The 72,089-nt window shown below is 46.3% G+C and overlaps 1 protein-coding gene across 1 annotated transcript; it reads left to right on the plus strand.

Annotated features, from left to right (window-relative positions):
* The first annotated feature begins 17,728 nt into the window (after positions 1 to 17,728).
* Positions 17,729 to 56,043, plus strand: LOC142567814 (bombyxin B-1 homolog). The gene is made up of 3 exons (XM_075677959.1): positions 17,729 to 17,840; positions 31,581 to 31,756; positions 55,754 to 56,043. Exons 2-3 carry the CDS (start codon positions 31,582 to 31,584, stop codon positions 55,918 to 55,920), a joined length of 342 nt encoding a protein of 113 aa, XP_075534074.1. The 5' UTR covers positions 17,729 to 17,840; position 31,581; the 3' UTR covers positions 55,921 to 56,043.
* Positions 56,044 to 72,089: the final 16,046 nt, after the last annotated feature.

The raw sequence follows: 72,089 nt of genomic DNA on the forward strand, positions 1-72,089 counted from the left end.
AGCAGCACACACACATTGACATGTGAAAATGGGGATAGGGTTGAAGAGTGAATGGTGCTTCAAAAACTGAAACTGTCATTGCGTTTGGACATATATTATTTCCATATTGCGCATGCTGTATGCTTTCAGGCATGTGTAAAGATGGATCGGGGTAGAGGTACAACAGTCAGTCTCATCACGTGAAGGGAAATATTAGCTGCAGTTCTAACAATGCATCAGGCACACCTAAGAAATACATTAATGTACTCTATTAGACATTCCGTGAAACACAAGAAAATTATCAGTAAAACGCATCGTCACAACGTAAATATTATGTTAAGAAAATTTCTATAACGTGACTTCATGTGCAAAAACAAAAACAATGTACACAATTTCATACCTGACACCACTGCAAGAAAATATATGGCAGAAAAGGATTTGCCGCACAGAGGTTATGCGGCTTGTCACTTTCACATGACTTCCATGGGAATGAAAGACCTATGTGAGTGTACAAGGAGATATGGGACAAGACAAACATCTCTGCTGTCAAATAATTCTCTACTCGAAGCTTTTCCTCCACTCAGCCGAGTTGAGCACAGCACCTCGACTGACGAACGCTCTACACATCTAAAAATACTGCCAAGAAGTTTCAGTGAAGTGACTACTTCTGTAGAGGGGTGGCGCTGCCATCCGCTTTCTTGAGTCAAGATGCACTGTTGAGCGACGTGTAAGATACTTTTTCAGTTTCGCAACTCCTCTCGAGCCGGGTACCATCTGTTCCTGTGGACTGTGAGGGCGCTGCGGTTGAGGTTGCTTGCGTTGCGTCTCGTGCTGGTAGATAATTTTATTTTCTCGTTGTGTGTACCTCGTCCCTGGCCCTGTGCACGTGGCTGGCTGTAGAGATCTTTCACGTGAGGGACAAGTACGCTCACCAAAGCACGAGTACCTGCAACGTGCAGGTCAATAAGGCACATCACGTGCAAGCTTTGGTCTGCAGGCCCACTTGTTTTTTCTCCTCCTGAGATAAATCCTAATCCTGGTGCCATAATATAAATATTATTATAAGACTTCACTACACATGCGGCTGTGTTTCATGCCTGTTTCCTCCAGCAGGTACAGGAAGGCTCCTACAAACGGCACATAATTGACTCCGTTGTCAGACTGGCGTTGTCGCTTAAGAAGTGGCAGAAAACCATTTGCTCAACGAAGGAAGGTCTGAGCGTAAATAATGCAGGGTTTTTGATGTAGAGTTCCAGGGTGGTAACATATTCAAGTCACATGAACGTTGCATGTCATAAAAGCAAGTTCGTCGAAATTGAGTATGGTACATGTGTAAATAAATTTACAGTTCCTTGTCGTTGTTTTTTCCAAGTGTTTCAATCGGCTTTTCACGCTCGCACGCTTGGCACAAAGGGTGGCCGCAGCGTCGCGGTGGCTGGAACGGCAGCGGGCTGCCTGCTGCTCAAAGACGAGGTGAGAAGTTGGGAAACTAAAGAAGTGCCCATAAACGTTGCTGTTGAGTGGATGGTAAGAATAATAAGGTAATAATAAACATAGAGCCAACAAGGTCAGCGTTAGCGTGACACCAATATCAGAAGTCTTTGCTTGCCCCATGGACTGCACCTTCTTTTCGCCTGTAGTTCCCTCATTCTAAGTGTACTTATATACAGATTACGGTCAGGTGATGCTGACCATCAAAAATATTTGCCCAAATGCTGCGCAAGTGTCAGTAGCTACGTATCATATAGTATACAGTGAACAGCTGTTACTCTGCAGATTGCAGTGATAACAGATAACAATCATGCTTTGCATGTACGCTTGACAGCAAAAGCTTACGGACCACGCGAGCGCATGCCATACAACACCCGCAACACTTCCAATGCGTAAGCAGTCGTGTCACTCAATGGGAAAGGGACCAAAGCAGCACAAGAGAACTTTTTGAAGAGTGTACGTCATGGTGCCGCTGATTGTAGACGGCTTTTGATTTTCTAGTGATGAAAAAAGACGAATATGGGCGAGCTGCTTCGCGTGGTCAGCATGGGCAATGGTGTCGTGGGCATACTCGCTGCTCAAGACACTAGCAGAGGGAAGTCAAGAGCCCAAGGACAATGCAGTGTCTCAACCAAAGAAGTAAAACGGCGAATAACCAGCAGTTTCATAACGTCAATAATTGTAAACGAACGTTACATAGGGTTGTGCAATGTCCCAGTCACGGTGGTCGGGCAAAACGTACTTGGGTAGCACGTCAGTGATGGTCCGGTTGAATCGCTCAGTCACGCCATTGGTCTTATGATGGTGAGAGCTTTTGCGCCACCATTCTTGCTCTACCACGCTTGTGCTTGGTAGAGCTAGAATGCAAGTTGTGGGCGATGACTAGGGAGAGGAAAGTACGACCACGGTTCGCGATTAGGTGTCGTGCGAAACCATGTAATAAATGATGTCGCGCAGGAGGGAATCAGGCCACTTGCACAGCTGGTCTGAAGTGCTCAGGTAACGGCGTAGTGTGTCTCCTAATCAGTAGCCACAGCGACCCACCTGTTGACGGACCTGGACTCGGGGGAAAGGAAAGAGAAGGTGTAAACGAACTTGAAAGAAGGACTCAGTTGGGATGTCGAAGGATTGAAGATACCCGACTAGTGAACGAGATGCTAGTTTTTTCCCGATGCTCCCATGGTTCGCATACAGCAATGTATTGCCGCACACAGCGAGCAGTGCGGGGCCACTAAAAAGGACAAGCGTGCCCCTTATGCAGCAGCTGTCATCATACCATCACGGAATGCAACTTCGAAATCTCTGCAGATGAAAAAAGGGCTTGGTTGCACAGTGCCTGATTGCGGCAGCCGCAATCACGTGGCACGTATTTGCCGATGGTCGTGCAACATCGTGTGTACCAAGTGCCATCGTCGCCATTTGCCCATCCTCTGGAAGTAATTTAAGCCAGCTGTATCAACCACGACAACCGTGATAACAGTGGATCAAGATGCACCGTGCCTTGCACCGCACGGGGCGAGTCCGTCTCCGGTGACATCTGTCGCAAGCAGCCTGAGCTGACCCAATTCGGCCCTGCTTCAGACAGAACTGGTATGAATTGAGAGCTGATGACAAAGGCATCTAGTGCGTATTCTTCTTTAAAGCGGCGGCCAGAGCAGCTTTATTCAAGCGGATCTCTCGAAGGACCCCATGTGCCCGGTTATCGGAAAAGAGGAGCTCTAGCTCTTGTTACGTTAGGCCACGCCTAGCCCCGCCAGGTCACGCGCAGTCGTCGGGTAGCTTTGACTCTGCGAGGCCAACTCATTGCAGTAACCATTGAGGCTCTGGAGGTAAGTAGTCTTGCAGCTTCTGTTCTGTTCAAGGATAAATGCGACGTTGCGGACAACTTTCACCCCCACCCATGGCAGCCACATGAAATGAGCGTTTTACTTGGTTCCGATGTGTACTGGAAGGTTGGCACTGGAAAGATTGATCATTTGACCAGCGATCTAACAGCCGTGGAAACCAAGTTCAGATGGACCATGCAGGGAATCATGGAACTCAAAGGAGTGTCAACACCAACGAGTGCTCTGTTCCTGCACGACTTGTATTCCTGACTGTGATCTGTCTGTGTTGTGGTGTCTTGACACCATTGAAATTCACACATCTGCAGTGGAAAATGGCAAGGTTCACCCAGAACTTGAGATATTTGAAGAGAGCATCACCAGGACTGATGGGCGCTACCAGGTACCGCTAATGATACAATCTGCAAGGATATTCAAGCTTCAGGCAGCGATGATCGAGAATTAGCTCAGGGCCGTCTGCAAGCCCAACTCAAATTTCGACAACAGTCTGAACTCCTGAAGCAATATCACGTAGCAATCGGAGCGTATTTTCACGAAGGGCACATAGAGGGAGTAGAAGAGCTGCTGCCAAAGGAAAATGTGTATTATATGCCTGATCATGCAGTTGCGGCCGAGATGCTGTCACGACATAGCTTCGTGTTGTATTTGACGATTCCTCCCACGTGCTTGGTCATTCCTGGGTGAACGATGTCCTGTTCAACTGTTCAAGGGCATGAAGCTCGGTGTTGACATTGTGTAGCTGCCACTCGTCTTGCGATGTCACACAGTTTTCCTAATTGCAGATATCAAAAAGTCATACTTGCAGATCCTTATTCTTCCGGAAGACCACGACATGCTGCGATTCCTCTCGATTGACCGGTTTGCCTTAGATGGTGACCCATCTCCCCCTGTGGTGACGTGGAGGATGACGCGGGTCATGTTCAGAGCCTCATCTAGTCCTTTTTTGCTAGGAGCCACAATTCCCCATCACCTATCGGTTTATAGAGAGCTATATCCAGAGACTGCTGTAAAAGGTTGCTGTAAAAGGTTGTTTACTTCGATGACCTAATCGTGGGACTTCCGAATGTGGATTAAGGTGCAACAGTGTACAGTGAAACACGCAATATATTATCTGAAGCAAGCATGGAACTACGCAAGTGGGCCTCCAATTCAGATGCTTTGTGGAAACGCTTCCTGCGTGAAAAGATTGGTATGATGGATGATGATGATGGGTGATGTATGCCGCAAGAAGACGGCATTGCGCACATTTGTACACTTCGACTAGATTCGGGTCAGACGATCAAACAATCCGTGCAGAAGGTGTAAGTTCTCGAAGCAAGCTACCAAGAACCAGCTGCTGAGTAATCACCTGGGGACCCTTGGCAATAAGTTGGAGATTGTTGCAGACAGGCGGTGACGGAGAGAAGGAAAAAGAGAAATGGTATGAATGATAGAATAAAAAGATGGAGTTTTTGGGCTAGAGCTCGGCTCTTTATGGCGCGACAGCTATCGCACTGAACTGAACCGTTCGATCTGAACGAACATGTTCAAAGAATAAATAAATAAATGCAAAGTAATACACTGCAGTAGACACAAAGCAAATATGAGGTGTCTATAGAATGCAGTAAGGGCAAAACAGGGAAGCGAAAACCTAGTTGTAATATAAAAAAAGCACCGCAGCTTGGAATGAAAGGCACTGAACGCAACAACAGGTCTTCATTCAAAAGGAAGAATTAAACAGGAATAATATGTCGCTATTGCACTGAATTAAACCAAGCACATGTTGAAGGAATAAAAAATAAATGGAAAATAATACACTGCATGCAGTTGACACAAAGCAAGCTTAAGACGTCTACAGAAAGCAGTAAGGGTAAAACAGCTAAGCAATCACCTAGCGTATTTTCTGAAATATGGGTCTAGCATGAATATAGGTTGACACCTGTATATGGAACTGAAGATGAGATAAACATTATAACATTAATTTGGTCAGCCCCACATTTTCTAGAAAAACCAAAGCAAACATACCTTTATTTACTGTAAGCTCGGTTACTAAATCTCGTTGGTCGCCACTACAAACTGAATACTCACCAGAACTGCCAGTAAAGCAAGTTTAGATAATCTCCAGACCCACGTAACAGCATGCACGAAGAAAGAAATCCATTAGCTCGGTACGATTGCTTTTTTTTTCATGAATATAGGTCAAGATTTTTTGGTCATGAATATAAGTTCACAGCTCATTTTGCGCAACATTATTGCAAAAAAGAAACGCTGACCTGTGTTCGAACAAATACGGTGATTTGAACGGAAATTTCGCTAGGAGAGAACTACGCAGTGCTCAAAATTCACGCAGGCAGCTTTAGGTATGATACAAGGTCAAGAGGGTTCAAGCCAAAATAGGATGAAAACTGGCTTCCGTATATGCAAGTGTGGAAGTTATTAAGGATTGTCCCTGCCTTGCACATCTGTGAAACTTCCCATTTGAGAAGTTTCTGGTTGTTCTTGTAGTCAAGGAAAGCAAACTGGGAAGCAGTTTTACCGAATCCCCATTCAACTGCCTGTCGGACCTGGCTCGTTCCATAATTGAAAGCCTGGTAGGAAGATGTGGGGAAGGCACCACCATAGGGCTTCATTAGAAGTGATCTCGATGGATACGCAGGGTCGCCGTCCAGCACGAAAGCATCCCTACCGACAAGCCTCTCAAGCTTTCCGTACGCTTGACTTTCGTGAAGTATGCCTGTAAGAAAGAGTAGCTACGCTATAATAAGAAACAACTGAACTCCAATGCATAGTTGTAACTTCGTCTGTACGTCATTAATGACAATGTTAAACAAATTGCGAAGAAAGCAGTTACTAAAAGAGCACGGACACAAGAACCTCAGATCTTTTCTGTTACAATGCGTAGCCAAGAACCCAGTTATGCCGTCACAAAACTTCATTTGCTTCTGCGTGCGACAGTTAATTATTTAGAGTCTTGCTTATAGTGACAAGTCCAGGTATGCACCAGACAGTGTGATTCAGTTCTTGTGTTTTGTCCGTCGTCAGTGGAGCACAATCGACGTAGATAGTGCAGGAAACCTCAGCGGGCACTACAAACACTGTTAAGCGACACTGAGAGCATACAAATAGGACCAATAACTGAGGATGACTGGGAGTGCAACACTGAAGGACTAGGTCGTGGGACGAGCAAGAGCTTGTACAAGGAGCGTAGTGGCCAACACAAACCAGTGACGTAGCACTGTTGTTATGCCCTGGGGTATTTACAAACCCACTTTCTTGATGACAATGTCGCGAGTGCTGCGTCTGGTGGTTTTCTGTGTGCACATACTTTAAAACTGATTTGAAATATGCTTTAAGCTACATTCGCAGTGGATATTTTGTAGGTGATGTGTGTGTGCCCACAGAAATAGATCGTACAAGTTATCTTGATTTCGAAATTTGGTGTCAGTACTGCTTTAAGGCATTTTCTTTAGCGATGCCCTAGAACCTAGGCAAGGTAAACCTATACATGTACCAGTCGAGAACCAGGGCTTGCGTTATCTCTTTTGTTCCTCTTTGTGTCTGTCTTTGTACGCTTGCATTTTAGTAACAAAAATTCCTACCTAATTGCGCTACTTACAATCTTTGGTGTCATAGCATGGCTTGCTGGTATTATAACTGCTGCAGTACATAACATGTGTATGGCTCGGCTAAGTAATGTTTCCTAAAAAGGCCTGCTGTGTGCAAAATAGACAAGGAATGGTATGACCTACATGAAAACAACATAAGCGAAACCACATGTGGTAGCCTCGATGGTTTTACTACTAAGTACTGCAATATCCTAGAAAGGTATCAATAAGAATATGCTAGTCAACTATAGGAGGCATACACCATTAATATGAGGGCATACATGCGTGTTAGCACTCCGTCCATTTTGCGTTAAAGGTGCTAATTGTGTGTTTCTTTTTCGGTCTAATAATCGCTGCTTGGGAAGTCAAAGTATCATTTATAACATGTGCTGTACCAAAACATGACTGTTGCACCTATAGAAGAAAAAGACTGCTGGTCGTGTTGAAAGGAGCGAGGAAGAGAACGGTGCCAACAGCAACAAGTCGGCACGTCACTCTTGAGCTCACCATTGTGACTAAAATAAATGTCCCCTGCACTTGTAACCATATGCGAAAGTCTTTCTAATTAGTTAGTAACCATGTCAGTCCCTTTGCATTCCATGTTGGATGCTGATTTCACTAATTTAGCCTCTGAAAAAACAGTCCTCTATTCTGGTCTCTTGGCGACCGATGTCACCGAAATGTATCTGCGCTGATAATTTCAGGTACATCTAAGCATCAAGGACCGTGAAGGACAGGAAAAACAAAGTGTGCTTGAAATGGCTAAGTAAGAGCAGCATCTTGCAATGATTTCAATGTGCATTGACTAGAGCACATTCCAAGTTGCTGACATTTGCTGAGTCAGAACAAGAGTGCACGGACTCATGGTAGCATACAAGGAGGCAACTTACCTGCATCATGCCGCCTGCCAAGGTATGGCTTGTCCAGTTGGCATATAATTCTGTCAGGGCACATAAAAGACTGATATTTTAAACATTGCGTCCTTTCGCGCCCCGAAAAGTACGCTTGTTCGTTCCTCATTGGGCGACATGTGGGCCGAGCAGTTCCATCCACAAATGCCCAGCAATCATGGAGCGGTGCCCCCTTACTTCTGACGGCCTGCAGCAAGGGAAAAGAAATATGTAAGAAACTTACCCTACTGAAGGTATGCAAATATCATTCTTGAAATATGGCTACTCCTATTGCTGTACAAACTACAAAGTGTCATCAACAAACAAATACAATGTATCCCACACACAGTGATTTACAAAGACATGCAACGCACCTAACGATGCTATTCTCAGTTGGCTCGTAGTTGGTATAATGACATTATATCTTCATGCCCTTGTATGCAATTGAACACAAAAACTTCTTGCTTGCCCATCTTGGGACATCTCTTTAGCACTTCACATGTGCATGTAAACATTCATTTGATCACCGTAAATCTGCTCCCAGAGTCCCTAATCGTTAAGCTTGCTTCCATAACAACACAGAAAGCACATTTACAGTATCTAATTTGCTGCTGTTTAGTTAGTTGCTGCTGCTATTTTATGCGATATTCACCTGCAGCTATTAGTACTGGCATGAAGCATCAGAGTGCGTGTACCAGGAAATTGATTCTCAGGGTTTTAGCGACAGATAAGCCTGTACACAGCTTCCTATGCAGACACACTTGCTCAGTATCAGCGCTTAGTGAAAGAACGACATACCGGCACATTAAGAATCAGTCACTTAGATATTCCTATTAAGAGAAGAAATTCTACGTATCCTCTACATCAAAGACCTTGTTCTTGCCAAACTTAGCACGACATACTCTGATGTGCTCAAAAATATGCATGCTGCGCTAACTTGCACAATAATGTAAACTGCCCAAGAAATATCACACGTAATCCAGCAATGATAACGTTCCAGCGCGCCTTTCAACACTCACATGCATTTCTGCAATAATTAAACAATTGCATATGAATCCTTGCACTTGTTGCTCCATATGCAATTTTACAAATGTGGTTTAACCAAATGTCAACAAACGCTCTCCTTCTGTTGGTGAAAACAACAAAAATAATGCAGTCACACTTCACTTTTAGCGCTTGATTAAATAAGATTCAGCACTACTTTATGCTCTGATGGGTAGAGGCACAAAAATCGACACTGCTTGAATATGAACTTGTGCTGCGTGGTACTTACATTAGAAATTCCCTGAGAGAAGCAGGAGAAAGCCAGTGGTGATTGTTGCAGTTACTCAACAGGTAGGCAAAGGTGCGGTCACACTAGACATTGCAGATGAATGCCTCCCCAAAATCGGCTCCAAATCGCACCATTGGTTGGTGTATACAAGCCGGCGCAATCTGATGCACAAGGCTTCACAGCCAGATACTGTACCATTCTGAGCGCTGGCGATTTCCTCTGGCACTCTCAACGAAGAGAGCAGCTCTGTAATATCGCTCTTCTCAAATCGAAACTATGTATGAGCGTGGCACTGCAAGCCACGCTCATACACACCGACCGCCCGTTATGCACCTCCATTCAGCTAACTTTGCGGAACGGGCAACTACCAACTAAAACTGTCATAAAGGTTTGATGCTTAACGTACGCTGTAATATAGCGTATAGCGTGCGCGAAACTAAAACTGTGATTCGCTAGCAGAGCAAGTAGTTGGCCGCCTTCGAGATAACGCTCATACATAAGCGCACTTGTTTCCATGTACCGAGGGGAAGCGACAGTCTTACGGTGTGCTTCTTCTTATTGTATTTTCTTTAGTTGTTCGTGATGGCATACGTCATTGCGCGATTTTCTAAATCTAAGGTTAATGCGCCACGTGCTGGCGAAAAAAAGGAAACTGAACGAAATTCCTGGGTGTGTTACCCATTCCTGGGTGTTACAAAATTCCTGGGTGTGTTACAAAATTGTTTCTGCATTTGTTCACGGCGTGCCTAAATGCATGGGTATTCTGCATGGTTATGTGAAAACCCTGTTGCAATGTTGTCGGGGCTTTGATATTTTAATTGTTTCGAGGTCAGTTTTGATTGCATTGCAAAGCAGTACTCTGCGCTGAACGCTCATAGGCACATAAACTGCTTGGTTATTTCTCCTTTCATTTCGTGTTGAGTTTTTTGTAGTACGTACACAGAGTTTTTACCAAGTTGCCAAGCTAGACAGGCCTGAGAATGTCCTTTTTGTCACTATTGGGGTCAAGAGGCTGGGTGGGCAGCCAGTAAAGCTTGCAACTGTGTATTTATGGTTTCAGACTTTCTATGTGACAGATGTTATGTAATAAGAGAATGCTCGGACGTGAATAGAGTTCAGAGTTTATTTCTTTCTGAAAAAGCAGCAAATTAAACAACCAGGACAATGCCATTTTAAAACATGGTAGATATTTTATAGCTTGTGGAATTTCAGCTTAGAAAAGTTCTGTCTCTCTCGTAATTAAGAGTAGATGTAATCGTGAAATGGCTACCGGCAAAGCAGATTGGTTGGAGATGATACAAGCCACGATCTTGAAATGGGTGTAGTGCCGGTTCGCAACGGCACACACCACATCGCGCCACGCCATGCATTGCACTGGTTCATATGGAAGCCGTAGTTTCCTGTCAGAGACAGAACCTCATTGCAAGTCTTGTCTCGGTCAAACAACCATACGTGGTGTGCCGGACGCTACCGGCTCGAACGCTGCCGGACGCGCCGCGGAACTCACGGGCCGCTGGCGCATAAAAGAGCACAGGCAGCTCTGTCCCAGTGCCAAACGATGACAGTCAGGTGCATAGTGCCGTGTGTCTACCTTTTCAACATTGCTATTGCAAATGACAAATACAACGTAAGCGTATTACAAGCTGCAGCTAGCGTGATATTGTGAACAAACGTTTGGAAGAACTTGGAAGCAATATTTAGTTTTAACTTGCTTGGAAGTAACTAGCGTATGTAATACGGTCCTGATTGGTTGCTCGGTTGTTCTTGTTTGCGTGATCGGCTAACGGCTCTGGATTTGGCTCAAGCTCACTTAAGGTTCCCGACAGCGGGAGCTAAAGTTATTTCATGCCCAAAGAAGATATTTACGTATAGGAATTTGTACCTGCAAGGACATTTGCGTCTGCGTTCAATACCCCTCATGCATATTTCTTGAGTAATGCAATGATGTGTGCGCATTTTCAGGGGACTACATACATGTGTGCCGTTACGCTTGCACAGACACCATGAGTGCTTTTCCATATTCACAGGCTGCATGTCTATACTGCTCATACGGATTCCGCAGGGTCCAGTCTGTGAGAATACTGCCATACGCTTTTCATACACTACTTACAAAGATTTTCATTACCTACGGCACAACCTCTAGGCGCCTCCACAAGCCCGTATGTTGTGCTTATCTGCTTGTGCTTATAGAGTGGGCACGATGGCAAATTCAGCAACATGCTTCATGCTCGGCGCTTTTGCAATTTCCAGGTGCTCCTGGCCTCTGCTACATTGTGGTTTTCGCCATCGGTGGGTACTTCGGCAAACTCTGTTATCCCGTCCACACTGGTCAGCGATTTCGGAAACCGCACACCGCCTGGCGGTGGCTTCATCTTTGGCTGGTGACCCTTGGTGCGCAGTACCTTCCGCGCGTCAAGGTCATAGACGTATAAAGAGCCCGCAGCCCGACAGTCATATCAGTGGGCGCGAGGGCAACTTCGGTAACGTGCTTCATGCTCGGCGCTTTTGCGCTTTCCAAGTATGTAAGAGATACTGCTTGCAAACTACGAAAACTGAGAATCGTTTTCTCCTGTTGGCCCCGTGCCCACGGCTTTTCAATGCCAATATCTGCGAGTGTTCTTCAATGATTTTTCTGCTCCTGTGCTTTGGGGATACTGAAAGCAACCCGGGCCCAAACACTCGTAATCAAGTTTTACTCGATGTTGAATTGTTAACAGATAACCCTTCAGAACAAATGAGCATTCTTTTCTGTCCTTTACAGGATCTGCAGACGCGATCAATCCACTCGTCTAAGTGTCCCACAGAGCTTGCTGCGGACGTAAAGGCTATTAAATCTAATCAGACAGACATAGTGATGAAAATTAACACTATCGAGGAAAGGCTTGACACAGTCAAACTAAGAATGACGAGACTTGAAAATGTAGAAAATGAAATGGCCGCTTTCCAGGATTCAGTGCAAAAAAATGGCGAACCAGAATGACCGTTTGCCAGCAAGATTGATTGACCATTCAAGAAGAAACAACCTCTCATTCCACGACGTTCCTGATTCGAATGAATCTCGGGCGCAAACCGAAACACACATCAAAGATATTTTCACCTCCATTACTGGCAGTTTACCTCCTGACGCCATCAAACGCGCTCATAGGCTGGGATCTTACGAATGAAATAAGTGTCGACCAATTATAGTGAAGTTCTCTGACTATAAGCATAACGTACTTTCTATGCGCGCGCAAATAAAAAAAAAAGACACTTGTCAGCGAATATTTCTCGCCCACCCCATGCCACGCCCGAAAAAGGCTTATTGAATTCGCTAAAAGCCAGTTTGAAGGTACACGTTTTACATTACGATGCAACAAGATATTCATAAATAAAAATCAATTCATTTATGACACGGCTTCTTACACGGTTGTTGCTTGTGTTGTTGCAGTGTGTCCTACGCACACACTACAACGTAGGAACGCGTGAGGTGCAGTGAATGCCATTCATCACCTTTAATAGCTCTTTTCTGCAACGTAAGAAGTGTACCAAATAAACGCCTCGTTTCTACCATTAACACTTGTACTTTTGACATTGTGGCTCTAACGGAAACCTGGTTATATTCTAACGTTCGCGACACTGAAATATTTGCATTTATTGACAGTTTTACAATTAATCGATGTGACGGCGTCAATAGGCCTGGATGTGGGGTTTTGTTAGCGGTCCCTAAAAGTTTTTATTCTCAGCGCACTGAACAAGCAACCTTGAAATGCTTTGGGCTTTAGTTGAAATTACACAGGAAAAAGTTTTTTATAGAACTTTGTTACCGCTCTCCTTCGTACACTAGCACTTTTGTAAATAAATTACACGATGCCTTTAACAGTCTTCTATCATAGTACCCCACTTTGCCACTGTTATTAATAGGATACCTTAACATCCCTAACATAGCTTGGCATTCTGGAACACCGTTGGCTTCCCCTTACAACAAACTAGCACAAGAATTTTTAGACTTGTGTTCCACATTTTCACTCACTCACTCAGCTTGTCCGGTAACCTACTAGAATAACGCCATCCGTGTCGAACATTCTTGATCTGCTGCTAACATGGGAACGTGGTTTTATTTGTAACGTTACATGCTTGCCTGGCTTAAGTGATCATTCACTCATTACCTAAAAAAACAAAATATATAAGTTTATTAGAGACTACAAGGACGCTACGTTCGAGGCAATTAACCGTGAGCTCTGCAGATATATAGACATATCTTTAACCACTTCAGTGACCGTAGTGTTCAATCTAACAGGAGCATGATTATAGCAAAAATGGCTGAAATAACCAACAAATACATCCCTCTTCACCATGTAATTTTAATTTACAATGCACCATGCTGTAATCTTAACCTCAAGCAACTAGCAAACAATATAAAGGCGGCTTTATAGATTAGCCCGGTTACGTCCTGGGGACATGCGCTTGGAATCGTAGAAACAGGCTTCCGAAGAATACATGACCTCTGTTAAAAAGTTCAAGCAGAATTGTCAACAAAATACTTTACCATGCGTATTGATAATCGATCCGCGAAAGTTCTGGCGCTCTGTGAATCCCAAGGCTGATACATAGTAACCCTTATCGACAGCTCTGGTGGTGAATGTGATTGTATGTGCGTGCTCCTTTTTTTCTTGATCTCTGCTTTGTTATCACTTTACCTCCCCCTCCCCTCTATCCCCAGCGTAGGGTAGCAAACCGGATTTCCCCTCTGGCTAACCTCCATGCCTTTCCCCTTTCCTCTGTCTCTCTTTCTCTGGTGGTGCCACTTCGCAGTTTTTTTTTTCGAGCAACTTTTCTGATGGCGTGGATGTCTCACTGCCAGAATTTTCGTGCTCCAAATACACCATTAAGTTTCCTACAGTAGTATTTCTAGCGGTGTGAAAAATGTAATGAATAAATTAAAGCTTTCCTCTTCACCCGGCTGCGATGAAATTTCTACAAAACTTTCGAAAGCCACATATTTAAGAGGGATAAGTGGGCTAGTTGGTGGTCGTTATTGGAATGCATCATGTAACCGTACAAAAACAAGGGACAAAGAAGGAACACACAGGACAGGTGCGAAGCCACAATTGTGTATTCATCAATTATATCAACCAAGCTATTTCAGCAATCATTGGGCATGGGATCTCTCCCATTTGAATGGAAGATCGGAAAGGTGATTCAACTTGTCAAGTCTGAAAACCAGTAATCACCATTAAATTACCGGCCCTTTTCCCTCACAAGCATTCCCTGAAAAATATTTGAGCATATTTTCATTTCAAACGTTGCTAGCTTTCTCGAATAAAATTAAAGTTTTTTTTTCAGCATGAGAACATGGCTCTCGCTAATCATATTCGTGTGGAACCCGACTAATATCGTTTACTCACAAACTTCATGCCATCCTTGATCGTTCCTCTCTAATTGACTGCATTTTTCAAGACTTTTTAAAGAATATGACAAGGTATGCCATAAACCGCTTCTCTACAAACTGCTCCAGCTTAACATAGACTCTAAAGTACTCTACTGGCTAGAAATCTTTCTTACTAACCGTTCCCAGTTTGTGTCTGCAAACAAGGCTAATTCAGAGCGTACTGCTGTTTGATCTGGGGTCCCACAAGCAAGGGTACTAGGCCCTTTTCTCTTTTTTATTTACAATAATGACTTACCTTCCTACGTTCCCTCGTACAATAACCTATTTGCCGATTATTGTATTGTCTATGGAGAAATATCCTGCACTGATGAGAATAAGACCGTTCAATGTGACTTTGACGCTATTAACAAATGGTGCAACATATGGCTGATGGATCTTAACATGAGGAAATGCAAACACATGCGCATATCTATCAAAAAAGGAAGGTGGAAGCGGTAATGAAGAGGAACGGAGAACAGGGTGAACGCAGAACAGTGCTAACCCTGTTCTGTGGTCCTATTCATTAGCCCACCCAACTTCCTTATTTGCTCATTCTGAGCTGCGCTACAAGCCTAAAGAAGCCATGACATACTAACTCGCCCAAACTGCCACGCTTTTGATACTCTTGGGCAGACCACATTCCTTATATTATGAACAACACTAATCGAAGTTTGGCATACCTCTGTCGTAACTTAGCAAAAGTACCTTCATCTTTAAAATTAGTCATGTACAAAACACTCATTCGCTCGAAACTAGAATCCAAGCAAATGAAAACCTAATTCGTTCACTACAAATGGTTAAAAATAACTCTGAATGATCCATTCTTTCAAACTACAACAGAACAGCAAGCATATCTTCCATGCGATCAAGTCTTGACCTATCACCCCTTCCTTCCCGTCGTAAGTCATGTCGTTTCAGCATTTTTCACGCCATATTTCATCAGCCTCATCTCCGCAATGAGTGTGCATCAACTACTCAATATGTTTCCTCCCGCTTATATACGCGCTAAAAGTTCGAATTCTTTTTTGCAAAACTGATGCTTTTTTTTAATTCATTCTTACCACGGACATCACGTTCCTTCGCATGTGACCTCCACCACAAATCAACACCTGGTCAAGAACGCCTTAGCTAACATTGTATAATGGAAATTTTAAGGATTTGCCCGTGTGTATACACACACACACACACACACACACACACACACACACACACACACATATATATATATATATATATATATATATATATATATATATATATATATATATATATATCAGCGAGAAGAGAGGGGGTTAACCGAGGGGCCGGATTTGTATTAGTCATATTATGAGAAGCCAACAAACACTCAAACACTTACACCAAGGACAACATAGAGGAAGTTACTTGTGCTTAATAAATGAAATAAAGAAACTATAAATTAATGTAAATTAAAGTGGACGAAAAAACAACTTGCTGCAGGTGGGAACCGAACCCACAACCTTCGCATTTCGTGTGCGATGCTCTACCAATTGAGCTACCGCGGTGTGGTTTTCTCATCCACTTTCTTCGGTATTTTTCCCACACTCCCAGGGTTCTACTAGAACACATAAATACCCAAGAAAGTGGATGGAAAAACAACGCCGCGATAGCTCAATTAGTAGAGCATCGCACGCGAAATGCGAAGGTTGTGGGTTCGGCTCCAACCTGCGGCAAGTTGTTTCTTCATCCACTTTAATTTCCATTAATTTATCGTTTCTTTATTTCATTTATTAAGCACAAGTAATTTCCCCCATGTTGTCCTTGGTGTCAACATTTGTTGGCTTCTCAAGATATATATATATATATATATATATATATATATATATATATATATATATATATATATATATATATATATATATATATATATTGTTTCCCATGTAACCCATTCCCCTCTCTAATGCCTTTGGCCCAGCTGCGGGTACGTTTAATAACAAATAAATACCATTTTATACCCTCCGTAGTAGATTTTTGCATGTATGCAGCGCAACTTTCACATGCTTCCTTAAGACTCCACGTCAAGTCAATATGTTCTCCAGATCTTTCTTAAGGCAAATATTTGAAACCCATATATTTGACATCTGATTTTATGCGGGACGTTTAGCTATAGTTTTGGATTGCGTTGAAGTTCGACAGATGGCCGAAGGGAGAATGTTCATATTTCCTTGGTCCATGATCCTCAAATTTAAACCTAATACCGGCATTATCGCTCCTACCAGTAATTTTGCCATGGGAAAATGGGTAAACGGCATTGTGGGGCTGCACCCAACTATATTTGAAAGAGGAAATCCCACGTGACAGCTGGTCGAAACAGGCCATGAAATGGTGGGGCTGCAACAGAGAAATTACTGCGAATCAAGTGGCTTTCTGGGTTGTAAGCCAAAGACAGAGATGATCAACATAGGATGATCGCTTGACCATTGCTGATAATTTATACATATAGTAACGTCCTGAAATTTTAGTTACTTGCGCAAGATTTAGGCCAATATGAGCGATGTTGGTTATTCCACTTCACTATATATTTCAAAATAGCTTTCTAAAAGCCTGTTCGCGTGCCGGCATGGCATTATATTCGACGGTGATGAGTTTTAGTTTGCCAATGCATAATGTACACTACATAAACAGGGTATATGTGCAATTCCTGTGACACGCACTTAGAGCAGAAAGTGAGGACAAGCACACATACCCTTCGGAAGAACTTTGCACAGACATATTGCATTGGCAGGAATAATGCAGGAATAGGGCTCACACATGTTTGCAATATTAGTCACAAATACGTATTTGTGCCGTGTGACGACAGCTTTAGGATGTTCCGTTGCTTTATACCTACTCCGAAGGGCAAGTGTCTTTCTCGCTGGTTTTCCTATAGTTATATCTGTGAGACTGCCGTTTTCTTGGGCTTGACCGTTTTCTTTTCTTTTTTTTTATGGTGTGACAGATTTCAGAAAGTGTGCAGGCGTATGAAAATGCCTTCATGGTGGACACCTTCATAGCACACTTGTTTATTCAGGTAACGCAATCGAGTATAACGGAAGACGTTTTTCTATGGAAGTTCGAACAGACACCGCGAAGCAAGGCGGACAATACGAAACAGCGACTCGTTCTGTCAGTTCGTCTTGCCTACACTGTTTTCTGGCCACCTAGGGATCCCTAGGGAGCCTGGGGAAGGCTTCCCTAGGCCGATTGACGTGAGTGTCGGCTCCCGTGGCAACTAATCCGGCGTCGCTCAGTCGCGCCGGCGGCACGCCAGCCGGCAGGCGCGTATAAAAGCACGCCGCCTATCGCACGTGCTTCGAGCCCGGGTCCTCGCCCAGCACAGGAATCACCACCGTCGGCGCCGCTTCGGAACGAAAGGTGAGCAGCGGCACAGTGTGTGGATAGTCGGGGAGTTCATGGCGCCGCTTCCTTGCGAAAGGGACTTACGGGCAAACTCCTGAAATGTGCCTGATTTTCACGCATGTGAATTCTCTCGTTACTCTTAAAACAGCCTGGCTACAATTGCTGTATTAGAAGTTTCGTGCCACAACTTTATAGCCGAAGTTTCAGCTGCGATTTGACAAGTGTGGGAGAAAGATTGCCGACTTGCGCTGGGTAAGTCTTTGCAACTGTCTTACTGTTATTCAAATAATTGAAAGTGCCTAACTGAACTAAAGCGTAACCAGAAAACTGTACTCTAACCGAAATTTTGACAGGAACAGAACAATGAACGGTACTCTTCTACCCTGCATGAGCGCTAACCTGAACCGAGGCGTTGAAACTTAACGGGTGGGAACAACAAGGTTCCGCATTTCGGTGAAGGTGGGTCAAAAACGCATTAGGCTAAACAATATAGCTCTCTTTCAAATGTTGTAGTGACCCACTGGCAGCATGTTATGTCTGGCATGAGTTGTATACGGCAGTTGGTACAGACTCTGTGTATACGACACAAAATATCAGCTGTAAATACGAGATGTTTGCAGTTAAGAGTGGCGCTATTGGAGATTCGCTTCATAACAGAAAGGTTGTTCGACGATTTCTGAGGGACCGCTGGTAGGCATTGCAGCTTAATGACTTAGATTCCTACCTTCGAAACTCATATACGAGCTGTGTAAAAAGTAATAGAAAAGGTATGAAGTAACACGCAAAGGCATAAAGCTTGCAGACCAGGAGGCATGCATTGCAAATGAAATGTGTGCTCGCCAAGGGAACACGGCACGCAAACCAGAGGAGCCATTTGTAAAAGTTCTTGCGAGATTGCATTGTGGCCACGAACGAATGTCGCTGGCTGAAAGGCAAGCACTAGTGTCAAGAAGCATGTGGTGAACCAGCATGCGGGCAGGCGCACTACTGCCCACTTCAGAGTTAAGAGCTTAGAGTGAATAGTTGAAAGGTCCTTTCAAACTAAATAGAAAATTGTGCGGTAAGCTTATTTCTACACATATTCATTAAATTCTAGATAGTCACATGACTCGTTTCCTTCTCTCGAAGTGGGGAATCTTGCGTGCTCACTCCTGCTACCGACGCCGCACAGCAGTCCACACTTAATCACGTTATCGTTTGCTTCTCAGACGTTCACGGCGCCCGGTTTTGCATTGATGTTCAAATTCTGATGGGTATACATGGTTCAGGTATGCCTAAGCGCATCGTTTAGGTCAAAGCTTTATGCAGCAGAAGAAACTGTTTCTGGCACACATTTCAGGTTGCGAACAAGATTTTCCACCTGTCTATAGTGGGCATGCGGCAACTCGAGCAGCAATGAATAACCGTGACCTCCAGTATGTCGTGTGCACGAGCAGCACTGCGTCACGGAGGAAAAGAAGTCGCACTTTTGGTGCAACGATGAAATTGGAAAACGCGCGGTGAAATGCTGCATCGATGCGCCTCACTCCCCGATATAAGCATGACAAGTCTCCGCTTACTGGAACTGCGACATTTGTTTTTGATAGTTTACATTTTAATGTGCCTCGGTCTTGCATATGGTGATGGAGCCGGAAACCAGCCCCCTGCGGTTCGTAGTAGTTCTTTTTTTTTTTTCTGCTCAGGAAGCTTCGCATCATTTTTCTACTACTGCGCAGCAACAGCTTCAGCAATTGCAGACTACGTTCGGAACGAAAGAAAAGGAGAGTAACGTGGGCACATAAAATTTATTTCTCCTTTTTCGTACATTTTGACTGTCTTCTGTCATTTGGATGCTTAGCTTTGAGAAAATACACTATTCACGACGCAAGAAAACTGCGCACAGCGGCTACGTGAACACGGCTACGATTTCACCACCGCCTGTCGCTCTGCCTAGACTTAACGAGGTAGCGTCGCTCCATTAACCACCACTGATCTCATGCTTTTCGCTTTTTACAGCGGAGAAGTTAAGGGCTACTTTCCCCGCTATCATGTCCGCATGTAGAAAAGGATCCCGAAGATAGTACAATGCTGGGCCGACGCGCGGCGGAGGTGACGCCGGCGTTAAGCACTCCCACACGTGGGCCGGTCCCGAAGATAGTGAAACACCGAGCCGACCCACGGCGGAGGGGCATTTCATCCTTAAGGGGTCCACATACATCCTTCTGGTCTGGTCATCCTTCTCACAGAGTGCAATTCCACTGAGCTCAGTTGCTTGCAATGTTACAGCCTTGGCGGCAAAAAATTGCAAATAAAATTAAGTCCGGGACGACTCTGCCTTTGCTAACACGTCTTGTCGACTGCTGGGGTAGTTAGTTATGTTGCTGAAATGATGAAGGAATCACGCTGGAAGGGGGCAGGAGAGGGGAGGGGGCTTCCTGTGCTCTTATTAATTATACGTAGTAAAGGAAGGTCGCTTTATTGGAGGTTTCTTTTGTGTAGAGTTTATGCACTGCCGTGTTTTGTCAACGATCGACTCTAGTAGTGTGGCCAAGGTAAATACCTCATTGTAAAGTACTTGGCATCACAAGTTCTTGTTATATGGTCCAAGCCACATCCCCATATGTTATTACTGGAAGAATGCGCTGGTTGTACGCATTTCTTTTCAAGGTTACTGGTATGTGCCATCCGCAACCTAGAGCGCCTGTAATATGTGTTCAACCCGTTTATATTCATTTGAAAATTTCCTTTTCATGTTCACACTAACGTCTTTACACTGTGCTTCAAGTGGCTACCAATCACAAAGTCTTGTCGTCGTCAGAGGTTCTTGAAGATCACCTTAGTCTTCTCCATAATTATTCCCCAACCCAGCATTTGCGTTTCCCTATTGAAACTTTCGGTTATTTGATGTAAGTCATCTTTCGCGGATAAACAGGACCCTCAGTTTGAAAACCAAAATTTGCTGTTATTCCCCGTTGCTCTGTACACGTAATCATTTCCTATTTTGCACATTCAGTAATTGGAAGAATACAATGACTAACACTGGAGAAATTGTCTCCTTGTCTACAAACCTTCTGAATTGAGAATTCTCGTTTTCGTTGTGAATAATAATGGTGCAAGTGGTATTTCTATATATATATATATATATATATATATATATATATATATATATATATATATATTTATTTATATCCTATTAATACATTAGGTCTTTGACTGTCGGGACACTAAAGCAACAGGAGGAAACTTCAAACTTACTCCCTTGCCCCATAATAAGTATGGACTCAGCGTCGCTAAAACCTAACGATGCCAATACACGACACATGCCAGCATTGGAGGACAACGTTATTGCGACAATACAGCGATGACGGACAGTGATCATATATTGGGTTTCGTGGCGCAAGAGACAATGATGGCCAAGCAGCGCCTACCGAAGAGACAACAACAAATAAACTACTGAATAGCACGTATCAGTACTACAACGTGCGTACATCACATGGAGATGGCAAAAAATCCCCCCGACTCCCCCTCCCCCCCACAAAATACATTGAAAATGTTGATTGATCTTGTAAACATTAGTTAGGGGCACGCTCCCTCAGTGAAATCAGTTACTAGAGGCGGATTGTTCAGTAAGTTAGGGAGTTTCCATTTAATCCGCCTTTTTCATGGCATGATGGCGCATGCACACTGCTCTAGCTGATTACTCACGAAACGTTTCGGAACGGTTGAGCGCACGGCCGCGCGGCCCGATCTCTGGGAAAAGTTCTCCGAAAAAAAAAAATCACTCCGACGCGCGCTGCTGCAAACACTCGGGCTGTGTACCGCGTTGAAACTCTGCTGTTAGCTGAACGTCAGTGCGGCGCCGAAAACATGCGTAGCGTGAAAGCGCAACTCGACTTTAAAACAGAAAGCATCCAGGGCTTCGACCGGACTGCACCGTGAGCCACGTAGTTGCCGTCTTTCATTGATGGCTGGCAAATTTAACGAAAATCTCCTCTGTTATTCTTGGGAGACCCCTAAAAGCATCCCGTTGCTGACGAAGTCTTCTTGCAGCGTCAGCCCTCACTCGTTGGTGGTAACTACGCGCGCCTGACTTCACGCACTCGTTTAAGGCGCGGTTACACTGGGTCAATACGAGACCGACAAGACGCTCACGCCAACGATTGGCTGACTGTTCGGCACGGTGTGTCACTGTGAGGCATTTCATCATGCCAGGCCGAAAACCACCGAGTGCGAGTTGTCGCACCGCGATGTACTTTCTTCTCGACGGCACGGACAAAATCAGAGTGCCGACCATCGCTCGACCACGCACCGCGATAGCGACCGTCGAACCGAAAACGCGATAGCCGTACTGCTCTCGCTTGTATATATAAATAATTGCACTCAAAATGAGTCGAACCACGCCTACGTAGTTGAAATGCACAAGCTTCAACCCTCTCAAGCCGTGCACATGAAGCACGGCTTGAGAGCACGGCTCCAATGTTGATTCTGTCGTGTTTGTGGGCCAGCTACCAGCGGACCTGAACTGAAAAGAAAGCAGTTAGGGCGAAGGGAACTACTTTCGTCGTTCAGTTCTGGCCTTAGCGATTTGAAACCAACTAGACTTCACTTCGCACGGCGCGCCACACTACATGGCAAGCGGCGGCAGTGCTTTGCCACCGCTGACGTCACCTTTCTCGTGGGCTGCCGGCAGCATTCGCTACGCACATTGGTGGCTGCGATTTATTAATGCTTTAATTGCGGAGATGCACTGTTTACCTCTCCGTCAAACGAGAAACACGAGACGCTGCATTCGGTGAAGCAGCATAAACAACTGCCTCGCTCAGCTACCAACAGCGTCAGCGATGGCATCCACGTTTTCGCGAGAGAACAACATGGCCTATAAACGCGTGCTTATACGAGCACAGCTGTCTCTAACAATGGTTTATGGAACGCAAAAGAAGCGAGAATCACTAATACCTAAAATAAAAGCGGGAGTCACATGTGAATTAACAGACCGCAATATATGTATCCGGATCACAATTGGCGTTGTTTAAGTGACCCGGCCGCTCATATTGACTCGCCTCAGGGTGTAACAACACGGCTCATATGCACTGATAGTGCATGTACGTTTTCCTGCCTTTTGACATTGTTTCATATTAGCGATGTAGCTTTTCCGCACTATTTGACGATTACAACGATCTGTGGCTGTAGATGTCGATGTAAACAAGTGCGCCGCTTTGGTGAATTCGGCGCGGAAGGCTGCGATAGAAGACATCTTGAACATCGGAAATGTCTAAAGAAAGTGCAAAAGGAATACAAAAAGCGATGTGCAGGTGCTGAAATTATCGACAAGAAACTCCCAAGGTCGCCGCGTCGGCAGACGGACCTCGGGGCGTGCCTTCAGCGACCGCACTGTTGGCAGAACAGCGCGCACTCAGGCCTTTTCACCCAGCAGTTGGTAGGCGCAACATGGCTTCCAGAAGTGACATGCTGCCCCCCATAAGCCATTAATAGTTATTCGGAATCCACGAAACGCACAACCGACGGGCAGTCAACATGGGTGCAGGTACACAAATCAACCACCGAAAGCTCCGGCACCAAAACATTTCCAGCGGCGTGCGGTAGAGGACAGCGCAGGAAAATGAAAAAGGCGGAATAACTGGATGCCATATCTAGCTCTTGTTCTAATTATAATGAAATTTCTTTGTGTGAAACCATGTTTGATTGTGCTGTTAGTGGTGTACGAAGAAATGCACTTTGATGCTTGACACAGCGCTAAAGGGTGGGGGAATAAAGAGAGGACAGGCAGAGCGCTCTCTGTCCTTTCCTTATCTTTTTCCAACGAATTTTTTTTGCTGTTTGAAGCCCCGAATTTTAAGACGAATGAACAAGCTCGCGTCAAAATATTGCTGCGAAAGGAAATCATGTATCCATCGATGTTTGACTCAATGAGCGCGGTTACAGACAATCTTCTTTCACACAAGATATCACTGTTCCGTATAACGTTTTGCTTGAGGTATAAGTTAAGGATAAAGTGGATGGCTTTTTTTCCACAGGTACATGTTTGACTAGGGCATAGCTGTCGTTGGCGTAAATACCGTGTATATAACGCGTTTCGTGTGGCCTCGTGATACCGAAGTGCACATCAAAGCAGTGCGTCCTTACTGCGTGTTAGACTTGGCGTCGCGCACAGTGCGTATTTGACAATGCTATTTCACGGCAGCGTCAGCGGTGTGTGAGCCGAGAAAAGACACAACGCCGAGACAAGCAAACACAAATGGCAACACCTACGGGAACCAAATGAACAGCGGAAGCAGAAGCAATGAAGCATTGGCCGCGTTGACGCCACAAGCATCATGTCTCACCAGAAGGCCGTAGAGATTGCAAGCTTTAGCGATGCGGCCTCGGAAAGCTGCGGCTGTGAGGAGCAGTACCGCCAGCTGCGGTGGAGGCATCGCACTTCGATGGTGAGCGAAGTGAGGCCCAAAGAAAACTGTGGGCGTTTTGCCAACTCCCAGGGAAAGGATTAGATAGACTTACTTTGACATTTACGGTTCGTTGCACCTACATAAGTGTATGCACCACACACAGAGACACAGATGCATGCAAATAAAACGTGCTCCTTCTCTACTTACTTCAAACCCACGAATGCGTATCCTGACCGGAAAAATCTAAATCTGAAATGAAACACTATACAGCTACTGCATGCCTGACTATCGATAACACGTCGTTTCTATGTCTGGCTTTGTTCACGTTGCACTGTATAGTTTTCCTTGGACCTGAAGAGTACCATCGGACCCATTACAATGCTTCATTGCAGCCTCTACTATATTCCTTCGTTAAAATGCAGGAGCAGCAGTTCTCTATCCGTGTCCTGCTGACTGAAAGTGGTGCGTAGTAGTGGCTAGTGTTGTTTTTGCACCACAAGGAAGTGTTTGTTTTCAAGATTGACTAAACTCATTCATCAACTTCAAGAGCTATCTGATTACTACCCGCCGTGGTTTATTAGTGGCTTTGGTGTTGCGCTGCTAAGCACGAAGTCGCGCGATCAAATCCCGGCCACGGCGGCCGCATTTCGATGGGGGTGAAATGCAAAAACTGCCGTGTACCACCTTAAAGAACCCCACGTGAACAAAATTAATCTGGAGACCCCATTACGGCGTGCCTCATAATGTGATGGTGGTTTTGCATGTAAAACTCCAAAATTTGATTTATTTATCTGATAACTGTCACCGTAAGTACCCACGCTAAAGCACAAGTTTTTCTTTGCTACGACGCAAAAGGCTTGGGTTATCGATACTTTGCGACTTGATCTCTGACAAAAACAGACCATGTAACAAATCCAAGAGCAGAGATCAATGAAGTTCAAGAACTTGTCAAATAATTGTTTAGTAATGCTACCGTTTATATGCGAAGCACATCTGCGCACGAGGATGTCCTCTAGACCTAAAGGCAAGGTGCTTCATAAGGTTTCCGCTCAGCATCTGTACTCTGCAACAAACATTTAGCAAAATATGCCAGGAGATTACCTTAACGACTTACCAGTGATAAGTGCATACACTTATGTGGACAACTTTTTAAACACCTTTTAAGGATTGGCCTAATTAAAAGGCATGTAAAAGGACAACGCCTTTTTTGTCAAAACTTGTATGTCTCGCGTTCTATAGCTGTGAAACTGACCCGCAAACACGTCTAAATATCAATTTAAGGCAGAAAGCAGGGCTAGTTGGTGGTTATTCGTATAAGGGGACATCGCGCTAGCGCGTAAAAAAGGACACGGACAGGAACATGAAAAAAGACTGCTAGCGTTCGGTGTGTCTTTTTTTCATGTTCCTGTCCGTGCCCTTTTTTAGGCGCTAGTGCGATGTCCACTTATACGAATAAATTTCAATCGCGGTCTATTTATAGGCACGACAATCAACGAACGCGTCAACCTTTCAGCAACACGTGTCGATTGGACTCAGTCGTAATTAAGACGCTGGTACCGCTGTAATCGAAGGCCACGTTAATTATTTTTCTACAAAGCTCATACTTCTGACCCCACGCACCTTTTTCGATTTTACAATTATTAGGACGAAGGTATGAAAAACGATGTATGTGAAGTTACTTTAGATTACATATTAGCGTACGGCAAAAGCGTTATGTTGCTTAACTTCTCTTCTGCTCCAACAAAAATCATTACTTAATAATTTATAAGGGCAAATAATACCATCAGGGGGTACATAGCGACGCAGTCTTTGTTTCCCAGTTTTTGTGCGTTGAGCCGCTTCATGTGTATTTACAGCATCGTGCGTGCAACAGCATGCAAAATACGAGAAAAAAGAGACAAGCACATAAGTAGCGCTATTTCTCAACTTTTCTTGCGGAAGCAAACCTCGCACCCTTATACAGGGTCGCCAGTGATGCTCAACGCAGTCAGGCTTTGAGGAATTCCATGTCTTTTTCTGATAGCGCAATCGATGTCTTCGATACACGAAGATCACTAAGTGTAGCTATAATTTCTGATTCGGGAATTCTTTTGATTAGTGGGATACGGCTCTTCCGGGCAAGGTTGGTTTCATCGGAACTTTCTCGACAACCACACAATCCGCACGGAAAGGCAAGAAAATCACTATTCCGCTACGACAGTATGGGCGCCGATCGTTCACGCCCGTTTTCAAGCACCCGCGGGCCATATCGCAGACAAGCCAAAGAGCAACTTGCCATGGACATAAGTTTCCGGTACGCAAAAAGACAGGAAAAGGACGGCGTCGTAGTTCAGTGAATAGCAAGACAGTGGGACGTATTAAGGAGTGAATAGGCTCATACAGCAACAAAACTTCCACAAGCTGACGTTGATTTGTCAACGACATGACGTCCAGGCGTTGCACTACCCTTCGTCTGGTAGAGCCTCCGGTGTGCGCTCTGCTGGCTTCGAACATCGTCAGGTTTCCCCTCCTGAGCCAGACTCGCGGTTCAGGATTGCACGTCACGCAAGCCTGTCCAAGGTCTCGGGATGTCGTTTGTCCGACGGTGTCCATGCGTAAAATTGTTGTCTATGTAGACCCAAATTTCACACTGCCAATATTTCAAAAAGAAACTCACCATCTTATGCAACTGTGCTGATATTAGTAGAGTACAATTAACTCAATCTCATATCGTTTTATTTCGAGAAACTTTTCTCGTTCGAATATTTAATCAAACTATTGGAGCTTTCGACCGCAGTTTTTACTTTTTTCGCACCTATCGTTAATTCATTAGGCCACTGGTCGTCTACTACGTGGTAGGTAACCAGTTGTACGTATATCAAACTAGGTAGTGCATTTGATCAGGTATTTAGCGCATGAAAACGTATAGAAAAGTCGTTTTTACTGTTACGTACAAGATTAAATACACAGACAAATATTAATCAGATTTATCCCGAAAAGTGAAAGATGTGCCAGTAGTGAAAATATGAAGCAACCCAGAACAGCAAGTCGTTCTCGGTCAAAGCAAGAAAGATCATGCGAACAGAAATACTTTAGTCAGAATACCATCTCGGCTCTTTCGACAGTCTCTGTAGTAGGGGATGAGGGACCCTTTGTGAAACTGAAGAGACAATCACAGCGACGGCATTACTCCGCTGGATATTCTTCATTCCGCTACTAACTCTTGTGGAAGTTTAAGAAGAAAAGAAACCACAGCATGCTTATGAGACTTTGCAGAATCACACACCAGTTTTGAGCGAAGCCGTTTGTCTCGAGTAGTTGTACTAATAATTTTCAAGCTCCTAATTACACCGCACACTTAAAAGCGTTGCCCGCACATTAGTATAAGGTAGCCCCACATTCTTTGCAAATAGAATCTTGGTGTCTCATTTCGCTCTCCGTTTACACCGGAACCTTACATGCCTATATTGGGTGTGTATCACCCTCAGGCGGCACAATATCTGCTTGACGGGTATGATAGTAATTTGACCCACATACTTGAAATTTAGATTGCACATCAGATATGCCTATTCCTATTACATATGCGCTAGGCGGAACATTCAGTACGCCTGGGCCATCGAGGAAATTGCCACCAAGCTTTGAATTACGCAGAAAAATAGGTACAGAATGAGCATTCGGTAACTATGTACAAAGCCCGTTTTTAACCCGCAAGGGTTAAACAGCGTGGATGCTGGTGTCATGTTGTTACTAAGAATACTAGAGTGTCTACGCCGGCTACCGTTATGGCCACTCATCTAGCATGAGGATTATGCGCAGTGTATGGATTTACCTAAATTCTTTCCTGATCTCATAGGGCTGCCTCTCGATGTTATGTGTTAAAGCTCTTCAAGATGTTTAATTTGATCGCAACATGTACGTATTGCCACAATTAGTGTCAATGAGCCTAGCATTTCGGCTATTCGGTGTTTGAGCGCATCAAAAATCGATATCACTGTTAACAATACATATGCATGAATGCCCATGTCAAGTACTGTTTAACGTCCGCAAACGCCGTTGTAGCCAAGTGGTTGTTACGTTGCATTGATGAGCACGAGGGTGCGGGTTCGCTTCCGGCCGCGGCATTCCGGTGGAGGCGAAATACAAAAAGACCCGCGTACCGTGCTACGTGTTAAAGCCCTTTGACGGTTAAAAGTACAACGCAGCCCTCCAGTATAGTGTTCCTCATAAATCACTAGGCATTTTCAGGACGTTACAACGTAATGATGTTTCTTTGACGTTCTTAAGTTTAAGTATTATCAGCTGAATATGGCGGCACCATGACTAACAAGTATTTTGATCTGCTCACGAGCTGTAAATCATGCATTTGCATCAATTTGTTTGGTAACGATGATTTAACTGCTCCAAATAAACGTATGAGTCTACAATGCTTCTCAGTTTAACTGGAGAGAACAATAAGTTAAGACGCAACGCGCTTCTTCAGCGGGTCTATGCAAGATGCCTATAAAATCCCTGTGCTACCCATGTCCTTCTATGGATACTGATAGACTTGAGATATCGCTTCATTAATGCTAGCACGAAACACTGTGGCTCGGTCAGGGCCTGCAGAGCACGACGCGAGTCCGTCTTCGCTCAAACGCGGGCGGGCGTCCTTCCGCCGCCGAGTGAGTCACGCGGCGCTCCATTGGCCGCGAGGGGGCGATCCCGTTCCCACGCGTGGTCGGACGTCCGCTTCGAATCCATCACTCTGTGCGGCGGAAACGCGTCGTCTATTGAAACTGCCGAAACGCCCGTCTGGCACGCGTAAAGTGCTCAGAAGCTGTCTCTGGTACACTGACTTTGAGGAACAAAGCGAGTTTTGGTTGGAGATGCGCGCTTGTAGGGTTCGGGCTGCTTCAGCGAGCCTAAACGGTAGGAACCTGAGCACCGTCTGCGTTTTAAAGGGATAACCTCCCGGCATTACTGTACTGTGGCTGCTGCTGCTGCTGCCGCCGCCGCCACCGCCGCCGCCATTCCAGCCGAATAACGCACACACTGTAGAGAACGAATAAAATGAATCGCCTTATGTGCCAGTTTTTCCAGCCCATCTTCGAATAGAGTAACGCTGGGCCTACACGAGGACATACGACACAACATAGGGCTGTCTTTCGTGCATGTGTGTGTGCGTGTGTGTGTATCCTTCGCTACTTAATACGAAGTAAATGTACCATTAAGCCAAAATTTCTGCAAATTGTCCTAGCTAACTTTCTCGAAGGTTAAAAAACATGCACAAACATTCTAGGAGGACACGATCAAATGAGTATTGTTGCTTATTGTATGGAGTAAGTCGCACTAGTTTCTGTATAAGAAATTTTAGATTGCTGTAGAGCATTCTAGAACATATCTAATTCAACGGCTTTTGTACTAGTGGCGCAAGCATTTCTTCTCCCAAAAGAAAGCGCGTGAATTGTAAAAAAAAAAAAAGCCCGTCACATGCCTACATGCGAGCGGCGATCGCAATGCTCTCAAACACGCCTCGTATGAGCAAACAGAACGTATAATCTGTACATAGTATAGCACATAGGCATAGCCTTCTATGCCTTCATCTCCGGGCTTTGGTGCGTCTGCTTTGTCGATCTTTCGCCGAGTAAAAGGGCCGATCCCAAGAAAGCGTGACCAAATGTGTGCCGCTACGACATACAGAGTGGTATCGTTGACTGAATAAAACAAGACACGGGCCACAAGATATTTAGCAAGGTTAATGTTGATGATATGACTTAGTGGTTCTATCAAGTTCTTGGAGCAGAACAAATTCATCCACTGACCGACACTTGATGCCAGACTTGAAAAGCGAAACCTGCGTTATAGACACTCAGTTTTTACGTTCTAATGGCGCATCTGTTCCCTGCCTTTTCGACCCACTTTTGCAGCTGCTGTCCTGCCGACTAGACTACGACTTCAGCCACTTGTATGCGGAACCGTGACACTTTGTGCGTGCCCACTCACCTCGAAAAGGGTACGTGCCCGAGTTTACAAGCAGACGCAGAGGAATGAAGAAATCGGCAACACAAATTTGAAATAGGCTACAGAAGAATGATGGAGGAGTCGGCTGGAGAAGTTGCCGAGTGTGGAGAAAAGAGGCGAACAAAATGTGAACGGAGCGTGCACTGGGCGAGCATTGTTGAGAGAAGCAGAGATGCTGCTAACAGAAGCAGTCGCTTCTAGAGGCAGTGACGTGGGCCGACCAAAGCAGGAAGACGACACGAGGTGTACACGTTGAGCTGAATGCTTCAGGCTGCACCTGCGTAGAAAAAAAATTGATCGTTATATAATTGTGATGGAATTAGTTTCAATTAACCACTGCATTAAATTTGTGTAGTATGCTGTCCATTTGCATCATTAGTGTCAAGTTTGTGTAACATTTGCTTGAACATGTGCTCAAACATCAACGAAGTCTTTGCTCGACACCGATTCCCACATAAGCGTGAGATCTTAGATTTTTTGTTGTTGTTGTTTTAGTCAAAGACTCTGGTGCAGATATTCTAGTGATATATTATCCCAACATCAGAAGCCTTCTTACAAGCAATGAAAAAGCTGGTCTCTCCAAGCCTTCTGTGCGTTTGATGCAACAAGTGGCTTCGCCTGTCGCCAAAAAATATACTTATTAGCTGCACCACGCTGGTCGATTTTGATTCATTCAGGAACACGTGCGATAACAATGCGCTCACACTAAGCAGTGAGGAACTCAAAAACAAAGACAACAGAAGCACTTCTACGTGGCGCCTCGTTCTGACTGTTATGGACACATTGTCTTCGTTCGTCTCTCCAGCACTTTAACATCACAAAACGAAAAACTAGATCCATTTCTCCTTCCTTGAGGTGGACTTTTGTTTTCCGGCCTGTATGTTTAAACCTGACGTCCGTGAAAGTGATGACCTATCGAGACGTGGAGTGACGCGAATTCCTCGGAAGCTCAGCCGTTTACGTGACGTGACCGTTAACAAGCGTCTCGGAAGCTCAGCGCATTCCTCGGAAGCTCAGCGTGACGTGACCGTTAACAAGCGTCTGATGCTACAAAACACGTGCAGATGACGCAGGTTAAGCTCCGCCATGCTTTATCGCAATATGTGCCTTGGAATGCTACTTCTCTGCTTTGAATAGCCCGGGGCCACGGAATTTCACAACTGCGCGTCATTCCCAGGGCGCCGAAGCGAGCACTAGCTACCGAAGACAAACACTACCTCTTTGATCTCCAGCCTCGGCGAATAGGTGAAACCCGTCAAAGCTTTAGCTGGCCGAGCGATGGTGTTGCGCGATGCACAGCCGTCCGGTGCCGACGGGGTAAGTGCCGCAGAGCCAGGCCCGCTCTTACGCGGGCCCCATTCACGCTGGCTTACTCTCGTGTCCCTCGCAGGATGGCCAGGACGATGTTGCTCCTCCTGCTCCCGCTGCTGCTGGCCTCGAGCGCGGCGACGCAGACGTCCTCGCAGCGGCGCTGCGGCCGCGTGCTGCGCGAGTTCATGGAATTTGTCTGCGACGGAGTCATCTACGACCCGCACGACGCGGCTGCCCCCAAGAGGGCGCTGTTCGGTACGTACTCTTCTACCGCACATTTCGGGCGCGTAGAGCGCTCCGCTTCGTATTCAGCGGGCAACGGAAGCTACGAATGGTCCTTTCGCGCGTCTCGCACTGCACTCGTTGATGATCGGCGACGCTTTCTACGAAAGCGGTGTTTCATGTACAGGTTGTCCACATGAGCCAAAGTTTGAAAAATGAAAGGCACTGCGGGCGCGAGTTCGACCGAACGCAGAATGTTGCCACTGGCCTAAAGTTATTAAGGCTATTTCATTTTCCTCTTAACGGATTAGTTATGTTCAATTAATCAACCTTTTTAAGTATTCACTGCAGATCCCGAGTGTGATACGCAAAGTTGTGGAGCACCATGACAAACCTCTCAATACGTCGTTTCCAACACGATTTATCTCACGTGTTATGTGTTCTAAAGACGCACTGTTTTTGTGCTGCTATCAAGCGTGCGATGGATGAACAAGGTCGGCTGCAGCGAGACTGACCCGCGACACGGCGTTCTGTCTGGTGTAGGTATCTGGGCATGCGGCTCTTATTGCATGAGGGTGCAAATGCATGCTGCTGGCCGGGTGTTGCCGAAGCGATACAGCGTCTAAGGACACGAAAAAAAAGACGAAAGCAGCATTTTGATTCTGCTTCACAGAAGGGCGAAGCGCGTGGGAACAATGCAAAGCTATGACGGCTACTACAGTCTTGCCTTTGTACACAAATGACCTTGTAGTTTTCAAAGTGAACGATGATGCTACAATTTTAAACCTTAGGGTTCGAATAGCAGCGGATAAATCGCACGGCGACAAAACTAATGGTAAAAAAAGAAAAACCTTGGCTATATTCAAGAAAGCTTACGCCTGCCTTCTTCAGACGATGACTTTTCGCACCGGCCTCGTCAGCTCTGTTTCTCATACTTACTGTCTACCAGACGTTCTTTTTTGATTTCGCACCAAGCGCGTGCTCATCGCTTCGTGGTCGCAGTATCGGGTGGCCGCGTCCGGTTTCACACTTGCACCATAAAGAAATTTAAACAAGAGCGGACACTCCCATAGAGCCCAGCGGCCGAATTGACTGTAGCACACCAAGCGGATGGTATTGACTCCTTCCGGTTTCGGTTTTAGGCGCGCGCGTTTTGAACACCAGTTGGTACACGCCGCGCCGGCTACGCTGTTCGACGCGGCATTTTTTTTTTCGCTTCTGCTGAACCCCGCGTGGCCTGGGCGTGGAATCGTTTCATTATTTAGTAAAAATGATTGCGAACGACCTTTGCAAGACTCCACCGAATCCGTCAGGTGCAATTTCATAAAAAAAACGCAAGACGCGTCTTCTGAAATGATGAAATGTTTATTTTGCTGTATATAAATACTCATTCCGGGCTTCTACATTCATCCAAAGTTGGGGCACCAGGTAAGCAGCAGTCGTTGCCGTACGAAGCTCCACCGGATGCCATCAGCTGCAAGAGAGTAAATTACAAGCATGTATCATTTCGGTATATTGACTTAACAGGAGTATTGCGTGTAGAGGCGAAACGTGCGTAAGTGGTGAATGAGCGGCATTACAAATAAATTCACTTTTGCTTACATTTCACAGCAAAGACTGCTCCCAAACAATGCCATAAAATCTGAACAAAACATCCGATTTTCAAGCACCTCTCCCTCCAGGACATTATTTCCTGCACTTTAAGTGCACATATACACGGATGACTGCGCGTTTCCAAAACAACTTGGCCTCAGTCGACGCGATGGTACGCCAAGTACACAAAGGTGGCTACAACACAGGCTCAGCCAGACCATGTTACACGCTCGCAGAATGCCTTCTAGTCGCACTCAAGACAGATTCGTGGGGGCAAAGCCTGTTTTCAGTCGCTCAGAATACACAAATGTCATGTTCTTGAGCTCCTCCGTTTTATCTTTTACGCGTCCTGCCGGCTCATGCAACTCTCCCGTGTTATCACTCTCGGCAATCGCTCGTCGCGTTTTCGACAAGCGTAAGTACCGAAATAAGGTATATTTCGTTGCAGGGCTATAAAATGCGTCACAAACTTGTCCCACTAAAATTCAGTACAAGCAAAACTAACTCACTATGGCCGCCTTGCTTTTTTTGCTAGCAGCTTCACAACCCCAGGCGCGGCGAGCAAGCCTCAAGATATCCCGAAAAGTTACCAAATAAATTACAGTACTTTTTCGGGTCAGATAATGCGTCACGAACTTCTACCAGTAAGATTCAGTACACGCAAAACTAACTGCGGCACACAGCCGAGCTGCTTTTCGCTAACTGCGCCACTACGCCGAGCGCGGCCACTGTGCTTGAAAAGTACCCGAAAAAGTAGTGAAATTAGTTACAATAATGTCTGGGGTCAGAGAAAGCGCCAAAGCTTGCCCCAGTAAGATTCGGTACACGCGAAACTGCGTCACACGGCCAAGGCGCTTTTCGTCAGAAAGCCAGGTGCGGCGAGCGTGCCCAAAAACCACCGAAATAAATTTTAATTATGCTTGGGCTCATAAAAAGCGTCGAAAACATCTCCCAGTACGAGTAATTAACTCATATTAACTAGGCTTGAACTGCGGAGCTGTTTTTCGATAACTGCGTCACTATATAGGTTCAGTTTTGTGCAGTATGCCTAAATGTGCTTGAAGTGCGTCGCAGACTGTCAAACAAAATTCCTCACCTTGCTGTAGTCCAGTAGTGCAGCGGTGCCTTGTCGAAATCCAGACGGAACACAAGAGAACGCCGGGAGCCCAGAAAACGGGCTATATCCAAAATACACGGGTCGCCGAAGACGCGAGCTGAACATGCGCGGCCGCCCCCGCTCACTCCTGCGGCTTGTCTGGCGCATGACGTATGCACGCGCGTCAGGCGTGCCGCTAGCGTGTTGCTAGGCAACGTAACAAAAATAAGTTGCGAAGTATAAGTTCATTTATACGCAAAACATTTTCAATTTTAGTGGGAAAGAATTTAAAAAATAAAACGTTGTCTGGAAGTTTATTTCACATTCTTTTTTTATGATGCTCGCGTCAACTAACGGATGGAGTTGAAACTAGGCGTGACGTGTTTCCTGTTGCCAGTTTTTGAAGAGTGTCCCCTCTTGTTCAATTTCTTTGTCTATGCTTGCACCGTGACAGCCGCGTCAGTCCCTGACAGAGTCCGCCCGCAGGCTTTTCTCGTTTACTGGATGTATATCACACCTCATGTACCTCGTTTGAATGAATCTCAGCGAACTGCAATATATCCACTGCACCTCAGGAGCCCGTATCCCTGCGTGTTCTACACAACAACGCTATTTGGCTGTGACTAACGTTGAGCAGCAGATATGGCTTACTCCAATGAGGAAAGAGCGGATACGGTTTTGGCTCTGGGTACGTCAAGGGGAACTAGGAGGCGCGCCGTTGAGCTATTTAAACGCTGGCAGCCAGGTATACGTCCGAGCTCAATGACGACTGTGCGTGCATATGAAACGCTGAGGGAGACTGGGGCTTTTACGAAGAAACGACATAAATCTTCCAACTTGGGCGAGGACGTGGAGACAGATATTCTGTCAAAGTTTTCTTCAGACCCACATGCAAGTGTTGGTGCAGAAGCTGGAGTGTCAGTCTTCAGTGTGGAGGGTACTTAAGAAGAGGCAATTTCATCCGTACCACGTGCAATTCCACCAGATGTTGGAGCCCCGCGATTCCCAAAGTCGAAAGGATTTGCAAGCTACACTATAATCAAGACGGAAGAGGACCCAGGCTTTGTCGACAAAATACTGTGGACCAATTAAGCTACCTTCTCACGTAGTGCCCAAGTGAATGTCCACAACGCTCACTATTGGAGCGACGAAAACCCTAATTGGGTTTGGAAGACACATCACCAATATCAGTGGCCGGTTATGTGCGGTGTGGAATTTACGGTGGCACTATCATTGGACCGGGTTGTTTGATAACACGCTTAAGGCCGATCCACACGACGGACCAAGTCCGCGCGCCGCTCGGTCACGTGATGCAACGTCACGGCCCGCTGCGGTCCGGTCCGGCGCAGAGCACATCCACACGGCGGACCGCCATAGCAGACGGCAGGGCAGGCCAACCAGCTACACTCTCGGCCAGAGTGTTATCATTCCGGCTCGAGTCCCACAAAGCCGGGAACTGCTCAGCGAGGAATACAAAATAAAAAACCTCCTCGTCACTCCAAGAGGACACGGTGTTTAAAAAATATATCTGCTGCCCGCACGTGTAGGCGGTACGGCGGACATGAAACGACTGGCTTTTGCTGCGCCGAAAACTAGATTGGATTTGGCTGAAGACACTTTGTTGCCCGACAACATTCGTTGGCTACGCCAAAATCGCTGCGGTTTGCATGCGGTCCGCCGCCAAAACTGAAGCGGGAAAAGCCTCGGCAATTTGTGGCACCGCGAGGGCCGCGGTCTTGCGCGGGCCAGTGGCGGTACGCACGAACTGGTGACGTCCTATCACGTGATGCGCGGACCGCGGTCCAAAAGAGCAATTTGGTCCGTCGTGTGGATCGGCCTTTACAGGCGAATGATACGTCAACGACATCCTTGATGGGGCGCTTGAGGATTTTTTTTTATTTGGGAGGGGGGAAGTTCCATTGGCCAGGATAAATGATATTTGGTATCACCATGGTGGTGCTCACCCGCACGACAGCAGCAGAGCTTGCAAATGGTTGCATGAAATATTCCCGCAGCAGTGGATTGGACTGCATGGGCCCATTGTTTGGCCGGTACGGTCAACAGGTTTAACGCCCCTGGATCGCTTTCTTTGGGGCTACGTGAATTATAAAGTATACCGGACACCAACCACAACATCAGAGAACCTGACAGGAAAAAAAGACAAGTCTGCAACTCGATCGGGCTGTCCAAAGGGCCGGCGACAGATCACGGTCTTCCGCCCCCGGCGCAGCTGCGGCCCGCGACTACGACAACGTAGTCCCTTAGGACCAATTAAGATTTCTTGTCTGTCTGTCTGTCTGCAACTCGATCCCTGATACCGTGCTCAAGAACGCCTAAGAAAATGTGCCTATGAGATGCCAAATGTGCATTGCAGCAAATAGTGATCTCTTAGAACACGCAGTATAATCAAAGGGTGCTTTCTGGATTGAAGGTGAGGGGAAAATCATTCCGGCCCTAACGCCGCCTCCCCACCCAACCCATTACACAACGTCGGCAGGCTGCCAGCTCTTGCCCATTTCAAGCATAATAAAATAAAGCTATGTTCTTGTTTTCTTTCGTCTCCTTAGACGCTTTATCGCTTCGGCACCGCTCGGCCAGCAGCACGCATTTGCGCCGTCATGCGATGAAACCCGCATGCCCAGATGCCTACACCAGACGTAACGCCCTGTCGCGGGCCAGTCTCGCTGCAGCCGAGCTCGTTCATCCATCGCTCGCTTGAGAGCAGCACAATAACAGTTTGCAATCGCCCCGTCACGTGGTATTTCTTCATATTTCGCGGGCTTTCTTTAGAACGTGTGAGATACACGTGAGATACATCGTTTTGGAAACAATTTATTGAGAGGTTTCTCAAGGTCCTCTACAACTTTGCGTATCACACCTGGGATCTGCAGCCAATACTTAAAAGTTGATTAATTAAGCATAACTAATCCGTTAGTTAAGGTGAAAATACAATATAGCCTAAGTCTAGGCCAGTGTCAACATCAAGCATTCGGTTCAAATCGCGTCTGGAGTGCCTTTCATTTTTAAAACTCTGTCTCAAGCTATGTGGGACAACCTGTATATTTTTCCTACAAATTGTGGAAGTAACAGAACGTGAAGTCACTTATTTGCCCACTTTTAAACTGCCAGTATTCGATGTGCTGATCGCGAGTGGAAGCGGTGAGCCGTGGGAGCTGGTCGCAGAAAGCTGTCACTTGACTCGCACGGCGGCATATAGGTTTAGATCCGAGATGCATTTATTTATTTATTTATTTATTTATTTATTTATTTATTTATTTATTTATACATGCATACATACTGCAGCCTCAATGAAGCTATTGCAAGATTGGGATGAACAACAAACATGCAAATATTTATACACAAACTTGCGTGAATTGTTTCAGTGAAAGCAAGTGGATGTTGCCCGGTAACGAATTCCAGACTTCAATTGCTGATGGAAAAACGGTATTTAAAGGAATCAGTGCGGGCAAAAAAGGTTGAGATATTTAGAGCATGATGACTCCTCCTACATGAGGGTTTGGAAAAAGTCAAACAGTTATTTAGAGAGGAGAGACGAGGAGAATTGATTAACGTGTGAAAGAATTTTAGGCATTCAAATTTTCGACGCTCTGCAAGAGAAGTGAGACTAAGTAGGGGAAGGGAGTTAGACGGCGAAAATTTCTTGTCATATTTCCTACAAACAAAACGCACTGTCTTTTTTTTTTGCACAGATTCTAGTTTTTTGACGTCACAGTGTTTGTATGGATTACGTACAGCGCAGCCATATTCGAGGATGGGGCGAATGAGTGTTTTATGTGTAATAGGTTTAGTTTCTTGAGGAGCAAGACGCAGCGTACGATGTAACCTAGGGCGCTATAAGGTAAAACTATTCCAAACTTTTCTATTCCATTTGTGCAACCAGCCCTACGCGATTGGTCAAAAACTTTTTGAACCGTCCCTGCTTAACCTGTCTGTCACGCGACGTCACGAAAACCGCGATAGCTCCCCGTCTAATATGACGTGTACACGATGATTAAGCATGATTTGACCGAACAAAAGAAAAATAGTTATTTCTAATTCGACGCCTTTTCGCCATTGGCCCTCGGCTATTGGTAAAATGTTTTCGGGCTGCACCCACTTCACCTGCCTGTCACACGACGTAACCAAACCGCGAAAACTGACTGCGTCAAAGTGACGTGTACGCGTTAAGGATGCATTAATATGCCGAACAAAACTGAATTTTCTTCTGAATAGCCGCAGGCTGCCCCGCTCTGAAAGGAATAAAATATCGCTGCCGCCGATCGCTCAGGCACTGGCTACTCTCACCTGCCGGAGACCATGGGTTTATTTCCGTATAATAAAACTTTTTGCGTGGCCGTGCAACGTTTTCAAGCGCTTTTGGTACGTTTACAACCTCGCTAGGCAAACTTTTCTTTGCTAAGGATCCGTTTTAGTGGAATTCTTAACCTTCCACTGCATGCCGTCGCGATTTTCGACCAGCCACCGCAAGATAAGGGAAAGCGGACCAATCACATACGCCGGCACCACCCTTTTCATCCGCTTATCGGTTTTCAGTGCACTGGCTCTTCCCCATCGAATTCCTCTCCACTTAGCGTGCTCCTCGCCTTTTGTCAGCCAAATAGGTAAGACAAGTCGCTCAGTGTAGGCGATGTTATTCGTTTTTCAAGCAAACAAAAGTGACCTCCTATGAACGAGGAGAGCGTTTGAGTGGTCTGTTCAGACAACCCTGCGGATGACCGCCCGATGCTTGCGTCGGCGGTTACGCAAATTTGACGTCAAGGGATTGGAATAAAAACATATTGGAATAGTTTTACGTTATAGGGCCCCTATTCTTTTAAGGGCCTTGTTACAGCTGACATCAATTTCTTTCGACTATGACGAATGGTGTGATAGTAGGATAATTCAATATTTGAATTCGAAGACCCTATTTAAAGTAATATTGTTAAAGGCATAAACAAAGAAGGAGGGGCATGAGCGCCGTGTAAAGGTGACGGAGACAGTTTTGGAAAAGTTGATGTTCATTTGCCATTCCTTGGACCAGTTGCAGAAGTCAGCAAAACAATTGTTAAGTACAACATGATCAGTTGGACATTTAATTGTACGATATAAAACGCAATCATCCCCAGAAAGGTGAACTTTAGCTGAGGTGTGTAGGGGGAGATCAATCATATAAAGCAGGAATAAAAGAGGCCCCAGTATTGAGCCTTCATGAAACGCATCAAGGGTGATTTAGTAGAGTTGAAACGTACATATTGCGAACGCATGGAAAGATAATTCGATATCCAGCCAACCACAGATCCATTTTTTAGTATAGCGAACAGCTTGTATATAAGTTTAGGGTGTGAGACAGTGTCAAAGGCCTTTGACACTGAGGCTCTATAAATATAGCATCAATCTGGTCACCTATGTCTAAAGTGCTGCTGATGTCGTGAACGAATTCTCTTAGTTGTGTTATGGTGCTGAGGCCACGTCTAAAACCAAGGTGGAAAGTGCATAAAATTTTGTTAGTTTCAAAAAATTCCATAACATGTTTAAAAATAATGTGTTCGAGTAATTTACCTTAATGTGCTGTTAAGGAGATGGGCCTATAGTTGGATAACAATTGAAGGTTACCTGACCCAAATAAGGGCAGAATTGAAGCAAGTTTCCACGAGGGAAGAAGGGTGGTGGTTGAGAGAGATTTTCTAAAAAGAATTGTTAGATATCTGCTGCAGCAAAGAGAGTACCGAATGAGAAAAACAGTCGGGATACCGTCCGGCCCACACTACCTTTTGATGTCTAAGTTAGTGATTGGGTTAAGTATTCCCTCAGGAGACAGATATATCGTCGATTGGAGGGTATGATTCGGAATGAAAAACGGAGGTTACAGAGTTATCAGTCAACAAGACAGAGTGGAAGTAGGTGTTAAAAGAAGCTATTGTCTGCGAATCAGAAAGTGCAACATTGTTAATTATTAACGTGTGTAGGATAGCTTTCCAAATTTTACGGGGATTAGTCATCATTAATTTCGGCAAGACTACCTCGTAATTAAATTTTTTGCAGCAACCATTTTAAAATAAAGTTATTTTTAGCGCTATGGAACTGCATGAGTTTTTGAGTCACCAAGCATTCTGATCGTAATCTGGCCACACGACGTGATAAATGCAAAAGGTCCTTAGTCATCCAAGGAATTTCCGTGTTGCTTTTCTTTGTTTTTAAAGAAATGAAAAGGTTGATGCACTTACTGACAAGATTTCGAAGAAACTTGTCAAAGTATTAGTATCGCTAGTGGTACTTATTAGTTTAAACTCATGAAAAGAATCGCATAGTGCGTCTGTTATTGCCGAAATATGAGGGCGGTTAAAATCGAGAAATCTGCAGTCGATACAGCGGGATTTAGGGCCGATGCCTGGTACTGAAATTAAAAAAGCATTGTGGTCAGATACTCCATCAATAACATCGCGTTCATAACCCGCACTAAAAAGAGATGTAATAAGAACAACAAGATCAAGCACTGAACTTTGCTGAGTGAAATCCTGAACGATCTGGTGCAGGCCACAGGATAGTGAAATGTGGACCAACTCCCGCCCGATAGCTACTTCGTGTCTGCTTACATTGAAAGAAGACCAATCACCACCAGGAGCATTAAAATCGCCCATACAGATAACGTTGGACGAAGAAGTATTATACCTATGCAAAACTTCACCTAGATTGTATAACTACTCACTATTAGCACCAGGCGGATGGTAACGACTCCTATAATCAAATACATAATTTCAAGTTTGACTTTACACCACAAAGACTCAGTATCAGGTGGGGCAGGGAGTACAGAAAAGTAAAGCTGACATTGGAGAAAAAGAGTAACATCGCCTCCTCTCCCGAATTTTCTCTCTCACCGAACCAGGGAGGGTGGGGGGTTACCTTAGAATCATGCACACCATCATGTAGCCCGGCCTCAGTAACACCGATAATATTTGGTGAGTAAGACGAGACGAAGGAAAGAAAATTAGAGAACTTCTTGAAACGGCTTCTTCTATTAACGTTTAAAATGGAAAGTTTATTGCCAGTACCGTGAAGTAAACTGGATTTGGTCATAGCAAGTGTTTCGCCGGGTTTAATGGAGCCAGCAGTTGATCTGACGAGAGTATTCGATGTGCTATCCCAATCGTATCACACCCTCTCAATAAATGCATGATCAAATCAAAGTTGGACAAATGAGTGCCTAACCCTTTGAGAGCAGGAGGCTTCCCAGAGCTTCTCGGGAATGTTGCGAACCGGGGGCGAGAAGTCTTCTGAAACACGAAAGCTAGTGGTTTTAAGTTTATAGCAATTCCTTAGCGCCAGCACCTTATCCTGAAAATCAAGGAGCTTCACAATAACGAGACGTGATTGGCTTCTCAAATAATTGCCTGGCCTATGACGCCTTTCGATACGCGGACATGCGATCTTAACGGTGTCCTGGAGCCACTTAACAATGTTGGAAGAAAGTTCCTTACAATTCTCGTTAGGGCCCTCGCTGAGACCATGTATAATAATGTTGTTTCTACGCGACCTGTTTTCTATATTGTTGTTTCTGCAAGAGAGAATTGATATAGCCTTTTGAAATTGCTGGATTTGACTGTGTAGGTTTCCATTAGATTTGCATTAGTAGGTTTCCACTAGACGTTGAGGGCGACTCCAGAGAACATACACGATCTTCCAAAGTCTCAAAGTTCGTGTTGACGAATGATTGAAACATTTTGATTTCAGAAATATCTAGAACCAGTTTCCTTTGGCCGTTTAGGAGTTCGGAGAGAATTTCCGCTACTTCGGGTTGTTCATCGACACCTGTCGACCAGGCTTGGGAGACAGGATTGCGCTGAGAATGAGCGTTGGGACTGTAGGCTTTTACTGAGCGGCGATGTAGAATTTAACCAACTTCCACATCGTCGGTCAATAAAATCCGGCGGGCAGCATTTAACAGAGCACAATACAAAGAAATATAGGCAAAACCATGGTTGCAGTCATGTGGGTGAGGGAACAGCACCATACATCGGTCATCAGAACGGATGCACCGAGAATTGGCAGGGTGACTCATCTGCGTTATAAGCAGACAGCGGATCAGCATGGTGCCAGCGCCGCTGTTGCCTCGCCCACTGAAGAAGAGAACGGCCGAGGACGCTTCTGTAGCCGTAAACCATGTCATTGTGGATCTTCATCATCATCATCAGCCCGGTTACGCCCACTGCAGGGCAAAGGCCTCTCTCATACTTCTCCAACCCCGGTCATGTACGAATTGTGGCCATGTCGTCCCTACAAACTTAATCTCATCCGCCCACCTAACTTTCTGCCGCCCCCTACTACGCTTCCCTTCCCTTGGAATCCAGTCCGTGACCCTTAATGACCATCGGTTATCTTCCCTCCTCATTACATGTCCTGCCCATGCCCATTTCTTTTTCTTGATTTCAACTAAGATGCCATTAACTCGCGTTTATTCCCTCACCCAATCTGCTCTTTTCTTATCCCTTAACGTTACACCCATCATTCTTCTTTCCATAGCTCGTTGCGTCGTCCTCAGTTTAAATAGAGCCCTTTTCGTAAGCCTCCGGGATTCTGCCCCGTAGGTGAGTACTGGTAAGAAACAGCTATTATACAATTTTCTCATGAGGGATAATGGCAACGTGCTGTTCATGATCTGAGAATGCCTGCCAAAGGCACCCCAGCCCATTCTTATTCTTCTGATTATTTCTCTCATGATCCGGATCCGCCGTCACTACCTGCCCTAAGTAGATGTATTCCCTTACCACTTCCAGTGCCTCGCTACCTATTGTTAATTGCTGTTCTCTTCCGAGGCTGTTAAACATTACTTTAGTTTCCTGCAGATTAATTTTTACACCCACTCTTCTGCTTTGCCTCTCCAGGTCAGTGAGCATGCATTGTAATTGGTGCCCTGAGTTACTAAACAAGGCAATATCATCAGCGAATCGCAAGTTACTAAGGTATTCTCCATTAACTTTTATCCCCAATTCGTCCCAATCCAGGTCTCTGAATACCTCTTGTAAACACGCTGTAAATAGCATTGGGGAGATCGTATCTCCGTGCCTGACACCTTACTTTATTGGGATTTTGTTGCTTTGATTATGGAGGACTATGGTGGCTGTGGAGCCGCTATAGATATCTTTCAGTATTTTTACATACGGCTCGTCTACACCCTGATTCCGTAATGCCTTCATGACTGCTGAGGTTTCGACAGAATCAAACGCTTTCTCGTAATCAATGAAAGCTATATATACAGGTTGGTTATATTCCGCACATTTCTCTATCACTTGATTGATAGTGTGAATATGGTCTATTGTTGAGTAGCCTTTACGGATTCCTGCCTGGTCCTTTGCTTGAGAGAAGTCTAAGGTGTTCCTGATTCTATTTGCGATTACCTTAGTAAATAGTCTGTAAGCAACTGACACTAAGCTCATTGGTCTATAATTTTTCAAGTCTTTGGCGTCCCCTTTCTTATGGATTAGAATAATGTCAGCGTTCTTCCAAGATTCCGGTACGCTCGAGGTCATGAGGCATCGCGTATACAGGGTGGCCAGTTTCTCTAGAACAATCTGCCCACCGTCCTTCAACAAATCTGCTGTTACCTGATCCTACCCAGCTGCCTTTCCCCTTTGCATAGCTCCCAAGGCTTTCTTTACTTCTTCCGGCGTTACCTGTGGGATTTCGAATTTCTCTAGAATATTCTCTCTTCCATTATCTTCGTGGGTGCCACTGGTACTGTATAAATCTCTATAGAACTCCTCAGCCACTTGAACTATCTCATCCATATTAGTAGTGATATTGCCAGCTTTGTCTCTTGACGCATACATCTGATTCTTGCCAATTCCTAGTTTCTTCTTCACTGCTTTTAGGATTCCTCCGTTCCTGAAAGCAAGTTCAATTCTATCCATATTATACTTCCTTATGTTAGCTGTCTTACGCTTGGTGATTAACTTGGAAAGTTCTGCCAGTTCTATTCTAGCTGTAGGGTTAGAGGCTTTCATACATTGGCGTTTCTTGATCAGATCTTTCGTGTCCTGCGATAGCTTACTGGTATCCTGTCTAGCGGAGTTACCACCGACTTCTATTGCAGACTCCTTAATGATGCCCACAAGATTGTCGTTCATTGATTCAACACTAAGGTCATCTTCCTGAGTTAAAGCCGAATACCTGTTCTGTAGGTTGATCTGGAATTCCTCTCTTTTCCGTCTTACCGCTAGCTCATTGATCGGTCAATGAGTTGTGGAACTTTGTCCAATGTATATATACTGTTATGATTGGGGGTTCAATCCCATCGCTCGTGATCCGTTGTCAAGATTGGAGTCGGGCATAAATTGGAAGGTAGCTGGCCCATGCCGTCGTCCAACTTATATACGCTGAGGACGTTGACGAAGGGAAGGACTGCTTCTCATCGAGAGCGAGGAATATGGGTTTATTTACAGTATTTATATCAGTGTACCATGACTCTTTGAGAAAGTACATCATTCTAACATGACTGTTTGAGAAAGTACATTAGTCTAACATGACTGCTTGAGAGAGAGAGTGTCCTGAGCAGCCGCACAACAGCGGTTTTTAAACACTCGGTCCTCTCCCGATACCCAGGTGACAGAAACGGCAGTCCAAGCACCGTAGGTGAGTTGACCAGGCACCGAAGGGGAGACTAAGCACCGTAGGGGAGACGACCCGGCACCGTAGGGGCAGTTATTCCCAGAACTGCAGCGCGCCCGCCGGCCGCCCATTGTCTGGCGTCTTGGTCGGCGCGCGGGAAGGGGTGTCAGTAGATGTTCCTGCGGCTCAGTAACAATAGTTGGTCCGCCGAGCCCGTTTAGTTACAATGGCGACTTCGTCAAACTTGGCTCCAGCGACGGAGAGTCGAGGACGCACGTATTGTTGTTCACACACAGTCCACTTAGTCACGCCGTTGCTAGAGGTGTGCGGCGACGCTCCCGGAATGTTGCCGCTACTGTTGCAATTGGTTGGCAAAACTTGCACTGCAGCTAGCCGTTCTTAACAGCGCCTCCATGGCCCGGAAAATCTCGACTGTCTAGTGCTGACAACCGCTGGGCAGGAAGAGAACGGTTGGTGGCCAGGGGGTGATGCCTTGGCTCGCAGCGACCACTTGTGTAATGATGTCATTGCCCCAAAACATCCAACAAGGACAGGCAACTGCAAAATGAACCCCACAACACGGCTCTGCGCCGATATGACGTACCTTGGCTCTCACTTTAGACCCGCTAGGCTTAAAAAAAACATAAGTGCAGAAACAAAAAAAATGCTGCATTTCGCTATGCCAATTTCTGAAGCAATTTCGTGCTGACAAATTCAGCAATCATGGAGGGAATAATGCTAAATGAGAGGGGATCTTCTTGGCTTAATAAAATTAACACTAGTAACCCTGAAATTCAGGCGGGACCCTCAAACGCAGAATTCAAATTAGTCTGCTCAAACCATCCGCATTGCTATGCAACTTTCCCTTCTTATATCTAACGGAGAAGTTGTACTCTTGGAGAGTGAGACTCCACCGGAGCAAGAGGCCATTGTTGTGTGACATTTGATTGAGCCACATCAGAGGACAGTGGTCGGTCTCGAAGATGAACTTCGCTCCGTACAGTAACACGACAACTTCTGGGCGGCTCAAACTAAACAAGCGCATTCCTTCTCTGAAGCGGTGTAGGCTTCCTCTCTTACATTTAGTTTACGGCTGGCATAGAGAATAGGATGCTCCTCGTTATCGTCGCCGACCTGACTAAGTACCACGCCCATACCTCTGTCGCTTGTGTCGCACTGAGCTATGAATTCCTTTGTGTAGTCTGGCGCGCGAAGCACAGGACGAGAAACCAATAGCGTTTTCAAACTTTGGAAAGCGTTCGCTTTGTCCTTATCCCAGTGTACGCTACTTGGTGCTCCCTTTCGGAGGGCGTCCGTTAATGGACTTGCCATTTGCGAGCAATTCGGAATGTACCGTTGATTGTACCCCACAAGTCCCAAAAAATGACGAAGGTCTGTTTTCGTGCGCGGCTGAGAAAATTGTCCAATCGTAGCTATTTTCAGCTCGGCCGGCCGTCTCGTGCCTTGGCCGACAACATGGCCCAGATAAGTAACCCGTGAACAACCAAATCTACACTTTTCCGCTTTCATCGTTAAGCCGGCTTCCCTCAACCGTGAGAACCCCTGTTTGAGGTGCGATACGTGTTGAACCCAGCTGTCCGAAAAAATTGCTACATCATCCAGATATGGCAAGGCAAACTCCTGCAAGTCTTTTAGGACAATATCCATTAACTTAGAGAAGCTAAACGGGGCGTTCTTCAGCCCGAAGCTGAGTGCGACAGGGCGAAAAGTGCCTGCAGGTGAGATGAATGCGGCGTAGCGGCTGGCACTTTCTGAAAGGGGAACTTGCCAGTACCCCCGCACGAGATCTATAGTTGAAATGTATTTAGCAGCGCTAACTCTATCAATTCGTTCCTCAATGTTGGGTATCGGGTACAGCTGATCCCTAGTGATGGCATTTAACTTCCTCTAGTCAACACACGGACGAGGGTCCTTGTTACGGGTTTCTACCAGTATTAGCGGTGACGTGTAGTCACTCTCAGCGGGCTCAATAACTCTCAACTCTAACATGCGCTGTATCTCTGCCTCCATAATTTCTCTCTGTCTTTGGAGACACCCTGTAAGGCTTTGATCTTACGGGTTCGGTTGATGTCAGCTCTATTTCATGCGTTATTAGTTATTACCTGCGTTATTACCTGGCCGATCGCTGAACCTGTCGATATATTCCCCTAACACCCCTTTTAGCTCATCTGGCTGCTCGGGTCTTAGAGCGTTCGAGCTTACCGAATGTTTTACAACTTCTTCTAGGCCGATTTGAGAGTTGGAGGTCGCCTTATACTCCTTAAACTTGGTACTAGTGCCATCCTGCTCTTTTAGGGTATAGTTAACGACTCCACTCCGCTCTACATACGGGTTCATCAAATTGCAGTGATATATCCTCACCGCTTTCCTGATACCGGGCATTTTCAGAGCATAGTTAGTATCTCACAGTTTGTGCAACACTTTAACGGGCCCGTCCCAGTGAACTTCAAGGTTGTTCTTTCTTGAAGGTTTGAGGATGATTACCTGGTCTCCGGCGTTAAACGTACGAAGCCTCGCATTCTTGTCGTAATAGAATTTGGTGTTCTTTTGAGCTACTCTCATGTTCTTTCCGACTAGTTCTTGGGTTGCGCTTAGCCGCTCCAGCAGATTTAGCACGTATTCAACCAATGTAGCACTGTCTCCTCTTTCCTCCCACATCTCTCTTAACATTCTCAGTGGAGAACGGAGTGTCCTCCCATACACTAGTTCTGCTGGCGAGAACCCTGTGGCTTCATGTGGAACCGTTCGCAAAGCAAACAAAGTTGCCGGCAGACAATTCTCCCAGTCCTCCTTGTGCTCGTAACAGAGCGCACGAAAAACTCACTTAAGCACTGAATGCCACCTCTCTACACTATTTGACTGAGGGTGATAGACAGCACTGTGTATTAACTTTACCCCGCACTTTTTCAAGAATGTGGAAGTCAGTGCGCTCGTGAATACTGACCCTTGATCTGCCTGAATTTCGGCTGGAAACCCAACTCGTGCAAACACTGTCAAAAGCGCGTCTACTACTTCGGTGGAGCTGAGCTCTTTCAGAGGGATTACTTCTGGAAACTTCGTAGCAGGACACAGCATGGTAAACAAGTACCTATAACCCGATTTTGTTTTTGGAAGAGGCCCTACCGTGTCTATTACAAGTCGTCTGAAAGGCTCTGTTAATAAGGGCACTACCTTTAGTGGGGCTTTCCATGTCTCTCCTGGTTTACCCGAGCGCTGGCACGCGTCACATGATCTTACAAAGTTTTCTGCGTCTTTGAAACAGCCAGGCCAGTAGTATTCCATAAGCAATCTTTGATTTGTTTATGCCAAGGTGGTCGGACCACCCATTTCCATGACAGAGACTCAAAAGGTCCTCCCTAGACTTAGTAGGTACGGCTCACTGATCTAAACTCCTACCCTTTCGATCTCTGTAGTTCCGATACAACAATCCTTCTCTCTCATGTATCGTCACGTTGCGCCTAGCAATGCCTTCTTTAGCTGTGTGATGTAATTTAGCTAAGTTCTCATCATTCTTTTTCTCGGCTGCCAGTGACTCTCTATCCACACGTAAGCGCTGATCAAAGTTCTTCGAGGCCGGTGATAATAACGACCCTGTCTCGCTTGGGATTGCGTCAGCTTGCTCTTCCTGCAGGCTTGAACGTTGACACTCTAGTGCCACGCTCTCATTGAGCTGGTCAGCTGGCAGGCTCTCCTTAACTGATTTGTTGTCCCTCGGGCATAGCTCGGATACGGGTATTGAAGTTATACCTTTTTCTGCTTCCGCTGGAGCAGCTTGTGCATTTTCAGCCGAAAGCGACGCGATTTTACGAGCTTGGCTGCGGGTCAATGCCTGTTCTATGCCCTCTCCCAGCTTAAGCCCTTTTTCACGCAGTAACTGATTCGAACGATTCGAAAAAATGTAAGGGTACTGCAGTGACAAAAATTTTGAAACTTCAGCCTCGGTCTCTAGGTCCCGGAATGGTCCACAGATTTTGACTTTGGCAATGGGCAGACATACGCTGTGTTCTTCTACAACCTGTTTTATCCATGCTACTACTCCGGTGAAGTCATCTACCGTCACGTAAAACGGATGGACAATGTTCATCGCGGCGGCACTGTCTCTTAGCACTCGGCATGGTTTGCCATTAACTTGCAGGTTGTGAGGATAGGGGCTTAAAAGTTCCATATTCTCGTTTTTTTCCTCTACGTAGGAAAAAACTACGCTAGTCTTCCCGCAGTTTACAGCTATATGTCCCAGTTTGTGGCATTTATAACAACGTATCGGCCTAAAAGATTCGAATTTTCTTTCCTGTTCCTTTTGTGCGGTTTCCCCGTTAAGTTTCTCCTCGCTCTATTCTACGGGCTTTTCCTCCACGTCTACAGGCTCCGATCGTTTAGTCTGCGAACCCTTTTTGAACGGAAATGGTTTCCGCGGTCCATTTCGACCGTCCCAATTTTCGTCCTCGCCGTTCAGCTTTCTACGGGTTGCGTACTCTTCGGCTAATTCAGCCACCCTTGCCACAGTGTTTACATTCCCTCTGTCTTGCACCCACAGTTTCACAGCTTGGGGGATGTTTTTGTAAAACTGCTCTAGACACATGCATTCAATGATCATGTCTCTGCTGTCGTACGTTTCCGCGCTTTTCAGCCACTCGACTAGGTTGGCCTTTAAGCTATATGCAAACTCCGGATATCCCTCGCTATCTTTCTTGCCTGTGCTCCTAAACCTTTGCCGAAACGCTTCGGCTGAAAGGCGGTATTTCTTCAGGAGACTAGCCTTAACTTTTGCATAATCATATGCATCCTGTGCACTGTGTCTGGCGATTACCTCTGCAGCCTCACACGGCAACGTAGACAGCAACCGCTGTGGCCATGTACTCGGACCGAAGTTCATCTCACAAGTCCTTCCAAAATTGCTTAGAACAAGCCTATGTCGGTCCCGACTTCAAATGGCTTTAATAGCCTGTCCGTGCGGTATGATTCTGCCTCACTTGATCGTCCAGAGCCCCTTCACTTCCTTAAGACAACTCCAAACGTTTGCTTTCAAATTCAAGTTGCATTTTTCTTAACTGGCTATCTTTATCGCGTTCCTCTCTCTCTTGTTCTTTTCTCTCTCGTTCTTCTCTCTTCTTCAGAAGTTGAAACCCCATTTCAATTTCTTCCTCACTGGCCTGATCGAAAATTAGCTCCAATAATTCCGATTTTAGCATTTCCTTGCGTACGTCTAGGCCCAGTTCCTCACCAACAATCAACAACTCGTCTCTCAGCAGTGTCCTTAACTCCATGATTGCTGCTTTACTGCCTTGATCCTGCTCGCTAAATCTAGCTAGGAAAACACAACATAGCTAACACTCAACAATCTAGCTTCCCTACTGTTCTAAACAGAACAACCACAAAATGAAGCCTAGAGAGTCAAAGCAAGAACCAAGCACTCACCGCAGTCACAGCACCACGTCGCAAAGTCAATCTCACCGCTGTCAGCCAGTTGTTATGATTGGGGGTTGTAGGAGTTGAGGAGGACGTCGGGATGAAGAACTTGGGATGCCTTTTTTACATTATTTACAGTGAGAGTCAATTAACAGTCGTAGAGTCATTACGGGCCGGCAGCAACTCGGACGTTGCGGCCCGTCGCAAGAAGTTCGAGAGAGATGAATCAAGGTATGCTCTAGGAATCCTCTAGGAATGCTCCCTTGCTGCTCCCGGTCTGCGTCTTTTAAGCTCTTCGGTGTCGATGAGACACGTCACGTTCAGCCAATGGGAGAGCCCGCTCAGGTGACGCCATTTTCGGCCAATGGTAGGCGCCCGTGCGACGGAGTCACACCCGGCGAAGTGAGTCGCTCCTTGGTCCCCCTGCGGTCTTGCCTTGCTGACTTGCAATGCGCCGTGACCATAGAGGGAAGGGGGCGACGCCGCCAAGTTGTCACGGCGCATTACAGCCGTCCGGTTGTCACGGCGCATTACAGCCGTCTTGCTTCGGGACCCACTTTACCCGCCACAGTGCCAGGCTCTCGCTTTACTTTCGGGAAGAGCCAAGCAGTGAATAGCTCCACCGGCTGCACACGAAGTGGGGTCCGCCAACTTGTTTGCTCGTGCCGCGCCTAGGGAATATGGCATCCGTGCGTCTTCGCTCCTCAATTAGCTGTGGTGCGATTCGATGTGGTCTGGGGAAATCGAAGTAGGCTCAGGAAACGGTCCCGTATCTAACAGGGTTCAATCCCATCACTCGTGATCCTTTGTCAAGATTGGAGTCGGGCATGAATTAGAAGGTAGCTAGCCCATGCCGTCGTCCAACTTTTATACGCTGAGGACGTTGATGAAGGGAAGGAGCGGTGGCGTAGCTAGGTCGTCTGGCACCCGGGGCCCATAGGTCTTCTGTCACCCTCCCCCTCGGATGTAGTCGAGGAAGGCGAGGATATCAACAATTTCCCGGTGTCTTCAGACGTATATGACAACCCCCCCCCCTCTGGCCCCTTGCACCCGGGGCCCACGGCCCCCCGCCCCCCCCCCCCCTCCCCGTTGCTACGCCACTGGGAAGGACTGCTTCTCAACGAGAACGAGGAATATGGGTTTATTTACAGTATTTATATCAGTCTAACATGACTGTTTGAGAAAGTACATCAGTCTATAATGACTGCTTGAGAGAGAGTGTCCTCAACAGCGGTTTTGAAACACTCGGTCCTCTCTCGAGACACAGGTGATGGAAACGGCCGTCCAAGCACCGTAGGCGAGTTGACCAAGCACCGAAGGGGAGACGAAGCACTGTAGGGGAGACGACCCGGCACCGTAGGGGCATTTATTCCCCGAACTGCAGCGCGCCGGCCGGCCGCCCATTGTCTGGCGTCTTGGTCGGAGCGTGGGAGAGGGTGTCAGTAGATGTTCCTGCGGCTCAGTAACAATAGTTGGTCCGCCGAGCCCGTTTAGTTACAATGGCGACTTCGTCAAACTTGGCTCCATCGACGGAGAGTCGAGGACGCACGTATTGTTGTTCACACACAGTCCACTTAGTCACGCCGTTGCTAGAGGTGTGCGGCGACGCTCCCGGAATGCTGCCGCCACTGTTGCAATTGGTTGGCAAAGCTTGCACTGCAGCTGGCCGTTCTTCACAATACCTGGTAGCAAAGCTTCCATAGGAGGCCACACGTTCAAAACATGGCGGTTCATCGGCGGTTCATGGGGCTTAGCGCCATCTGTATGTGGTGGGAACACTTCCGACGGAAGAAAAAATAATGCGACGCCATATCCGTTAAAAACAGAAGGGACATCATTTTGTTTTCGAACACACGAAATTTGTTTAGTTGGCCTGCCTTTAGAGCTATATATTCAAATGCCCCGCCATTTCACCTAATGGGCCTTTCGAGCTCTCAGCGCGGAAAACGATGCAAGGCCAGCGGTACGGTCTTGGAAATCGCACCCCAGCACAGAACATACTTTCCTGGGATGCCGACGAAAGCTTTAGGTGTAGAGTGCTGATCCTATCGTCGGATGCCAAGTCTTTCGGCCAGCGCAGCCGCACGAAACAACTAAACAATTATCTGGCGGTCGTAACTTCCTGCTTTTGACTGAACAGCTTGTGAAGCGATGAAGCTACCCGCTTCGCCAAATTCAGACAAACTTCAATAAGCAAAAAAGCACAACGTGTGAGGGGGGCGTATTTCAACAGGTGAACTTTACGACCGCGCCTTTCTGCACATTTCAAGAGCTTCATTGCATTGCGAACGATAGCAGCGTCAACGCCCCTGTAACGATGGACGCTGAAATGTAATTAATAATGAGAATAAAAATGAATAAACTTGTATTTTCCTAACTGGTAACGAATATATAAAATAGACCAGGAATTTTATTTTCGTTGAATGAATCTAACTGTGTCTCTCTTGAATTAAATAAAACGCTTTTTTTCTTTCCCAATGTTTGTTCCCTCCAAACATGGTCGCGCTTCAATCGCTGCTCCCATAACCACCCTTGCTGATGTCGGTGACAATTTGTACTGAACCGCTTTTCGCCTGAAGCTTCGAGCTATTTGGACGGACCTTGCTTGGTCTGTCGGTGATTGGGCGGTGATCTCCAGCGGAGCATGCGGGATATGGACCGATGACGCGAGGAGCCGCTGTTATCCGCAAGGAAGATAGGGTCGACCAAGCGTTGACCCCCCGGCATATCCACGGCACGGCGAGGGAACGATGATAATTGCAAGTGCAGCGTGACGTCAGGGATTTGCGCAGCAGCCTTTTCGAACATGGAGGCAGCAAGGTAGCCGGTGAAGTGCGTGATAAACAGGCAGCGGATCAGCATGGTTCTCGCGCCGTCAATTATTACGCGGTATTTTAGGACACAGATGTATGAAACAATAGGTTACATGATATTACATGACGCCTATGCGTGTATTTCTTTCATATGGGGCGTACTATCTTTTGATTAGAAATGCGAGCTGTGAGAGAAGTAATCGCTGTATACGTTATCGAACTGCCGTTTGTCAAATACCACGTTACAGGAGACGTCGACGACTGTACCAACGCTGGTAGCAACATCTTGTGACACATTTGTACAGTTCGTTAGATACATTTTGTTTGAAGTGGTGTTTTTGAAGAAGAATGGTAAAAATGAGCTGCATGTCAACGATTACGTCGTTTGTTGCCAACGATTAACATGAGCTGCTAAGTAGAATGCGACCGTAGCCCTGCGTTCTTTCTAGTGTAATGTTGTGCTACAAGATGGGGCGCCCAATGCGGCCGCTGACGTAAATGCGATGTTAGATGCGGTGTTTCCACGGGAGCTTTTCTAGAAATTCTTTCAATGTACCTGAAGTCGACGCTGATTGGGTGGAGAAATTAAGTTTTTCTGCAGAAATCAGGTATTTGTGTTGTCTCAAAAGTTGCCCCTATTCTTAGCAATAGTTACCTGAGTAAGGTTGACAGCAGCTTAGAGACAGTCTTAGCTAGGTGATAGCGTTATCAAGATATTTCGTTACGTTGATGATTACCTAATTTTCTGCAGTAGGGAAGAATTCCATTCCGCTGCTACCTCAGTAAGTGAGCAATTTAATCTTTATGGAGGAGGATTAAAGTTTTCCGAAGAATTTCCTCAGCGAGGTGTAATTCAATTTCTTGACATTTCCTTGGTATTCGAACAAAATCACATTTGTTGGCAGTACTACCCAAGATCTTCGATTCCATTGCTAAACTTTCAATCCAAGCATTCCAAAGTAGTAAAAAACGGAATTGCCATGTCGTGCCTTAAGTCTTCCCTCACCCGATGCTGCATGCACAAAATGAGCGCCAGTTTTAATGCGCACGTCTGGCGCCTATTAGAAGCAGGTTATCCTAGTGTAGCGGTGGCCACTGTGGCTGAGCGCCTAAAGAAGTCGGTCTCGAGGGGGACGGACGTAATTACAGAAACCAGTAATAGCAGAAAAAGAATAGTGGCTATTCTGTACATTCATTCAGTGTCGCACAGGCTTAAAAAAGTTGCAGTAGATATGATGTTAATGTTGCTTTCACGGCTCCCAGTGAGCTAGGTAAGATATGCGCTGCCATACAGAGGAAAAAAAGAGCAGGTCAAAGGCAAGAAAACAGATATTTGTCCAGTGAAGCACAATAAGAACAACAGTTTTACTGACTGTCGTATGGGTGTGGTTTATAATATTCCCCTTAGCTGTGGCCAGTTCTACGTAGGGCAAACGGGACGGTGTATCAATCAGAGGCTAATGGAACATAAAAGGCCGTTAACCGGTGGATCACCTTCTAATCTTTCCCTACATTGCCAAGATTGTAACTGCATGCCAGAGTTAGATGAATGTGCGATATTTACAGACATAAGAATGAAGATATGCGTCTTATGGTAGAGGCATGGCATATCTATAATGGTGGAAGTGCATGCATGAGTCAGCCTTCGATTACATTACATAAGGGAGAGATTAAGTGCCTTAACAGTTATCTCTCACGTAGATCGGCACATGTACACGACTGACACGTGGTGATACCATTCATGAGCTTGCGCAGATGAGTTTTTTGTCTTCTTTCTTTTTTTCGCCTCAGTGCTCCCTTCAGTTCATAGCCGGAGTTCGTGTTGTCCACTTCTCTACTCTTGTGTCCTGTCTGCACGCCTCAGCTCTTTTTTATTTTGCATTATGAATCCTTACCAACTAGCTCAGCTTTCTGTCGTTCTAAAATAAACGCCTTGACGTAGTAGTTCTGTGGAAACCCATAAGGTAGAGAAAAATAATTAATAAAGGGAAAATGAGACTTCCACCTATACGTAGCTAAGTGCTACAAAGGAAACCCACACGGGTTCCTCGAAAGGAAAGCTTCGCAGGACGAATTTTTCTTCAACTGCGAAGCTTTCCTTTCGAGGAACCCGTATGGGTTTCCTTTGCAGCACTTAGCTAGGTTTAGGTGGATGTCTCCATTTTCCCTTTATTAATAAACACCTTATTTACAACAGAAACGCAAGATAAAACACAGAACCCAGAGCACTGAATCTTACTTTTCTACATTTTTGTCTCCGCATTGGGGCAAATGCGAAACCGACGCACGTGGAAGCCAAGCTCATTCCAGTTCTAAAAAGCAGAAAAAAAGCACTGTAAAATGCTGACAGGATATTTGGCGTAAATTAACACATGTTCATGCAGAGCCCCGCGCGTTAGTTTCCTTCATTGCCACAAACGTTTGTCCGCGAAATATAGACAGAAAATGCATCGCTTTGCCGTTCCAGTGCTAATGTGGGGTTTATTGTTCCTGTCGCAGGCCAACGGTTCTTGATGTCTGGAGAAAAGCCCACTGCGCTGGGCTTCCTTCATCCCGAGACGGCCAACCAGCTGTTGGGAAAGCGAAACTCGCCGGGCGGCATCGTGTTCGAATGCTGCTACAAGGCGTGCAGCATTGCCGAAGCGCAGAGCTATTGTCTTTCGTAGTCACAAATGTGGTGGTGGATCGTGAACTCATTTCTCAGAAGCACGAAGTGACGATGGCGGAAATGGCGCGCAAGATAAAATGAAGCCCCGCCGGAGGGGAACCCTTAACTGCGTCGTCTCGTGGCATTTTGCTGCCTTCTGCGCAGCATGCGTGCGCAGCAGGAGGCGCTCGAACGTATCGCAGGAACGGCGCGCCCTCCGCCTGGTTGGCGCACGTCGAGATTTACGGGAACGCCGCCAAGTCAATTGGCTTGAAGAATGACTTGAAGAAATCAGTGCTACAAAGACGCGGACTAAAAGAAGAACATGTACGACGGACAGGCGCTGACTTCCACTAAACGTTTATTTGAAGAAACAGGAAGAATCAGGATAAAATAAATCTTGCATCCACAAGGTAAAAAGCAGCTTTAACATCCAGGTTACAAGGCTACGCCTATAGCCGGTTTCCCTTCGCACTTAGTTTCTAGCGTTTGTGATAAGCTTCTTCAAAAGGTCAAACAGGTAAGGGAGGGCATTAAAGGGAAGCTGAAGAGTTTTCCAGAAAAAATGAGTGAATGGTTGAAAATGAGTGGACTGTACGTAATGGTTTTCAACCTTCTGAATTCGAATATCGCATCCAAATTGGGCGAAAGAAAGCGCAAGCAGAGTTTATTTGGACGAAAAGTGCAGCGGCAGACCCGGGACAACTCGCACGCCTCGTTTCCGCCTGTAATTGGTCGGGCGCCTCGTGACGACAACAATGGTGTTCGTCCGGACCGCCCGCTGCCGCCACACATTAAGCACGGTGCATGGTGGTTTGACACTGGGGGTTTGGTGAGACGGTAATGGTAAATTTCGAGAGCCTGCGTTTATCTGAGGAGTTCGGCGTTGCCCCCTACATGTACGTAGCCGGCCTCTCCAAAAAGCAAAAAGATGCTGGTAGCAAGCAGTGCTTTCGACACGAACGAAAGCGAGGTGTTAACATCTCCTCGTGTTAGAAATGTTCATTGGTGAGCATGCTTTTTTGCAAAGCTGTATTCAGCGATCCAGTGAGTTCGTTTCTGTTATGTTGTTTGGGTTTGTTGCGTAGGGTTTCAAAGATGCGACGGCACGAAGCCGCGAGTGACAGACTCCATTTCTTGAGAACAACAACTCTGGCGGCCACGACTGGCCTAGCCTTTATTAAAAAATGTCGGATTTGTAGGGGGCGCCAGGAGATACATAACACGCCCCTTTTTGAGTGACGATTACAACAATAAAACACGCACTTCATGACGTTCAGTTCTGAAATCTGGCCGGTGGCCGTATGGCTCTTCCAGCCCTTGTCACGTATGTCGAAGCAAGTCTTGCTTCTTCAGGATAGTTGTGAGGCGTAGCATCGTTGGCACTTGTTGGCCCCGATTCATCAAGGGTGTAGTCTTCTGCTGTACGAGTGGCTTCACGGACCATTTGAGTGCGTGGCCTCAGGTGCACACGGTTACGCACATAAATTGCTCCACTTGTAGTTTGCACTGTGTAGCGCCTTGGTTGAGGACCAACCTGTGTGACGACTGCTTTTTTCCAGTCATTCTTGTGCCTCACCCATACAGGTTGATGTTTCTTCAGAGGTGCAAGTATGCGAGTGTGGTTGTCTCCATATCTGTGCTGTGCACTCTGTCTGCGTTTGAGGAGCTTCAGATGTGCATCTGTGGGGTAGTGTGGTTTCAGATTATGGGGCAAGGTCGGTATGAACGTTCTCAATTTCCTGCCCATTAACAACTCTGCTGGGGAAGATGCTTTAATGGTTGGGGTGGCACGGTAGTTGAGGAGAACCAAAGACAGATCTTTGCCATCGCTGTGCGACTTGATCAGCATGGACTTAACAATCTGTATTGTTCTCTCGACCTGCCCATTGGACCTCGGGTAGTGGGTGATGACGGTTCATGAGCAATATCCCATTCTTGCAGGAATGCTCTGAATGCCTGCGAGTCAAACGGTGGTCCCTGATCAGAGATAAGCACATTGGGGAGTCCAAACCGTGAAAAGATGTTCTTCAGGACCAAAATAACTGAAGTTGACGTAGTGGTTTCCATACGTTTCACTTCAACGTACTTTGAAAAGTAGTCAACAACAACGATATATGTATTGCCTTGACAGCGAAAGAAATCAACGGCCAACTTTTCCCATGGTCGTGCTGGCAGATCTCTGTCAAGCAATGGTTGCAGAGGGTTTGCCTTCTGGGTGGATTGGCAGGTGTCGCAGCTTGAGACAAGGGTGGCAATGTCCTTGTTGAGTGTGGGCCAATAAACACTCTGGCTTGCTAGTCTTTTACAAGCCACTATACCACGATGTGCCTGATGGAGTTTCTCAAGAACATCAGCCTGGAGAACTGCTGGAATGACAATCCGTTGACCACAGCAAATGAAGCTGTCTGTGATATACAGTTCACTTCTTATGTGAAAGTATGGTCTTGCCGTAGGATGAACATCACTAGGGTGATCAGGCCATCCTTGTTGAACGTACTTGGTTAGTTGTTGCAATACTGGATCCCGACTTGTTGCTTCCTGGATCTGGTTGAGCTTGGTGGGCGACGCCTGAACCAGAATGGACACCAACAGTCCTGGATCACTGTCTGCAGTTTCCATCTTGGATTCGGGGTTTGTGGATCTTGACAAGGCATCAGCCACAGTTAGCTGTTTCCCCGGTACATACACTAGTTTAGTGCTATAGCACTGTAGCCGGAGCAAAAGTCTTTGCAGTCTTGGTGACATTTTTGTTAGATCCTTTGTCTGCAGTCCAACAAGAGGTTTGTGGTCTGTTTCCACTGTTACAGAGCGTCCAAAAGTGTAATAGGGGAACCGCTCGCATGCGAACACCACATCTAGAAGTTCTTTCTCTATTTGAGCATAACCTTGTTGGGGAGGTGTAAAGGCTGCAGAAGCATATGCGATTGGTCTGCCTTCCTGCAAGAGAACCCATCCCAGGCCGTATGAGCTGGCATCTGTTGAAATTGTGATCGGCTTGGATGGGTCAAAATAACGCAACACAGGCGCTGTTGTGAGCTTCTGTTTGATGACCTTGAAAGTCTCTGTGTGCTGGCTTGTCCAGTGCCACGCTACATATGCCTTGAGAAGCTCACGCAGAGGACTGGTAGTTGCTGAAAAATTACGGATGACCTTCGTGAGATATGTCACCCTTCCTAAGAATATTTGCAGTTCTGACTTGTTTGATGGAAGTGACATGGCTTCAATTGATCTGACCTTGTCAGGATCTGGGGATAGCCCATCTGAGGAGAGCTGGTGACCCAGATATTTTATGGCTGAAAGTCCTAACTTCAGTTTTGATTTGTTAAGCTTCAGGTTGTTATGTCTAGCTATGGTTAGAACAGTTCTGAGATGGGCTTTGTGTTCTTCTGGAGTCCTTGAGGCAACCAGTATGTCATCAAAATATGGCTTCACAATGGCCTGCCCTTCAAATACCTTGTCAATGGCCTGCTGGAACAGCTCGGGGGCTGTCGCAAGCCCAAATGGTACTCGAAGAAAACGGTAACGGCCCCATGGTGTTGCGAATGTGCAAAGCCGTGAACTTGGTTGATCCAAAGTCAGTTGCCAGAAAGCACTCTTCGCATCCAGGACAGAGAAGACTGTTGAGCCATTCAGGTTTGCAAAAAGCTCTTCTGGTACTGGTATGCGGTAGTGTTGCCTTTTTATTGCTGCATTGAGGTTCCGTGGATCCAGGCACAAATGAACAGTTCCGTCTTTTTTGGTTATCACCACTATGGGATGGACCCATTCACTATGTTCTGACTCTCGCATGATTACGCCATTCCTCTCCATGCGCTTCAGCTCTGCTTTGACCTTATCCTCGAGTGCACTAGGTACTCTACGAGGAGCACAAACTTTCGGCACTGCACCTTCACGCAGCTGGATGCTATAACGTCCCGGAAGCTGGCCGATTCCTTCAAATATGTCAGGGAAATCATTCAGTACTTTCTGAAACTGTCCTTGCAACACTGTGTCAGTGGACTTTGTCGTTGCTTGAAGGGTCTTCACACGGGAAAGCAAGTGTAGAGTTGTGCATGCAGCGGCCCCTAGTATCGGCTTGAGGGGCTCCTTCACCAGAAGAAATCTCAGACGGCACTCCCTGTTGTTTACCGCACAAGACAGTTCACATTTACTGTCTATTGGTAGCTGGTGGCCACTGTACGTAGTCACTTTAGCTGTGGTTGGTTTGGTTGCTGGTCTGCACGGCCACTGCTTGAACATACGTTCTGGAATTATGTTGACGTCCGAACCGGTGTCTAACTTCAATGTCACCTCGTGTCCATTAGGACTGACACTTTCGCTCCAGTCTGCTGCGTCGACATTGACACTGCACGTAGTCAAACAGCCCAAGTATAATTCCTCCTGCGAGTCTTGTTGTGGATGCTCATGAAGCAGTCCGACTCGCGGTCGATGCGTTGCTGTCTGCCGACGTGGCTGCTTGCACAGGTGCGCGAAATGGCCAAGTTTGTCGCAGTTGTAACAGTTTTTGCCAAAAGCTGGGCACTGTTGTGGGGGGTGCGAGGTTCCGCAGCGAGAACATTTACGATTAGACCTTTGGGACGAGCGATGAGGCTGCTGAGGTTTGTTGATACCTAGCGGACGACCAGTTGTCTTCGTGGGTTTCCGATTATACATGTGAACGGCATTCACTTCTGGCTGCTGGTCACTGGTTACGATCTCTTGCACATGTTTCTTTGATATTTCCGCTGCCTTGCACGCTGAGACGATTTTTTCCACAGTGAGGTCGCGCTCCCGAAAGAGCCGTTCGCGGAGAGCTCCATCGGGGATTCCAACCACCACGCGGTCGCCGATGAGTCTGTCGCACTTGTCACCGAAGTCGCATTTCTGCGTCTGTCGTCGAAGGTCAGTAACAAAATCGTCAATTGACTGACCTGGCTTTTGTACCCTCGAGTTGAACACCGCCGCTGCTTGTATGACGTTCTTGTACGGGCGATATAGCTCGTCAAACTTGTCAAGTATGTATTTCACTGGGTCTGCGTCTTCGTTTCCGGCGGCAGGGTCTGGAGAGAACGTCTGTGCGATGCGACGAGCATGCGGGCCAAGTACATGAAGCAACAATGCCTTCCGCGCTGATTTAGTACTCACAAGCCAGTTCATATATTGTGAATGCTTCCCGCCATTCTTCCCATGCGGTCTGAGGAGTGTCACCAGGTTCGAAGTGAGCCGGGGGCTGGATGAAAACGTTGGCCATTTTGTTGATTTCAGGCGTTGCGGGGACGATCTGCTTACACTTCTGAAACCATGTTATGTTGTTTGGGTTTGTTGCGTAGGGTTTCAAAGATGCGACGGCACGAAGCTGCGAGTGACAGACTCCATTTCTTGAGAACAACAACTCTGGCGGCCACGACTGGCCTAGCCTTTAGTAAAATATGTCGGATTTGTAGGGGGCGCCAGGAGATACATAACAGTTTCCAGGCAAACAACTGTACTGTTATGTTCCTGCATGCCTCCTCGTGGAACGTAAGCAGGGATGCTATTGTCGGCATTTGTGCGCTGCCCCAAAGCTGTCGGCAGTCTACACAGACGGTTTATATGCGGGGAAAGTTTTCCGGCTCTTGTAGCATGTGTAGTTACCTTCATCAGTGCGCCATCCGCATGCCACTCGTAACCGTAGCCGTAAAGGCGGCGAATTCCGTCGGCTACGTGAGACAGCCGGTTTCTCTTTGTGCGCGATGGGCAGCCCAGCGTCCTGGCGTGCGCCGGCTTTCAAACACATGCAAACTTGACTCTTCAACTGCGTTATGGTAGCTGCATGTACGCTGTTTCACACCCCACGTGCGAATAGAAAATTAACGGCGGTTTGCGACGAAACCTGCGTCAAGGGTGGGAGGAAAACATGTACCTTCCGTTCAGCGTGCTAACCCGAAGGCGCTAGCAGTAAACCAAAATCCAGATATTGACGAGTTCGTGTATTCATAAGGTTTTCCAAGACCAGTTACCATCCGTCCGCCCGATCCCGTTCCGCCCTTGTGCGTTCGTTGCCCTGACCTTTTCGCGCTGTGTTTAGAAAGCCTGCTAACAGCAAGTCGTGTTCTGACTCATTCGCATTATTGATAAACTCTTGTAGTAATCGTCGTCACAGAAGTGGTTAGAGCACAGCGCTGTTGTTGTTGAGCGCTTGAAATTCTTTCGATTCACATTTGCCTCCCACTTAGCTGGAAGCTTCTTGTCTTCGGGAAGTAATGGAACATCGTCGCGACGAGAGGATGCGCTCCAATGTCTTCGGGCTAGTAACATGTAATACAACGTCGTAAAAAATATCACTGCATTGGCGTCTAAAAGCAGTTCTGCACCAAGAAAGATTACCGGATGGAGAGAAGTGATTGACAGGCATCCTATAGCAAAGTGTTTATTTATCTCGCCTTGTGCTTCCCGAAACTCCTGGAGACCGTGGAGGACCATCACCCTCGCACCATCTGTACCACAATCGTCGCGTGATCGTCGCGGCCGCTGGTGTTCGTGCAACCCTAGGCTGCACAGAACGCCGGTGTGATCAGCCCACCACTTCAATTGATGCTGCGCGCACGTCAACTACTACTCAACATACACACAAACAAAGGAATGCAGGGTCGATCGAAGGAGATTATGAAGGCAAGCACGCAGAAACAAGCGTGGTCAGGCACGCTCTCGGAGGCTGCGAAGGAACCGAACACCAGTGCTGACGTCAGTACGCTGCGGTTTCCGGTCTCCGCTCGCATCGTCAGCGGCAGCAGCAGCGTGCGGCGCTCGACGGGGGGCGGAGCGACAGCGCAATTTTAACCCGCGATCACGTCGTTCCTAAGTGAAAAATCCCGCCCAAATTTTACCTGCATGGTTTATAAGGTTCCCGCATCCATATATGAGCGTCTTATTGAAATCGACAGTCTCTTCAGCGTCCCTTTAACAAAGAGAAGCCAGTTTATAGGAAGAGCATACAAGTGATTCCATATTGGCACAGGGTGTCCCACCACTTCATGAACGGTTGCGTTCGTTGTCTCCGGACATACGGATGCACCTCCCGCCTGGATTACGACGACGTGAACAGACCATGCTTTACCGTCTGTGGCTAGGCGTTGCGTTTACAAACGCCTATGCTTTCCTCATAGGAATGGCCAACAGCCCCACGTGCGACACATGTAACATCGACGAGACGCTCGCACACATTATCTGTGTCTGCCCGCGATACAGTGCTGAGAGACGAGTGATGTGCAGGGTATTGGACCAGCTGGACAATCGTCCACTTTCAGAACTAAAAGCTTTAGGCCAATGCTCTGAAAGAACATCCGCGAATAAGGCCTTCAACGCAGGCCTTATTCGCGCTATTAACGTTCTTGCGGTCTACGGGGCTTCACGACAGACTCTAAGAATGCCGCCCCCTACCGTTCTGTAGTGTACGCGCTTTGTTCGTGCTTGTCTCCCTTTCTTTCTATCTCCCCCTTCCACTCTGTTTCTCTTTTTATCCCTCTTAACCCTTCCCCCTGCGCATGGTAGCCAACCGGAACTACCTCTGGTTAACCTCCCTGCCTTTCTCTGCATTATTTTCTCTTCTCTCTCTCATGAACATTGCGCAAACGCTCAATGTTAATCTTATTTTTAGTGCACGGCGTAAATTGGCCAATACATGCCCTATGCTGACAAAAGCATAACCGGAACCATGCTCTTTGAAACACGCAGCGCAGTAGACGGAATGCACTAGAAATGTCGTACATGAGATACCCCTAAGCTGCAACCAGGTTTAAGCGCGGGCTACATGGAGCGAACTGTCACGGCGAACGCGGCGCGGCGAACAGGGGCGCGGCGGAAAGACGTCGAAGATGCGCTGCATAGCAATACATGAGGCGAAGAGCGGGCGGACGCCGCCGCGAGTTCGCCGTGTTGGTGCCAGTGTTATCAGACTTAGCATACGCGTTGTGTTAAACGATGAAACAAATATAAGCGCTTTTTAAGGTGGCATATACCGCTTTTATAACTGAAAAATACACCAACACTAGCGCAGACACCAACGTGGTTGCAGAGGACGAGAAAAGGCCGCGCGCGAAAGATCAGCATGCCTAGCGACCGGAACTGGCGCCTCCCGATTGGGTGTTGTCCACCGCTGCGCGCTCGACGCTTCCGGCGGCCCGACGAAAATATTTGGACAGACAGATCGGCGGCGGCCGTCAAATTTTTGGACGCCGGCCGTCGGGCGTTCGCCGCCCAAGGAAGTTCGTCGCTCGGACGCCGGTTATTCGCTCCATGTATTCCGGGCTTTACAAAGAAAGGGCGCGTGAGCGCAATTGGACCGTAAATAACAATGCGGGGGGCCAACTGGCTGAACACTGTAAACGTCACAAATGCCGTCCGTATCTTTGTGACACCAGGTTTCTGGCGCGTTCTAGGGACAGACTAGAAAGAGCGATATTAGAAGCTTTCTACATTGCAAAGGCACGTGCATTCGCTGCCCGTCAGTGGCTGAAAAAGACATTGCTTTCCTGGTGCGATGAGAGGTCGTGAAGTCACGGTTGTGCTTTTCTTCCTTCTATCTATATATAAATCCTGTTTGTTCAAATAAAGGTTAGTTGGAACTTAGCGCCTGTCCGTCGTACATGTTCATTTAGTCCACGTCTTTGTAGCGCCCATTTCTTCGGGTATGTTAAACGAACTCGCCCACATCAAGCTTCAGCTGCTTAGAATAATGACGCCTACAGTACAAAAAAAAATATTTATCGTAATGCGCATCGCTTGCTCGGAAGCACAAGAATGCATCCCGAATGCTCCCATTACGTTATCGTTGACGACCTACTTTTATGCCGAACTGTAGAACCGGCGTAATGCCTGCCGGAGAAGCATAGTTGCAGCACTGGAGAAGGAATGATTCGGAATGTGCAGAAAATGGTAAAGCACGCAGCGGACACATGGATGGTACGTGACACTCGTCAACGATGCGCCTGTACAAGCGTATGGTCGCGCAAAGAGTGCCGTCATTTCAAGTGAGGCTTAAGAAATGGTCTTTCACACCGCGACGTTGGAATAAAGAAGTAATTTTAATCACTTGACAATGCTAGAAACATCTGAAAATATGAAATTGTAATAACGGCAATATTTATAACGTTACTATCCCTGGAAGTGACATAAGTTATATAACGTTCAACAGCATAAAAACACTGATATTGCAGTTACATTGTCTTGTCATTATTGGTACGCTCTAGGAAATTGGTGCAGTGGTAGGGAGTTCCACAACTCAAGGTGTATATGCCGCGCAAGAAGTTCAGATTTACATAGAATACATTAGCAAATAACAAAAGCCGCATACGGCTCTCTCTTTGTCGGCTTACCGAGGCTATTGACGAAGGTGTACACACTAAGAAAGGTTTGCACTCTTTGGGGCCTATCTTGTCCCACAATAATCATCTTGGCCGCATTTTTTACCTTTAACGCTGCGCGCCCGGTACATCCAACTCGTGAACGGTATGCGTGCGTTGTCTGTGTGACATGGCATTATTTTTTATTTTATTTTTTTTTATTTAGAACATACTGCAGGCCTACAGTAGGCCCAAGCAGGAGGGGCGAATACATAATATATGCAAAAAGAACAGGAGTAGCAAAATTGAAAAATTTTAAATAAAAGTTGTAACACAAAATACAGCAATAAATACAAGGCTCAGATGCAAAATACAAAAAGTAAACGTAGAAATAAATGGCTCTCAAATTAAATGCTGTGAAGAAAACATTGGGTCAAAAGAATCAGCTCTGGTTAAAAGATCTGGCGGACACCTGTTCCACTCCTCAATGGTGCGTGTAAAAAATGAGTATTTAAAGGCGTTAATCCTAGCACTGTAAGGGGTTAATGATTGTGCATGATGATTTCGTGTTTGGTTCTATTCTATTCTTCGAGTTCTATTCGCGGCAAAGTAGCGAGCGAACACATTGCAAGAAAGGAAACGCAAAGGACGATTATTGTTTGGAGACAAAATAGGTTTCAAAGGGCGCAGAGCGCTCCTTGATTAGATGTCCGTGTTATCAGGGTTTTATTGTTCCCGAGTGTTTGAACCCTGATGAGAGCAGAGCGCCGGGCGCTTGTGGTGACGTTAAAAGGCAGGAAAGCGGTGCCGGTGGGTTTAGAATCCAAATACAACGCGTACACGTCATGTGCAAAGTCACTATGACGAGTTGCCACCGAACGAATTTTTTGTGGCTGTGTACATGATGCGTGGTGACTCTTTTTTCGGCGTTTAAAGAAAGCCTGCGAAGTGTGAAATAAAACCACGTGACTGCGCTCATGAGCTAACTGCAGCAGCTTAAACCGCGCGCGGACCATGGTAGAAGCGAGCGGCCGCGGCTCGAGGCATCGGCTTCGCAATGCGCCGGCGTCTGTGGCACGCGGAAAGGAAGCGCCGTCGTCCCTGATAAGCGATAGGCTGGACGCACAGCTGACAGCGCTGCAATGCAATAGCGCAGGAGCGCCGTTACGTGGTTTTATTTCATATTTCACGCGCTTTCTTTAAACGCCGAAAAAATCGTCACGTATAGCATGTTCGCTGCCAGAAAAAATTGGATGGGTCGTTTCTGAGTCCCCTCTAAAACGAAACGCACTTTTCTCTAAAGTGAATATTAAACCTTTTGCGTAATTAATCTAGGTGATTAACCAAATAACCTGAGGACATCGTTCGCCGAGGACATCGCTGAAACTAAGACAGAAAACGTTATGCCGCCTTAACATAGCGAGAGAAAAACGACGGCGCATTAATTACTTGCAACGCTTCTAACAGGACCAGGAATGTAAAAAATTTGTCGCACATTACAGTTACTATTTTCCCGTTCCCCTTTCCACAAAATATAAACCTGTTGTACACTACAGCTGTGTCGGGACACTAGGAAGCATAGCTGACAGTGGCCACATCAGACGCTCTAACACTTGAATAACAAATTGTTTACAAAGCCTGTTTGAGCAAATCGCATTTAACTTCGCACAAACAGTTTCCACAGCGTACCACCAATTTTATCTAAATTTGGTCTTGGCGGCTTTTATAGTTCTGCCAGGGCAGCGGGCTCAATTCTTCCCCGCTCGTTAGACACGCTCTAACAGTGTGGAGTGTTTGCATACGTAATTTATTTCGAAAGCCCCAATTACCTATGCATTTTGAACTTCACCTCCACATCACACATTAACTTGTCCTTTGATACACCAGAAATAACGAAGCTGCCTTCTTTAGTTCAGTAAGAACACCAGACGAAACTAATACATTACGCATGAAAAAGTAAGCATAGAAAAGTTGAGGGTTCAATTGTTAGTCGTAACGCCTCTAAATAGGACAGAAACGGTAAAACTGCATTAGACATTGCACTTAATATCCTGCCTATTCTTTCAAAGTATAAAATATCTGAAACGCAGAGTTCTCTTCGGACATTGGGAAACCTAGCTATAGCAGTAGCGTGATACTTTCGAACACTTGCTTACAATTTTTTAACGCTGTATTCGATCGACATGTATTTACCATCGCACATAAACTAGGCGTATTGCTCCCTTTGTGTTCCCAAAGTTTGACCTCAGTTGTAATTATGCCAGCACCGCCAGTCTTGCACCGCTCATAAAACACAGTAGTAACGCTACCACTTGCACACGTATTCTACTGGAAAATGCGCATTTCACCCACCCATTTGGCACATTGCCTACACCTTATCCATACCATGCCCCTAACTTTACTTGGATACAAACACGATGCCTTGTTTAGCTCACCGAGGACGCCGGAGAAACAAACTACGAATCACGTGATATCCCCTTCAGTCACGCCGTGCACGCTTGTCAACGCGACTCACTTTTGCCGTTGCTGTGCAGCAGTTGCAGTGAATAGACAATGAACAATAAGATTTTAGTAAATTGGACATTCTTCATTCCTAAAGTACGCCCATTTCACATTTGAGTGATACGTGTCGCTTCACACGACCGCTTTCATGAAGGCACTACCGTCTCCGACGGGACGTTTCAAGTGGGGCATGTCGGTAGTAATCGCGACAGATTATTTCTTCCCTTGTATTGAATATATTTATTGAAGAAACGTAGCATGACTGACTGTTCAATAAATAAATATATAATTACTATGTAAATGCAGAGTGATTCTCTCACCTTGACTTGCTTTCTATATGGAGTCTCCAGCACCTTGAAATAAAATTTTGTAAATTTCACGCATTTATGGGCAGTCGATCGTAACTCGTGACTGATGGTATTTCACGGAAATACATGAAAAAACGAGGGTTTAGTAATTATCTGCGACACCTGCATATAAAGCAGGGAAGTGAAAATTTCGCAACGCATTGCGCTTAAAATTTTCCTATTTTCACGGAATTTCACGTCCGTGCCTCGTGCGTTGTTTTAGGAGACTCGGAACCATCTAGACTAGCGGCAGTATGACACCCTGGAAGGCTTCAATCGGTTACTTTCCACAAAGGCTGTAATGAACCTACACAGAGTAAACATAAATAGCTCGTCACTCGGAACTCTGTTTCATACCTCGAATAAATACAGACACCGTGCCCCGCATAGTTTATTGAGAATACCGGGGGGAAACAACTAAATGCCGTGTATAACGCATAAAAATTGGGATAAAGCGACGAGTCAGTTAGTGTTTTCAGGGTACGTAAGCAACCTACACAGTGCAAATTTTTCACAACACGTCACCAGATATTTGACGTAGTACTTCTACGGAAACCCGCAAGGTGGAGAGAAGTAATGAATGAAGGGGAAAACAGACAACTCTTTTTTTTTCCCCACTTTATTCACGTCACCAGATAGTAGCCCTCATTTTTCCAAAGTACGAAATATTTGCCGTGTTTTCTCCTGCCGGAAAACAAGCAATAGTTTAGCTCTAATTTAGAAACAGGCTGAACATGAAATCTTCAGTCAGAAGTGACACATCTGTTTAGAAAAAGCCAGTGTTCTATCGGTATTCAAATGCGTCTGCGAGTTCGGCCACGGTCCCTTTCGCGAGCATATCTACGATGAGTCGCGATTACACAATTAAATGCGATAGTTATTCCTGTAACAGATTTGATTAGATTTCTGATTGCGATAAGATACTGAGACAGCAACGCTGCAACTGACAGGGATTAAATTGTTCCAGTAGTTGATAATCCAACGATTTCGTGCCGTAAGGCACCCCAGTCGTTGGGTGCGGCTGATTATAATGCTTTAGCCATACCTCCCTCTCACCTGGAGATTAAGTGTAACAAGCCGATTGTGTTTTAGAATACGGATATAGCGGTCCCCAAAACTCTGGGCATGATGCAAGCTGCGCGGGCTGACAGTTTGTTCGGGCGGCAACTGCCCAGCGCCACACGTTATCCGAAACGCGAGCGCGTGTGGCGACTCCTGCGCGTCTTCCGCTACGGGGCGGAGGCGCGCCTCCGCTCCGATAATAAGATAATAAGCAAAGTGGGGGGTGCGCAGTGAACGAAAGCGTTACTTATGCGGTCACCGTAGTGAGAAAGAAAATTTTGCTTCAGCTGTTCTTTAATGGATTCTCCGGCATTCGGCCGAAAGCGCCAGCGCCCTCTTTCAAAAGTGGGGAGGGGGGGGAATGACATGCTTCGCCCCCCCCCCACTTTTGGAAGAGGGCGCTGGCACTTTCGGCCGAACGCCGGAGAGTCCATGCTTTGTCGCTCCCCCCCCCCTTATATTTTAAGAAGCCAACAAACAATGACCCCAAAGACAACATAGGGGAAATTATACTTACTAATTAAATTAAAGAAATTATACATTGTTTTCTCAACCACTTTCATTTCCATTATTTATCATTTTTTTAAATTCCGTTAGTAAGTATAAGCAATTTGCCCTTTGTCCTTGGTGCCATTGTTTGTTGGCTTCTTATGATATGATTAACAAAAATCGGACTCCTTGGTTAACTCCTTTCTTCTCGTTCATTACATAACGAAGGTCTCGAATCCGGGAACAATGATGCCTTCAGGTAGCATGCGTGTGCTTATTGACCAGTCGCCTTCACCCAAAAAGATCACGTCCACGGGACGCCTGCGGCAGAAAGGATGTCCCACATCCACTGTCAAGGTTTTAATGATAATGATACCTTTATTCATGAAAACAAGTACAAAGTGCCAAGGCATTAAGAAAAAAGTCGCTAAAAAAGCAATTTGAGTTTTTGTAATAACCTGAATGTCCAAAAGGCAGCTGACAGCAAGGAGCGATATAAAAAAGAGAAAAGAAAAGAAAGTTAGTGAGTGATGGCGCTCGCTAACACTCGCAGGGTTAGGTGTAGTAGTAAAACATAACTACCCAAGAAAGTGGATGCGAGGACGGCGCCGGCGGTAGCTCAGTTGGTAGAGCATCGCACGTGTAATGTGAAGACGTGGGATCATTGCCCACCTGCTTAAAATTGTTTTTTCAACCATTTTCATTTCCATTTATTTATCGTTTCTTCAATTCAGTTAGTAAGCGTAAGTTTTTTCCCTTGTGTTGCACTTGGTGTCATTGTTTGTTGGCTTCTTATGATATGATTAACAAAAATCGGGCCCTCAATTAACGCTTTCTTCTCGTTACTCTTTCACCCCCGGTAGAGAGAAGTGGTTCTTGTGGGGAAGGAGGAAAGGCTAGCACTATCTTCTGCAACCCATGCGGGAGCACGGCTCAGCGCCAGCAGGGGGGTGGGACATGGGTAGATACGCCTGTGGTATCCTATATAAGAAAGCATGGGAGGGGAGCCGACGATCGCCCCTCAATCTCGCTCGCTCAAGGGATGAAAGAGGGGAGGAAGCGCGCGGTCTTCCGTCGCGAGTGAGGCATGGGGGGACGACGAAGAGGCATGGCGTTGTTCTCTGGCACCAACTACGTATTGCGCGGCTGCGCGGGCCGCATCTTGGAAGTGGTCTGCGTCGGCTGCAGAGCCCAGGTGCGCCGACGGCTCATACCCTTGTGCGTGCGGTCTTCGCCGCTAAGTTTGCGTTGAAGTGACAGACAGCAAGAAGATCGCTTCGCTCGCTGCTGCTGCCGCGCTTCCTCAAGCCAGCGTTCTCAAAGCGAGTGTTCGCGGTCATGGAATATGATGTGTTCATATGTGCATGTGCACGCCGACACAATGCTTGTTCATTTTGTCAATAAGCGAATGTTTGCAAGCTTATACGCAAGATAAAAGTACTATCTGTACTTTGTATCGCTGTCTACTAATTTGCTATCGCAATCGATGTTCCTCCTTTTGGGCGAAACTGCAACTTTTTGTTCGCCAGTGGCATTGATTTTGATCACAAGCTTTAGCGAAACGACAGCGTTGTTTATAGGTAAATCAAGCCTTTATCGGTCTAGTAACGCCTGATTAGAAGTACACATAGGCGAATGTGCGTCCTCTAATGAAGCCATATCTGATCGCCCTCATACGTTTCTTTTCTTTCTCGTAGCAGTTGATGGTTGATATCACTTCATTGCAGTGCAGTTCCTTGCTGCGAGGCATATTTGCAGCAAAATCATGGTGACGGTTTTATTTTGTTGCGATAGCAATTATATGGACCCTCCCGGTCCAATTTAGAGCGCAGCATTTAGGCGCACGTTCCTGCATTTAGCACTGTAGTATACTCGGCGTCCCTCGGCGTAACCGAGTGAACGAGCACAGCGAAATATGGAAGAGCAAACGCAGTGCGCAGCGGGGGATGAAAAACTGCGATCGCGAAGAGAGCGCGAAAAGAAAAGCGGAGGAGGAGGGCATGGCGAAAGCGTAGTGCCGCGCAAGACGGCCTTTGCGGCGACGACCGCTACGAGGTGGCGCCGGATTAGCGCGCCGTCGTCTGTTCACCGTTGGCATGTGGCGAGCGCGTCCACCGATACCATATGTGGAAGCAAAGCACTGCATTAGCGGAGGTGTGTCTGAGGCAGCTGCTGTGAATTGCGCCCAGGCGTCACCTACGTGGTGCCTGTCGCGATCTCCCGATTAGGAAGACAGTCGCACCACACCTCGCTCCGTTTCACAAGGTATTGTCCGCGCCAGCCAATATATGGCGAAATGGAAAGACGTACGGAGCTACGTTGAAATTTCACATTAGGGAGTATCGTAATCGCCGAACTTTCTGCACTCGCCGTCGCTGTGATGTTCCTATAAAGTTCAAGGGCGATAAAATCGTCGCCACACGTCGTATGCTGTATGTCCGAGTGAAAGCGTGTGAAGGTGAGCTGACTAAGGCGGCTCAATCTCG

Source organism: Dermacentor variabilis, unplaced genomic scaffold, assembly GCF_050947875.1.
Source record: "Dermacentor variabilis isolate Ectoservices unplaced genomic scaffold, ASM5094787v1 scaffold_14, whole genome shotgun sequence".
NCBI lineage: Eukaryota > Metazoa > Arthropoda > Arachnida > Ixodida > Ixodidae > Dermacentor > Dermacentor variabilis.

Bases quoted from the DNA above. Each gene is read 5' to 3' on its own strand.
- LOC142567814 (XM_075677959.1), top strand. From the start codon at position 31,582: ATGGCCAGGACGATGTTGCTCCTCCTGCTCCCGCTGCTGCTGGCCTCG. The intron at 31,757-55,753 runs GTACGTACTCTT...TTCCTGTCGCAG, and splicing joins CCCCAAGAGGGCGCTGTTCG to GCCAACGGTTCTTGATGTCT.